The following is a 72,089-nucleotide window of genomic DNA, read 5'->3' on the forward strand; positions in this document are numbered from 1 at the left end:
ACAATTGGGATGTAAGATAAGTAAACTAAAAATAAACAAGTCAAGGGTCCATAAGTATGTGGGTTTATTTTGGGTTCCCTTTAATTCCATTGACCAGTCAGTCTGTTTCTATGTTGACACCATGCAGTTTTTATTACTATTACTTCAGAGTATACAGCTATAAGTCAGGGATGGAAATATTTCCAGAATCTCTTTTATTGTACAGGATTGTTTTTAGCTAATATGGTTTTGGTTTTGGTTTTGGTTTTCTATATGAAGTTGAGAATTGTTCTTTCAAGGTTATGAAGAGTTCTGTTGGTATATTGATGGGAATTGCATTGAATCTATAGATTGCTTTTGGCAAGATGGCCATTTTTACTATGTTAATCCTACTGATCCATGAGCATGGGAGGTCATTCCATATTCTGATATTTTCTTCAGTTTCTTTTTTCAGAGGCTTGAGGTTGTTGCTGTACAGGTCTTTCACTTGTTTGGTTAGAGTTATACCAAGATAGTTCAAATTATTTGTGGCTATTGTAAAAGGTGTTATTTCCCTAATTACTTTTCTAACCTATTTGTTATTTGTACATAGGAGGCCTCCAACTTTTTAAAATTAATTTTGTATCTATCTACTTTGTTGAAGGTATTTATCAGCTATAGGAGTTCACTGGTAGAATTTTGGGTATCACTTATATATGCTATCATCTCATGTGAGAATAGCGATACTTTGACTTCTTCCTTTCCAATTTGTATCCCCTTGATCTCTGATTTCTCTAGGTAGAACTTCAAGTACTATATGGAAGAGATGTGGAAAGAATGGACAACCTTGTTGCATTGTCCCTGATTTTAGTGGAATTGCTTTGAGACTCTCGTCATTTAATTTGATGTTGACTATTGGCATGCTATATATAGTCTTTATTATGTTTGGGTATGGGCTTTGTATCCCTTATCTCTAAAAGATTTTCATCATGAAGAGAAGTTGGGTTCTGGCCAAGGATTTTCATGCAGCTAATGAGATGATCATGTGATTTCTTTCAGTTTGTTTCTATGGTGGGTTACATTGATAGATTTTCATATAAATAGATTTCATATAGATAGATTTTCATACCTGCATGCCTGGGATAAAAACTATTTGATCATGGTGGATAATGTGTTTGATGTGTTCTTGGGTTGGCTTTTCAGTATTTTATTGAGTATTTTTACATAAATGTTCATGACTGAAATTGCTCTGAAATTCTCTTTGTTGAATTTTTGTGTGGTTTAGGTATCAGAGTGACTGGGATCATAGAATGAGTTTGGCAGTGTTCCTTCTGTTTCTAGTGTGTGGAATAGTTTGAGGAGTATGATATAATTCTTCTTTGAAAGTCTAGTAGAATTCTGTACTAAAACCATCTAGCCCTGGGCTTTTCTTCATTGGGAGACTTTTAATGACTTCTTCAATTTCCTTAGGGGTTATAGGACTGTTTTGCCTGATCTTGTTTAACTTTGGTAAGTGAAATATATCAAGAAAATCATCTGTTTCCTTTAGATTTTTCAATTTTGTGGAATACAGTCTTTTGAAGTAAGACCTGATGATTTCTTTGGAATTCTTCAGTGTTTGTTATGTCCTCCTTCTCATTTCTGGTTCTGTTAATTTTGATTCTCTCTCTCTCTCTCTCTCTCTCTCTCTCTCTCTCTCTCTCTCTCTCTCTCTCTTTCCCTCCCTCCCTCCCTCCCTCCCTCCCTTCCTTTTAGTTAATTTGGCCATGGGTTTGTCAATCCTGTTGATTTTCTCAAAGAACCAGCTCTTGGTTTTATTGATTCTTTGTGTTTTCTCTTTGTTTCTAAGTTATTGATTTCATCCCTGAGTTTGATTATTTCCTGCCAGCTACTCCTCTTGGGTGTGTTTGTTTCCTTTGTGTGCTTTTAGGTATGCTTTTAAATTGCTGGTATGAGAACTCTCCAATTTCTGTATGAAGGCACTTAGTGCTAAAAACTTTACCCTCAGCACTGTTTTTATTGTTGTCCCATAAGTTTGGGTATGTTGTCCCTTCATTTTCATTGAATTCTAGAAAGTCTTTAAATTCTTTCTTTCTCCTCTCAGTGGTCATTGAGTTAAGAGTTGTTAAATTTCCATGAGTTTATAGGTTCTCTCTTGTTTTTGTTGTTGTTGAAATCTAGCTTTAATCCATAGTGGTCTAATAAGACTGAAGAGGTTATTTCAATGTTCTTATTATCCATTGAGAATTGCTTTGTGACCAAGTATATGATCTGTTTTGGAGAAGGTTCTGTGAGGTGCTAAGAAGAATTTATATTCTTTTGTGTTTGGATGAAACATTCCATAAATATCTCTTAGGTCCATTTGATCCATGGCATCTGTTAGTTTAATTATTTCTCTGTTCAGTTTCTGTCTTGATGACCTGTCCTTTGGTGAGAGTGAGGTGTTGAAGTCTTCCACTATTAATGCGTGGTGTTCAATGTGTGATTTAAGCTCTAGTAATGTTTCTTTTACAAATGAAGGTGCCCTCGTATTTGGGGCATAGATGTTCAGAATTGAGATATCATCTTGTTGCATTTTTCCTTTGAGTATGAAGTGTCTTTTCTCATCTCTTTTGATTAATTTTGATTGAAAATATATTTTTTTAGATATTAGAATGGCTACCCCAGCTTGCTTGTTGAGTCTATTTGCTCAGAAAACCTTTTCCAACCCTTTACTCTGAGATAATGTCTATCTTTGTTGCTGAGGTGTGTTTCTTGTATGCAGCAGAATAGTGGATCCTATTTGTTGATGTTGAAAGATATTAATGACCAATGAATGCTAGTTCCTGTTATTTTGATGTTGGTGGTTGGAATATGTTTGTGTGTTTATCATTTTTTTGGTTTTAGTGCAGTGGCATTATTTATTTACCATATTTTCAGTGTAGTTTACCTCCTTCAGTTTGAGTTTTCCTTCTAGAATCTTCTGTAGTTCTGGGTTTGTGTATAGATATTGTTTAAATTTGGGTTTGTTATGAAATATCTTGTTTTCTCCATCTACTGTGACTGAAAATTTTGGTGGATATAGTAGTCTGGGCTTACGTCTGAGGTCTCTTAGGGTCTGCATGATGTCTGTTCAAGCCCTTTTGGCTTTTAGAGTCTCTGTTGAGAAGTCAAGTCTGATTTTGATAGATTTGCCTTTATATGTTACTTGGCATTTTCCCTTGCAGATTTTAATATTTTTTCTCCGCTCTGTACATTTAGTGCTTTGATTATTATGTGGCAGGAGGATTTTCTTTTCTTGTCTAATCTATTTGGTGTTCTGTAGGTCTCCTGTATGTTTTTAGGCATCTCTTTCTTTAGTTTGAAGAAATTTTCTTCTATAATTTTGTTGAAAATATTTTCTGGGCCTTACAATTCCTATTGTTCTTAAACTTCATCTTTTCATAATGTTCTTGATTTATTGGATACTTTGTTTCAATAATTTTTTAGATTTAACATATTCTTTGACAGAATTGAGATATTTTCCCCCATCTCTTGTATTCTGTTGTTGATGCTTGCGTCTGTAGTTTTCTATGCCCAGGATTTCTTCAGTTTGTGTATTCGTGTGTGTGTGTGTGTGTGTGTGTGTGTGTGTGTGTGTGTGTGTGTTTGTGTGATAAAAATAGTAGAGAATCAATTGTCTGGTTGGTCAGAAGCCTAGGAAAGATTAAATGAATAAAACTCAATAACCACTGGTACAGACTGGCCTAGTAAGTTTATGTTAGCCAGCCCAGAACTGGTATCAAGAACAGGAGGTTTATGATAGTGGGATAAAGACTGTGCATGGGCCATGAATAAACTCTTCTTTCACAAGCTTTGTTTAACCAGCCATGCACAGAGATCTGGAGTGATGTCTTTAAGGTCAGTGGGGCCAGGGGATCCAGATATACCACCCACCTTCAGTGAGGCCAAAACATCTACATTTTTGTGGTGTACACATGTATGTATGATGTGTGTGTACAGGCACATGAGTGCCACAGTGTAGTCAGAAGATGACTTCGGGGTTAGGTTCTCAACTCTGCCTTTCTCCCACAGCTTCAGATGGCAGACTAGATGACCCATGTGGGCATTCTCCTGCCTCTGCCCTTCCACTGTGCTGTAGAGACACTGGAATTACAGATGGCACTAGTGCATCTGGCTGTGCACGGGGTCTGGGGGAATCAAATTCAAGTCCTCCTGCTTCAACAACACTTGTCTCTCTCATCTGTTTCTCCAACAACATCCACTTCTTGTCATTGTTAATTAATTGAATTCTGTATTCTGGAAGGGGTTGTATTCATTTTTATAGAGACAGATACAATTTTCATAACTGGATTTGCTTTAGTTGTTGTGCCAGAAATTGTATACGAGATCTTATAAGGACACAAGATTCCCTCCAACAGGGTTACAAGCAATGAAACCTTCAGACCGGAAGGCATGGGAGGGGGTCTGAATCATGGACCCACCATATCCTGCACCATCCTGAAATTACTGAAACAGCCTTGTGAAAACACAACTATGAGCTAGGGACTGTGCTGTGCACTTGTTAGCCCACCAGACATGGACAGGTTCCCATAAGCTCACTGACCTCATGAAAACCCAAGTGTGAGCTAGAAATTGCTCTGTGGACTTGTCAGCCCACCAGACATGGGCAGATTCCTGAGTACTCTCCGACCTTGTGAAGACACAAGTGTGAGCTAGGGACTGTGCTGTGCACTTGTCAGCCCATGTCTGGTAATATATGAGCAAGCAAGTTCCCTGTAACTCACTGACCTTGTGAAAACACAAGCATGAGCTAAGGAATGTGGTATAGACTTGTCAACCCTGTGTTGGGGGCAGACATGGGCAGATTGCCAGGAACTTATTGACCAGCCAGTTCTGGTCAAAATGACAAGTTCTGCATTTAAATTGAATACTGTCTTTAAAAATAAGATGAATTTTGGTCCTGAAAACATGAAAATAACAGTATACAGATGGAGCAGGGTACATTTATACAGATACATACATATATACATAAATGCATGTAACAAGAATTATCATTATTGCTCTCTCATATATATATGCATAAATGTTTGTATACAGATGTGCATATATATTTGTATATGCACATATATATCACATAAATATAAAAGCTATAAACTAGAAATAAAAGTGTCTCCTCTTGAAAACTATTTACTTTGTAGTCCTATGACTGTGGGCAAAGTAGTTTTAGCTGTCTGTTCCCAGCATAATGATAGCTGGGAAAGAAAACAAGAATTGCATTAAACTTCAAGACAAGAATGCATCGGGTTCCTCATAACAGGAAAAGAGCAGGTCACATTACTAGATGCAATGATCCATATCATTAGAGTGTCCAGCAAACAATAGGAAATACACTCGGTATTAGACAATGGCTGGGGTTACCTAATTGTGCTGGTAAATGGACCTGTGCAACAACATGGGTCTACTAACCAGACATTCTGATTCCTCAGGCTCAAGTTTTGATCATTTCATTAGGTTAAATAGCACAAATCAATAGAGACAATTAACAGGACTCTGGGAATGAGTAGCTAAAGGGTGGCAAAAAAAAAAAAAAACAATATATTTTAAAATATACTTTCTAGAAAGCACATGATAAGCTAGACATAGTGGTACATAACTGTCTTTTGAACACCACAGACAGAAGGATCCAGAGTTGAAATCTAGCCTTGGCTACATAGTAAACTAGAGACCAGACTGGCCTATATGAGACGCTATCCCAAAAATAAAGCAATAATAATAATAAATATATACTTTATGTCCCTGTGAGTTAAGTTATCTTACATGATTCATGATGCTCAAACATACAAAGACAAACTTTAAGGAAAATAAAAGTCAAAAAAGAAATGAATTATTAGCATAACCATTTCCTTCTGAATTACCCTTAATTCTTACACTGGGATCAAACTGCTTTCAGCATTTATAGACTTTGGTTTTTCACCAAAAAATCCCTCTAGACAGCCTTCATCGGCTGCCAATATGTCTCCATCACAGACTCAAGTAGTCTGTTCACTCTGATTAGGTCATTGGTGCTAATTTAGAGTATGGTTTCTATGTCTACAGCCACCTAATCAGCTAGGCAGATTCCCTGACACCCGCATCTGGTCCATCTCCATGCCACTGGAGCAGAATGACAAGGATTGTGGCCATCAAAGTATATCTGCAGGCTAAGCTGTCAGTCTCCAAATTAGTTCTTGGTTAAAACTGTCAGGTTTCACATTACTGCACGAGTATTCATAGTTCTTACTGAAACTCCAGGAAGCTCAGAGTACTGACCATCTCCCGTCTCCCTGATCAGAGCGTGAGTTCTTAAAAATATCACATCCACTGCTTAGGATGCATGTATAATATCATACAAACAGGGTGATCTCATAATTACTCTCTTTAATTTTTATGTATGTGCACCTCCTGCTTTGTATGTGCTCCACACGCATGCAGTGCCCACAGAGACGAGAAGAGGGGGCCCAATCCTCTGAAACTAAAGTTACATGAAGTTGTGGACTACCCAGTGTGAATGTGGGTGCTGGGAACCAAACTCAGGTCTCCGTAAGAACAGTAGGTACTCTTAAGCACGGAGGCATTTTTCAGGTCTCATATTTTCCATTTCAGAGACGGAGCTTCTTTTTGTAGTTCAGGGGCCTGGAATTCACAATCCTTCTCTCCTCAGGGCAGTCTCTGCGTGCTGTCTATTTAGATTTTAGTAACAAAGCACTCAGACTACCACTGGTTTTTCTTTTAAAAACAATCTCACCTGAAAATAATGAAGTTACTCCTCTTCTTCCTCCTCTAGGGAGGGTAGACCAGAGGAGTGATTCTGAGGTTCTGGGATCATCTGGTCATACTCCCAAGATCTGGTAAACAAAGATGTCCACCTTCAGAGCCAGAAAGGAAAACATGACAGGCAAAATTTAGCTGTATTGAGAAGGGTATTGGGGGCGTGGGTGGAACTGTTATCTCTGAGCAAGCCACATAAGCTTGGACAGCAGTAATGGCTACCCTCTAACCTATACACCCCAGACTAAAAGTGAGACCTCCAATTGACTGATGGACCTTTTTACTAATAACTGAGTTGATTGAAACATAGTTTATGATATGATGGGGGAGTAGCGTATTTTTGGTTTTGTTTTATTTTTAACTTTATGCCAGATACTTTGACAATCTATTTGTATGCATTTATTTATTTATTTTGTCATTTATTTGTTTGTTTGTTTGTTTGTTTATTGAGGCAGGGTCTTATTATGCAGGCCTGCCTGGTCTGGAACTCACTATGTAGACCAGGCTGGCCTTGAACTCACAGAGATGCTCCTACCTCTGCTTCCCCAGTGCGTGCACCACCATACTGGGCTCCTTTTCACACATTGAGGAGGTAGACATGAATGAGCCCAGCACCCTCATTGAGTCAACCAAGGTGTAGGATGTGTGCTGATTTGTCTACATCCATCAGGTTGGTGAATGGAGGAATTTCAACACAGACTAGGAACCTTCAGACTTCCCGCTGCTCAAAGAATGCAGAGCCTCATGGGAGACTCTTTAGAATGATGCTGGTGTTCTCTTCTGCGTACAGGTGAGTGAGAGAACTTGTCTTGCTGCTATTGTACAGCTCTCTCTTCTAGGGTTGGGCATGGCCATGGCTACCTTCAAGAAAAGCACTTGTGATCACCAACAGGGAGCTTGAGGCTCACAAAGCCCAGAGGGTTGATCCTTGGATGGCCTCTTTCCTCTTTGAGGGTTCTATAACAGGTAAGCAGGTGATTGAACGTAGAACTTTTTGCTAGTGTAGTTGACCATAAGTTACATAGAAGACTTTTTGGAGATTTAGCTATCTGGGAGTCAGCTGTGCTCATGAAAGGAACCTCAATAATTTCATTCATTCTGAAAGATGAACTTGGACAGAATCTTTTCTTTAGTCCTGTGGTACCATACCAATCTGAGGTGAATAGACATAGAAGATAGATAGATAGATAGATAGATAGATAGATAGATAGATAGATAGATAGATACACACACACATATATATGTGTGTGTGCATATATATACCTCCATACATATTGTATAAATACATACATATGTATGCGTGTGTGTGCATGCCCAGAAAAAGTCACATATGCATTGCTGAGAATTATTTCTGGTCAGAGACTAAAAAGAAAGTTTCATCTAGACTCCTCTGTGATATACTTCTTAATTTGACAAAAATCTTAATTAACATTTCCTACTCCTCCTCTTCATCACCAATGGATACTTTTTTTTATTCAAAATGCTCCTGAACACTTAGAGATGATGAGATACAAAGTGCAAAAGTCTTGGGATAACACCTGTCCATTTCCATGACTGGTTCTACCATTGACAGACTGTGTGTTCCTGTCCATAATCTGAAAGCACCTGAGTTTAATTTTCAATAAAATGAGGCTCATAAACTCTATCATATACTGTTGTTCTAAGGGTTAAAAGGCATATTGCACATAAAACTCAGGGCCTGAGGACCATACTCAGTAGCTGAGAGCTCTCTCTGCCCTCTTTGGACTTCATTTTCCTGATGAAAGGACACGTGTGCAATCAGCCACCAAGTCTTAAAGTTAATCCCTACAGCAAGGAGCAGAACTGCTGTTTGGGCTGGAAATTACAGAGTTCTCCTCCTCCCCATGTAACTGTGCTTTAATTAAGTAATTAAGCAGGACCTCAATTCCATTTGAATACTTGTCTTGGTCCTTTAAACACTTGCTTGAATGCTTTTGTCAGACCAACAGATTTGAGGTTAGGGTGGTTGCCTTGAAAACCCTATTTCTCAGATTTTAAAATTGATCTATACTGTGGGGATTTCACAGCCCATTTCCTCAAATTCTGCAAGTTTTCTCTAAATAATCTCAAATACCTAGATCTTTTCTTACCCACAATAAAGTACAGAAAGTATTTCACCTACTTATCTGTTAAGTGTTCTCGGTGGTGTTGAGCAAACTTAAATTCAGAAGTAATATGGCTACCATGAAGGTCAGCCCTGGGAAAGGACCACCCGGATTCTCTCCTTCACTACACTAGTCCCTGTCAGCAAGATCTTGGGCAAAGAGCTTGCTCAGCTCCCTGGGGGCGGGGGTAGGGGGAGAGGGTGGATGCTACTTTACTCACACCCATCCCTACAGAAATCCAGCAGAGTCCTACAGATCATCCTCAAAGGCAGCAAAAGTACACAGAACAAAGCAAAAACCATATTGAATCAAAACATGTACTTGTCAATTTAACAATCAATTAATTTAGGAACTATAGGCTAAGCAACTTAGTTCATTTTCAGCTGGCTACCTTATAGTAGGTACCAGGTATATTTTTGGTGTTTTCTTTGTGTATGTTGTGGGGGAAGAGTTGTGCACATATACATGTGGATCTATGTGCATTTGTGTGCGTACTTGTATGGAGACCAGAGTTCAATGTCAAATGTCTTCCTTGGTTTCCATTGTTATTTTTAAAAATCTATTAAATTGTATTTATTTGTATGTCTGTGTGTGTGTGTGTGTGTGTGTGTGTGTGTGTGTGTGTGTGCACACCACTATGAACTTACCCACAGTGTGCATGTGGAGACAGAGGACAAGCTTCAGGAGACAGTTCATTCGCCATATGGGTGCTGTTGAATGAATTCAGGCCGTCAGGCTTGGAAACAGACACTCTCACCAGCTGAGCCATTGTGCCCACTCAGTCCCACTTTATTTTTTGAGACTCTCATGAAACCTAGAGCTCATTAACTCATCTGATCTGACCGGCCAGTGAACTTTAGTGACCTGCATGCCTCCATGTCCCCAGAGAGGAAATTATAGGAGATTCCTTCCATCCCTGGCTTTTTAAACTAGCGTTGGGATTTGAACTCAAGTCCACCTGCTCATACACTGAGCATTTAGCAAACCAAGCCATCCCCACAGCCCCGCAGGCTTGACTTCATGGCCAGGGAATCTGTAACTATTCTTTTTTTTTAATATTTATTTATTGTGTATATAGAATGCATCAGATCACATTATAGATGGTTGTGAGCCACCATGTGGTTGCTGGGAATTGAACTCAGGAACTCTGGAAGAACAGTCAGTGCTCTTAACCGCTGAGCCATCTCTCCAGGCCTCTGTAACTATTCTTTCCTCTTATATATTGTTCCCTGATTGACAAGTGAGTCACTTAGTGAATGCAGTAGCTCCCACAGGCCCTATGTTATCCTGTAAATGAGACTATTCTGTTACTATGACTAGGCCTGTATCTGTGCATTGCAGATAGATACAAACTACTGGGATGGGAGGAGATAGCATCTGCACTAAACAGGACTGCACAGTGCACAGGACTGCACTGTCACAGCAGTGCTTACACTGCATGCCATATTTTAAGTCATCCACACATGAGGGCTCATTTGTGTCCAGCTTGTCGATTGAGGGTCATGGCTACCCAGAAACAGTAAGAGTACAGCTCAGCAGCGACCATTAACCCACTTTAAACTTGATGAGATTTTCTGTGATTTTTTTTTCTTTTGTGACTCAATTTTAAGGTTTTGCAGTGTGGGTTTTCCCAGACTTAACAGTGTCCTGTTTCAATGCCAAAAGTTTGGGCAGGCCTAAAGGTCAAGGAAAGGATGTATGTGGGCTATATGCAAATACACACCACTTGAGCATCTGCAGAGTTTGGTATCTAATCCCCTGCAGGCACTAAGGGGTAACCATGTGTGCAAACACTCCTGGAAAATGACTGCTAATCATGCAGCATTATTTGTGATTAAAAACTCTATACCAGGAATTAATTTCAAGGTCAGTCTAGAATGTGGCTATGAATATTTATTTTAAAATATAGACTTTTGTCTGTAAGTTTTCCCTGACTCCTGTTTTTAGCATAAATAACCAGTCAGTCCTGGCCACTGGGAAGTTCACTTCTCTTTACTTCTGTGGCCAGAAAAATTTTGTTCAGGCCAAGTAAATCTGATGAGGAGGCAGCAAGATGTTTTCACAACTGTGCCATCCTGAGTGTGTCACTCCTCACTGTGGCTATTCACCCACCATGCTAACTAATGATCATATAAAAGTTACGTGTAACTTTTTAAGAGATATAAGCAACAAAATTTGCAGAGCAATGTTTTCATATTTGTATTCAAACTAGAAAGATGACAAGAAATTAAAAGACAGTAGGAGAAGGTTTCTAAATCATGGGTAGCTGTGGCAGGGCTCCTGTGAGCTCAAGGCCCAAGTGAAATATGTAGTGGATTTGAGAATAGTCTGGAAACTTTGTTGCAAAAAGGAAGGGGGAAATGACATCTAAAAATCTTTTTAACTATTTTTTGTTGGTTTTTTACAAATCTCACATCATGTGGCCAAATCACACTCACCTCCCGGTCTTTTCATGTCTGCTCTGACTCCTCTCAAAAAAAAAAAAAAAGTCCATTATGTGTAGTCTATACATTCACTGAAGCATGATAAAATTCTTAGTGGGCACCCACTCCCCCAAGGGAGGATGAGTCTTCCTCCACCTGCATCCACACAAGAAACCATCACCTGAGATGAGCCATGTAGTGGCCAGAGCAGGGTGAGGCTAGCTTTCCCTTGCCCAAACTACTACTTGCACCACAGTACTGTGCGCCAGTGAAGTTAGGGCCAAGCTGCCTCATGAGGGGTGGTGCAGGCTCTCCTGTGGCCACTCCATCACCCAGTGAGTGAGCTGGTCTTGTTCATGGCCACAAGGCTCAAGGCCAGCTCTCCCATGTTCATAGCCTGCACGATCATGCTATTGCCACCAAGGGCAGGGCCAACTCTCCCGTGGCCATGGTCTTTGACATGGCTTCCCACCACACCCCCAACTCTGGGCATCCGCATGTGTTTCTGTGGTAACATGAGTTGAAGACATCATCATGGTCTTTGGCGCCATCAGAACCACTGACCCACTCATGGTCCTCAGTATCATGGTCCTCACATCGACGTGGCTTCCCAAGACAGCAAAGCCTGAGGACATCACCAAGTCATCAGTCAGCAGCACCGAATTCATATAACCTCAGACTTCATCATAGTCTGTGGCATGGACCATTACACCAGCATGTCCTCTGGTAGTATTGTGGACCATGGTGGTCCTTGGAGGAGTTCCAATACAGAAAACAAACAGAAAATGGACCCTTCTTCATCTTGGACTTCCATCATTGTCAGGAGCCTAGTTTTCATTGACATAAGCTCCAGGCTACTGTATACCATCTTGATGAGCCTATGACAGCGTACAGGCTTTACCCTTTCTCTTACCTGTCACTCCCATCACATTTCCAGATCCACTCTATCCCTAGTGCACACACTGCTCTGTTTCTTTATCTTTCCCAACACTCATCCCATATTTGTTCATTATAGTCGCCACCCATGGACTGTTGCTGGATGACCCAGGTGGCCCTTGCTTCAGTATTCTCCATCAGGCCCAGGGTCCACATGGACTGTTGCTGGACGACCCAGGTGGCCCTTGCTTCAGTATTCTCCATCAGGCCCAGGGTCCACATCTAAAATGTTAATGTTGTATAATTTTAGAAAAATGTATACGACAACTATGAAGTGCAAATTTTCTTTATAACATTCCAGCATGCAGTGATCATTGAAAATATTTAAAAATAACTATATGAAGGTCTAGAAAAAAAATGATTATGGGGGAAGATACGAAACCGCCACATCAGGTCAATATTTTAGATAAAATGTTTAATCAACCTAATCACTTCAATTCTGTACTTACGGACTATATACGAGTTGGCTAGAAAGTCATAGATCTGTGTATATGAATGGCGGTGGCTAAATGGGCATCTACAGCAGGTAGCAACATGGAGAACGTAGAAGCTTCGAGAGCCCCACATGTCTATTCGGCCTCCGGTTTCCTTCTATTGGTTGAGCTAGGAGCCATTTATCTCCTGTTGAGACACTTCCTCACATTCACCCACATTTCCTTTTTTTTAATAATTGAGGTAATGAAAAGTGAAAAGATCCCGTAGCTAGCTCCCAGAGAATTAGAAACCTAGAAAAGAAGAATCAAAAAGAAATGTCACAGTAAATGATACAAAAGACTAAAAATGTAATTCACAGTTTGCAGTTTACATAGAATCCTCACCATTTAACTTAATACAGATATTATCTTACTGTAGAGTTCCATGTAGTATGCTTTATGGATGGAGGGGTTTGAGAGAAGGAAAAAAAGTCAATATTAACAGTGCAGTTTTGAAATCTCATTCAAGGCAGGTTTCTTACTTCTGCTTTGTAGTGCTAAGGATCAAACAGGGTCACGTACATGGCGGGCAAGCAGACAAGTCATCAACTACAGCCACTGGCTTCCTAAATCAGGATCTCAGTATGTAGCCCAGGCTGGTCTTGAACTTGAGATCTTCCTGTCTCTTCCCCTAGGAGGCGCAGATTGCAAGTTTGGACCACTGTGCCCAGCCTCAGAATAGCCTTGTAAGCCAGTCCTTGAACATGCCAGGCAGATGATGTTGAGTTCTAAAGCATGATTCCTCTAAAATGGCTAAACATAATGGAAACATCCTTGAAGACATTTATTTAGACACGTTCATTTGGGCGCACAGTATCTGCAGCTGAGTTTTTTGTTCTATCATCCATAAGGTTATTGATTATACAAAATGCCCATTTTGAAGTAAGAAATGAGGGTTTGTATGATCAGGGGTGAGGGTATGAGTGAGCTCATGAGTGCATGCAAGTGTGTGCTTCTTGAGCATTTAGGAGTGCATCTAGATAAACCATCAGAGTCTATTTGGAGACTTCTTCAGCCTATAGAAATAATGTCTCAGATGGTGAGGAATTTATTTTTTTTATAAGCCCCAAGTAACTCTAGTGTCTGAGCAAAATTTGAAGTTAATATAAATATAGTTACCATTTGTCAAGAAGGTCTGGCCATGGTGGTGCACACCTGTAATCCCTTTGATGGCAGAGGCAGGAATATTGTACTAAATTGCAGACTATCCAAGATTATATAGTTATAAGACCCTGTCTGGAAAAAATATTTCTTTTCTTTCTTTTTTTGTTCTTGTTTTGGTTTTGGTTTTGTTGTTGTTGTTTTTTTGTTTGTTTGTTTGTTTGTTTGTTTTGAGACAAGGTCTCTCTGTGTTAGCTTTGGCTGTCCTGGACTCACTTTGTAGAGCAAGCTAGCCTTGAACTCACAGCAGCTCGCCTGCCTCTGCCTCCCGAGTGCTGGGATTAAAGGTGTGCACTGGCCAGTTTACTCACCACTGTGTTCTCCCTGACTCTTTTCTGCCTGTTTCCAGGAGTCTCTGGCTCTTGACTGTTCGTGGTCCTCAGGACACATATAATGAAGGAAAAGTCTAGAACATACCTGTAAGATGAAGGACAGTGTCAGTGAGGGCCCTGAGAATGTGATCTTTAGTTCCAAAAAAGGAAGATACAGATACAGATAAGAAAGGCCTCTACTTCACTATGAATATTTCACTACTTTAACAAAGTGAGGTACAACTAGAGTTGGAAAATTGTGCTGTTTTAAATAAATTATTTTAATACCTTTGACTTTCCTCCGGCTCAAGAGTCAGTAGATCACTCGGGCCAAGCGTCAACTGGCTGGAAGTTTGTGTTGAGATCTGTGGTTCCCTCCACTCCCTACCAGCGTCCTCTCACTCAGCATCTGACTGGAGCTGCATGCCTGCAGACAATGCCATGCTTTCCTAAGTGAAAAATGAATGTGGTGCTGGAATCTGATCCTATCTCCCTCCTGAAGGGGGAAAAGAAGGGAGGTTCCTAAGAATCAGGAAGCTCAGAAAATTACAAGACTCCAGTGGCCCTCTGCCAGGTGTGTGAGCACTAAACAACTACTTGTGAGTGAGGAGATTTTTGTGGTGGAGTTGTGTGCAGCCCAGGCAATATGAGGATGGATGCAGCTTTTATGACCCAGCATCCTTTCTGAAACATGCTTTTTGGTGATGCAGGTGCCTGCCAGGTGCCTATGATCCTGTAAGTAACCCCAGTGATCTCAATAGTTAACCAAGATAGACTTGGGGAACTGTTGCATCAGTCTGCCAACAAAGCCTTGTCTAGGGAGTCTAGGCAGTTGTCCATGTCTGTGCAGGAAAAGCCACATAATAGTATATGAGAAATCTCAGTTTCACAACTATTGAAGTCTATTAAGTCAAAAAGAGACTCCCAAAGGCATAGTAAAAACGATGCTACATAGGAGGTGCTGTTTATATTGTTATATAAAACCAAATGGGCACAGTATAACATTAGAACATTTACCTGCTGACCCTACACTTTCCAAAAATTTACACTCACTCGAATTGAGCTCTATGGAGAGTAAATCTTAATATTGTGTTGACAAAGAATAATATGTATGTTATAATAATACATATTCATTTATTTGTTTGGCAATTAGTAAGAGTTTCCTATGTGCCAGGAATTATTATATGCTAGCAATGCCAAGACTGAATAACACTATTAATTACATAGTTTGGGAATAAAAACAAATGTAAACAAATATTGGCAACAGTCTTTGATAAATGTTATTATACGGGATAGAGCAATCTGCCCAAAATGAAGGAGGGAGTGTGGGCAAGAGAATAGAGTAAATGGGACATTTGAGATTTATTTATTAGAATATGAAGGAGGTCACTTACTGGACCTGGAGAGGGATCAAAAGAGGATTACATAGGGTATCAAGTCTCTTCTTGGTAGCCTGCTATCCTTCCTCTGAGTGTCACCAGGTCTTCCCCTCCATGGGACATGATCAAATATGAAGCATATAAAGGGGGAGGAAGTGCCCCTCAGGCACAGTCATAGGGGAGGGGAGTAAGGGGAAAATGGGAGGAAGGGAAGAATGGGAGGATACAAGGGATGGGATAAGAATTGAGATGTAACGAGAATAAATTAATTTAAAAAATAAACCCTTTTTTTAAAAAAAAAAAAAAAAGGAGGATTACAGTGTGATGAGCTTGTAGCCTCGGTCCTTTCCACCCAGATATGGACTCTGGGAGGTGGCTTCCTCATCAAACTACACACAACCACTTACCTGCTTGCACTAGTAACATTTCTCATAGCTGTGACAAAGAAAAAAGTATATTACCTCTTAATTTAAGCATCCAAAGATCACGTAACCAGATAATAATAACGGCTAGCATTAACAGTCTCCTGCCTGTCAGGCACAATGTACTTTCTACGATTTAACTCCTGTCACCCTTGCGGTGCTATGAGACTGATGTCAGTGTTATTTCCATTTGGCACCTAAGTCAACTAAGTCTCATTGGATTTCTATGGCTCCTCAAAGACTGTAAAGTTCGTATGTGACTGTGAAGCCACACCTGATCCCCAACACATGCTCTCACAGTCATTCTAGACAGTCTTTGTGGATAAGAATACTTAACCTTTTTGAGTCTAGAAACATGTTTGGCTCTTACTGGTGCAATTGGTCATGTTGCATTTCCTGTCACTTGTCTCAGCTAAGGTTTTTTGTAGATTTGCCCAACAAGATACTTTCAAATTGTTCTTGTCTTGTGTGTGTCTGTGTGTGTTTGTGTATTTCTCTATCTAATCTCCCAGAATCTAACGACTGACAATAACCCACTTGCTAGTGGTAGGATTTCATATCCAACTCCCATCTCTATGCTAGGCTTTGGTCTGGCTTGGGTTTGCATAGGTTTGTGCATGATGGTGTCACAACCGATGTGTGTTTAGATTTGCAGCTGCCGTGATGTGTCCAAAAGACACTGCTTCCTTTCACCATACTCTGTCACCTCTGGCTCTTACATTCTTTGTCTCATCTTCCAGAAGGACCCTTAATCCTTGGGACAAAGAAGTGTGGAATACTTGATCCGTTTCGAGAAGTGTTTTGTTCTTGGCACCTTGGTTAGCTGAGCATCTCTGTGTGAGCCATTGTACACTTCAAGGAAAATATCGTAACTGTGATAGTTTTATCTTCTCAGCTTTATTATATAAATATTAAAGTTGGTAAGGTTCTTATATAAATATTTAAGTCTAAAAGTACAGCTTTAGTTGATAGAACAAGCTCCAATGCTTACAGTCATTATTTTTTTTCTGTTTTTTCTAAAGATTTTATTTTTATCTTATTGGCATATGCATTTATATTATTTCACATATATTTTTTAAAAAATACATACAGCAAGAAGAACCACGAAATCAGAAATTGTTTACATTCATAGTGTTTTGGCTAATTGTACTTGGCAACATTGTAGAAAGCATCTTTCCTACCTTGGTGATTCTAAAATTCTGAATGAAAATCAATATCTATCATATCTCATCTCGCTTACAGTCATTATTATTACTCAGTTATGATGTTTAAAACCCTCACTGTGGGAGAGGAGGTTCCTTTCTGTCACAGACCTAGGGGAGGGAAATAGGGTGTAAGAGGGAGGAACGGAGGAATCGGAGGAGACAGGCAAGGGGATAACAATTGAGATGTAATCTGAATAAATTAATAAATAAAATTAAATTTAAAAATAATAAAACCCTCGCTATAATGTCATCTTTAACCCACAGATAAGTCAGAAGTGTGTTCATTAAATCTTAAGTATATAAGACTACTCCTTACTTTTACTCGTCTTGATTTCAGTTAAGCACACTGAGACTAGGATCCATGCCATAAATGATTTCAAACCTTTGGCATGTTTACATTGTTTTCATGGATCACCATATATCCAGTTAAACAAATGTCCTCTCTGTCTTTAAAAAGAATATGGGCTCTGTAGATCTTGATGTCAAATAGATATGTGTGTATATATCAAAGTTTAATGACTGACCCTATAAGTAAATTCTCTGATTTTAAATATATGTAAGAAATGTGTTAAAAACTCTCCCACCCTGATTGGGGAATTATCCCACTCTCCTTATAATTTAGTCCTTTTGAGGACTGCTTTTCTCCAATTTCCAATGGGTATGATAGAATTGCTATTTTGCATATACATCTATTAATGACCATCTCTGTCTTTGGTTTTGAAAAATATCTTTATCCCTGCTGAGAGCTCTTTGATGAACTTAGAAATACTGTGCGGGGCCCCTTTTCTTTCAGTACTCGAGTCTCCTTGTTCCTGTTCACACAATTCTGCACAGTCATCTTATCCTAAATGTGTCTCTTGCAAACTTGCTCTTTGACAGTGTCCAGCCTTCTCTTTCTTTTGGCCTTCTCTCTGATTTCTTAATGAAACTTTTGTTAGTTTGGATTTTCTGAAAATTGTGTTTCTGGCCCTTGCTGTCTTCCATCACATGTGTAAAAGACTTACCTGCTACACTGGCAGATGTTAGAATTCCTTTATTTTTTTCTTGATCTTTTTTTCCAATGTCTTGACCTCCCATTTTCTATCTATTCAGTCTGGGACTGTGGCCCATTAGATAGCACCACACACACTGAGAGACACTCTCTCTCCTAAGGTAAACGTCTCTGGAAATCTCCTCACAAATACGTGAAGCAGTGTGCTTACAGACCCTGTGAACTTGCCATGGAAGATTGACCACCTCATGAGCCTCCAGCCTCAACCTGGTGTAGCTACAATTATAGCCTTATTTTATCCATACTTCATAATTTCTTGTGGTTAATTTTTTTAATCTTTGCATTAAAAACGTTGTTAAAAGGAAAACTAATGCACAGAGCAAAAGAAAATGCTCACATATCACCTATCTGACATGCGATAAGTATCCAATGTGTTGAGACATCAATTCTAATAACCCCAAAGTGGAAAATATGAAAAGACATTTGTCTGAAGAAGATAAAGAGCAGCACTCATATAAAAACCCACTCAAGCCTTGCCACTCATTAGAAAAGTACAAATCAAAGCTAAAGTGAGAAATCACTTCATACCATGAGGATGGCTGCTACCGCAAATAGGAGCAGACAATAACCAATGTAGGCAAGGATACTGAGAAATAATTCTTATGCATTGTTGATAATAAGGTAAAATGAAGCAGCTATTATAAAAACTCTGGAATAACCTTAAACCATTCCAAATGCAATAATCTTGATATATACTTGAGAGAATTTAGAGCAAGGTTTTGAAAATATTTTTTAAATCAAGGTGCATGATAACATCATTTGCAATAGCTATAATTTAAGAAGCAGCCATTTGGACATAATTAGAATGGATAGGCAAAATGTACTATAGGCATAAAAGAAATAGTCCATCTTTACAAGGAAGGAAATTCTGATAACCTACCACAACACAGGTAAACACCAAGCATAATGCTAAGTGAAATAAGGCAGTTACAAAAAGAGAAATGAATTCTGTATGCTTCCACTCACATATAATAATCAAAATTATTAAGGCAAGGTAAAAATAGGGATGGCAAAAATTAGAGGAGAATTTTTTAAAGTAAGGTTACTGTTTAAATGAACATAAAGCCTTAGTTTGTTGTTACTAGTTGTGTGTTTGTGTAAGTGTGTTTATTCATGTGTGTGAGTGAAGAGTGTTCGTAGCACACATGTGGAGGACAGAGGACAACATTTGGATATTCATTCTTGCCTTTTCATCTTCCTTATGTATTCATTTTTCCTTTGAAATATTCATACTGGTTTTCAGTATACCTTGATAATATTCATTCCTTGCTTCCCCATTTTAACTTCCTCAAGGAAATTCTCTTCCCACTGGATACCTTTCATTGTGCTGGAAAATCCTATGCAAGCTTCTGGAAGAGAAATGACATCAATGACCCTATCTAAAGCTGAATCTTATATTTTTGGTTTTGAGCCTTTAATGGCTGAGGCATCTCTCTAGCCCTGAAATTCCATTTTACCCCTTTCAGAATGGCTAAGATCAAAAACTCAAGTGACATCACATGCTGGTGAGGATGTGGAGAAAAGGGAATGCTCCTCTATTGCTGGTGGGAATGCAAACTTGTACAACCACTTTGGAAATCAATCTAGCACTTTCTCAGAAAGTTGAGAATAGTTCTACCCAGCCATACCACTCCTAGGCATATACCTGAAAGATGCTCCACCATACAACAAGGACATTTGATCAACTATGTTCATAGCAGTTTTATTCATAATAACCAGAATCTGGAAACAACCTAGATGTCCCTCAACTAAAGAATAGATAAAGAAACTGTGGTGCATTTACATAATGGAATACTACTCAGCTATTAAAAACAAGGAAATCTTGACATTAGTGGGCAAATAGTTGGGACAAGAAATGATCATCCTGAGTGAGGTAACCCAGATCCAGAAAGACACACATGGTATATCTCACTTATAAATGGATATTAGCCACATAATACAGGATAATCATATTACAATCTACAGACTTAAAGAAACTAAATAACAAGGAGGACCCTAGGGAGAATGCTTAATTCTCTTCCAAATGGACAAATAGACTAGACACCAGAAGCATCTGAAGAGAAGGAACATGATGGCAGCCCACCATAGAAGTCTTCTGAAAGACTCCACCCAGCAGGGGATCCAAGCAGATGCTGAGACTCACAGGGATGGAGAGCAGGGAGTCTTATGCAAGAGTTGGGGAATAAAAAGACCTGGAGGGGTTAGGAGCTCCACAAGGAGACCAATGGAGCCAATTAATCTGGGTAGTGGAAGAAGTGGGTACTGTAGAGACTGATGCACCAAGCAAGGACTATACATGTGAAATCCTAGACCCTCTGTTTAGATGTAATAGATAGGCAGCAAAGTCTCCTTGTGGGTCCCATAATATGGGGAGTAGAGACTACTTCTGACAGGGACTCTGGCTCCCACAGGTTAATCACTTTCTGTCTTGCAGCGTGGCCTTCCCAAGCCACAGAGGAAGAGGATTCAGGCAGTCCAGATAAGACTTGATAGGCTGAGATCAGATGTTAGGGGAGGAGGGCTTCCTCATTCTGAGGACTAGGGAAGGGAGGGAGGGCATAAGAGGGAGGGATAGGTGGTACCAGGAGGTGATGAGGGTGGATGTTACAATTGTGATATAATGTAAACAAATAAAAATAAACAAATAAAATAGCAAACAAACAAAAAAGCTGAATCTTGTGTGCTCTACTACCAACATGCCAGGCAAATATGTCCACTGGTAAGACAGAGGCATGACTATTTATCTGGGTAACCAATCATTGTTTTATTTGGATTTGAGGCTTGATCCACAAGAGGGAATTAATGTCTGGTACTGTAAACATGATCAAAATTCATGACTAGCAAGTCATAGGCCTTAGGGGAGAACCTATTGATACTGTTTTGCTAAATGGTCATAATGTCAAGCTGCCATATCAATACGTATATTTAAATCCATAGATTTTTGCTGCTACAAACCTTGCTTAGAAAAGCTTCTTAGTCCTGTGCATAATGATGGATGCACAGTCACATCACTGTTCAACATGCTGATAATAACGACCATAGATGCTCAGCCGTGGATGGGATATTGATGTCAAAACCCTCCACATCAAGCTCAGAAAATGTCATGGAAGAGAGGGTAAAACAACTGAAAGAGGGTAAGGATAGTGGCTGTGAGTGCTGTGCAGCAGACCCAACATAGCTGGTGCATACATGTACTCACAGGCCTTTTCTATGTAAGATCTGTGCAAGATCATGGCAGACGAGGAACCTCCAAGGCCATACACTAGCTGAGGAGCTATAGGCAATTGATGGCATCCTTTGCGGGCGTGGCCACTGATTGGTCCCGATGGTCCAGCTCAAACCTGCTCATGAACGGACAGCACTAAATGGACTCGGTTAAACAGTAAATATATAAACTATATTTCACTACTTTGTATTTCTTTCATGGATGTATACTTGTTGATGCATGTGTGTGTGGACACATGCGTGTATGCAGGTACACATAGGTGTGTGTGTGTTCGAGAACATGCATGTATATAGCAGGAGGGCAACCTCATGTTTCATTCCTTATGGATCATCTACCGTTTGTCAATATAGTATGTCTCACTGGCCTGCAGCTCACCGAGTAGGCCTTTCTCTACTCCAAGTGAATTCTTCAGGGATGATAAGCATGTACCTACCACAATGCCATTTTGTTTGTTTGTTTGCTTTGTTTTGTTTTTGTTTTCTAGTCCATTCTAGATTGAGATTAGGTCCTCAGCTTATAAGGCAAGCATATTACTCATTGAAATATCTCCTCAGTCACAGGACATTCATATTTTATACTCAGAGACAAAGTCTCGGTAAGTAGGAGTTTTCTTCCTGGCTATTAGTGGTTACACTTTTCTGAAGAAGTTTACAAAGAAATATGTGACCATTTATTTCCAAGAAATTTATTTTCTTGGATAATTTAAGACTTGGTATTAAGGTAGTGTTTGTAGGACTATGTAAGTATGTATTTATATGTGTGTGTATATAAATGTGTGCATATATTAATATATTCATGTATGTATGCACACACAATATATATAGGATACATATATACACACACACATATATGTATCCTATAAGGAATCTCTGTCTATAAAAAAGAGAGCATTTCCACTTTTCTGGCTATACTTGTAAGGGACAAATAACAAACTACTGTCACCACCAGAACAAGGAAACTAAGAAGAGGTCCCCTCCACCAATCAGTAGATTGAAAACTAAAAAGAGAGAGCATTTCTATAAAACTCTGGAATTTGGACTTCAAGACTTTTGAGCTGAATAATGAAGCATTCTTATAGTCTTGGTTTAAGATAACCTACCCTATCTGGGGTGATACATATAGTTTATTTTTCCTTCTGACAATATTTCGGATTAGAAATTTTCTTAAAGTGGGTGTGGTGGTGCATGCCTTCAAGATCAGCAACACTCAGGGAGGTAGAGGCAACCAGCTTGCTGTGAGTTTGATGCCAGCCTGGTCTACAAAGTGATTCTAGGACAGCCAAGACTACACAAAGAAACCCTGTCTTGAAAAACCAAGAAAAGGGGTGGGGTGGAGAGAAACAAAGAAGAAAAATTCTCAATAACACAAAAGACACTCAACCAGCACTCACAGCATTGTTGTTTAGGGACACTGTATACTTGCATTGCAGATAAATGACTTATTAAGTCATTATTGTGACATAAATTGTTGATGCAGTGAATAAGCAAATATTTCTTTCCCATTTTCAAAGCTACAAAACCTCTTCTACTAATTCTACAATTAGAGCTGGCTGCTGGGTAAGCTGGTTCACTGTTTATCACCTAGGTGTCACTATAGCTAATTATTAAAATGGATTCCAGTGCATGGTATTTGCCACACTGTGCCACCTTTATCTTTTCAAACGCTCCAAGTGCCATTTAAAAGATTCACTTAGTTTTTTTTTTCCCCAGAAGGAACAGAAATTGAAAAAAATTCTCATCTCTCCTCTGTTGCTACTTCCCAGGATTGCTTCCTGTTTGCTGTTAAAACTATAGTCGGTCGACTCAATACTCTAAGAGCATATATAGGGGGAGGAGGTCTCCCTCAATCACAGACATAGGGGAGAGGAGAAGGGGGGAAGTGGGAGGGAGGGAGGAATAGGAGGAAATAAGGGAAGGGCTAACAATCGAGATGTAATATGAATAAATTAATTTTAAAAAAACTGTAGTCAGTCAAGTAAGTAGTGCAGTGATCCGCAAAAGGACCACTCCTGGCCCTCAGCAGAAGCTGCAGAGCACAGGACCCAGCCCTCCACCTGAGTGTCTGAAGCTGCGTTGAGCCTCCTCTGGTTCCTCATGTCACTGGTTTTCCTTCAAGGATGTCGAATCAGACTAGGTCGGTGCCACGCAAAGTGTGATTCTTCAACCAGTCTGTAACAAAACAAATAGAAAACGTGTACATAGGCATTTAGTGCTTACTTTGTAGGCTGCCATGGCTGAATCACTGAGGTGTGAATACGAAGGACCCCAGCAGGCTCCTGTCAATACTTGGTTACTGTTGGCTACTTCTGTTTTGGAAAGCTGTGGCACCTTTAAGAGGTGGGACCTCATTAGCAGCCACTGGGGTGGGTGGGTCATGAGATGTCATAAGCCAGGCTCCTCTTCATGCCCTCACTCTCTGCTTTCTGAAAGCAGATGCCAGTGCCCAGCATTCTCGCACTCCTGTGATCAGACTTTATCCAGTATGATCAACTGAATACCCCCAAATTTTCAGCCAAAGTAAGCCCTTCCTCCCTTGAGTTGCTTCTTCTCAGGTCATACCAAAAGTAAGCAATGCAAAAATATAAGAACAGAATTAGTAGGCAGGGCTAATTAATAAGGAAACCTGTTTGAGGAGTAATCAAATTCCTGTGCTGAGCTACGTGGGGCAGAAATTCTGCTTATGAACAGTCAAGCCATGTACTGCCCGGCAACAAATCAGAAGCACAAAAATATTTTAAGGAGTAGTGCAAAGAGTCTGGAGAGGGAGCTCAGTAAAATACTCAGCCTACATACATGATCACATGAAGCCAATCCCCAGCAACCACATACACAGTCTGGTGTGGTTGTATTGTATTATAACGGCACAGCAGGAAGTGAGAGCAGACAGATTCTTAGCATAATCAGTGAGCCTGAGGTCCGAGTGAGAGATTATCTACAAACCAAGGTGAAGGTGAGTTGACCTCTGACGTCCACACTTCAGCAGCAGCACGCACACACACACACACACACACACACACACACACACACACACACCTGCACACATCCTAGCATATACAAACACAAAACTAATGATTCAAGCCAGACGGTTTTAGAAGCTTTCGTCTGGGCTACTGAGAGTGGGCTGGGAAAGTTTAGTGAATGAAAGTTGGAAAGCTATCTTGACCTCTGTAGAGAGTGTCCTGATTTCTGCATCATAAAGCCTTGTACTTTACAGGCATGCATGAGGGCTATGTGGTAGGGTGAGGCAAGTCACAGCTTGAATAACATCCCATTGTAAACTACTTCCTCGGAGCCTGCACAGCGCTTTCTTCTATCCAGCGGAGCAGAAATAACTTGCCCTGTGTACAGCACTGATGTCCAAAAGGAAAGCCACAGAGGGACATCTAGTGGCAGTGGGAAGTCACCAAGCTACTCCAAAAGAGTTCAGGAATTTCCACACTGCTCACTTGCGCATGCTTCAGAGGCACTTCCTGAACTTTGCCTCACACTCCAGCACATTAGTCTGGTGAGCACCGAAGGAAAACAAATCCAACTCCTTGGCCTGGGAAGCTTTGTCTCCCAAGCCATCCAATAGCAAACAAGGTGGAGAATAAAGACAGGAAACAGAATATCCAAAATTGTGTGCTGAGGGCAGGATCTGTGCAGAGCATGCCCACTGTGCCCATGGAAACTGTCTTTCTGCTAAGCTACATGCAGACATAGCACTTGAGAACTCCAAAGTTCTAAAACGCACTGCGCATTTTCAAAGCAACCCTCCACACATCCTGGCCTTCCAGTCAGCATAACCAGAGCTCTTGATAAGAGTGACCGTGAACTTTGCAGCAGTAAGCAAGGCCCAAAGAACATAGTCACCCAGGGTGTGGTCAAGCCTCTGCCAGATTTTGTTGGAGAAACGGAAGCCGTTTTAGATCCAGTTGCAGCAGCCTGAACTTGACTCTTTCACAGGAAGACATGGAAAATAAGTTATGTCTGAAAATTAAATTAGCTATAAAAGTCATAACTGATTTTGTTTAAGAATAATAGTGAAGATCTCTAGCTGACGATTTTGCCATCTCCGTGTTTCTCAAGATCAAACATTGTATGTTATAATTAATGTACATAAAGAGTTTTTCTTAACATGTGTTTCTCTCTGTCTCTCTGTCTCTGTCTCTGTCTCTCTGTCTCTGTCTCTCTTTGTCTCCTCCCCTCTCTCTCTCTCTCTCTCTCTCTCTCACTCTCTCGCTCTCTCGCTCTCTCACTCTCTCTCGCTCTCTCGCTCTCTCTCTCTCTCTCGCTCTTGCTCTCGCTCTCTCTCTCGCTCTCTCTCATCCTTGGGCTTCACTGCAAGCACCTTTACCTGTAGAGACATTCTGCCAGCCTCTCAGAAAGGGAATTTTAAGACATTTCTTTTTTAAATTACTTTTTTACAATTTATTCACATTACATCCCAATTGTTACCCCCTCACTCATATCCCCCCATTCCCATCCTCTTTCTCTCTTCTCCCCTATTCGCCGAAACGGGGAGCCCTCCTCCCCTACCATCTGACCCCATCCTATCAAGTCTCATTAGGACTGCCTGCACCCTCTTCCTCTGCGTCCCATCAAGGCAGCCCCACCAAGGGGAAGTGATCAAATGTCAGGGACCAGAGTTCATGTAGAGGTATCCCCTGCTCCCCTTATTTGGGGATCCCCACGGAGAATGAGCTGACCATGGACTGCATCTGAACAGAGGGTCTAGGTTCTCTCCATGCATTGTCCTTGGATGGTGCATCAGTTTCTGCTGGCCTGCGTGGGTCCAGAATTGTTGTGTGAAGGCATTTCTGACATGTAATCTCAAATCTCCTGCTCCAGCTCTCCAACACTAACTCTACTTTAATGACATAAGAAACATCGTCGCTTTACCAATTCGTGTTGATTGAATCTCCTTGTCTTTGTCATTTATTGGTTTTGGTCTCACTGCACTGCACACTACCCATTGGTTTCTCTTTGAAGTTCGTCCTCTCCAGTGTGAACTGGAATGCAGGAAGAAGCTGTCCCTGGAGAGCCTTGTCTCAAGTCCTCATGGTCAACTCCTCTCCTGGCTTCCATTTCTCTGGTGGGCAATAGCTCATTTCTAGTTCTACAGCCGTGGTTACGCTAACAAATCCAGGACTGGAGAAACCCATGGTCAGTTCTTCTGTATATTTATTTCCTGGCCTATCTCCCTCTCCTCTCCAGCCCACTCCTTCTCTGGTCTCTATGTGTAATGTCCACCTCTGCCTACAATCTCCCCTGAAGCGTTCATGAAAGTTATACCTTCATGCAGATGGCTGGGACAGCCCTTGCTGGTCCCCCTGACACTGGCTGTGTCCTGAATCCCTTAAAGATCGATCCTGGTCCCCAGAGAAGCGTCTGCGAGGAAAACGAAGAAAGATGTACTTGTGATCGTCAGACACCCTAAACCAAAGCCACGCGTGTGTTGTTACTATGCTCCGGCATCTTCATATTTCTTTTAGGTCCTGTACTAGTGACTTTTCTCTTTTCTGTGATAAATACCCAACAAAAACAGTTAAGGAAGACAGATCTCATTAGGATGTGAGATTAAAGAGAGCACATGGTTCATCACGGAGGGAAGGCAAGGCGTCAGGAGCCGGGGACAGCTGGTACCATGGCGAGTGCAGTCAGGAAGCAGATGAAGAGATACGGATGCTGTGGTGCAGATCATTTTCTCCAGTTGTATTGGGTCCATCCTATGGGATGGGATGTTGCCACCCACATTTATGGTGGGTCTTTCTTCTTAGGTAAGCCCTTCTGGAAACAAGGCCCCTAGACACACCCATAGGTATTTTTTCCCATGGTGTCTAAATCCCATCAAGTTGACAATCAAAATTAACTCAGAGGAACTCTGTGAGATGGGGTCCTCCCAGAGTGGGCTAGGAGAAGTGAGGAAGATTATCTGCCTAGCTCCATCAGAAAATAGGACCACTAACTTAGTGGCTTAAAACATTGAGTTCTGGCAGCCAGAAAGCTGAAATCCTGCTGTTGATGGGGTCAGTTTTGCCTGTGTTTTGAGGAAGAATCTATTGCGTTCTTCATTCCTGTTTTTTGACCAGCTGAAAATCTTGATATTCCTCGGCCTAAGACTGCCACCTCCTCCACTTGTTCAGTTTTGGGGTCTTTTGGGGTTTGGGGTTTTTAGTTTTTTATTTTTGTGTGTGTGTGGGTGTGGGTGTGCACGCGCACCTCTGTTTGTCTCTTCTCTTTTTAATATTTACCACTGAATTTGCAGCCTGTACTAGTTTCATTTGCAAATCTACAGTCACACACACAAACACACACACACTATACACAGGAGTCAGAACTGGATAGACAGCACTATAGCACAATTATATGCAGGTACAGCCCTCTATAGTCGGAACTCTAACTGCTTACAAAAGCTAGGGTCCTCAATGGCACAATATGATGTCTACAAACATTAAGAGAGAAGCAACAGAGGCTTGGAAAAATGTAAAGCCTTGCTATACAGAAAATTGCCAATCATTGGCACCAGCAAAAACCAACTCACAATGACAGAAGACCTTCCTCTGTGGGACACACTTGTTTTATAAATAATAGTTCAGCAGACGGCATATAGTCCACTTGGGTTTAGATAAATTATAGTGCTAGATCTCTGACTCAACTTCTCTGTGTTTTAAATTTATTTCTATAACATTTCAAGCATAAATAAAAAGTAGAGATTATTCTCAGTGAGCCTATCTCTCGGGGTCAGCAACAAAGAACTCACGTGTTACCTCACCTCCTTTACACTCAGACTGTTCCTAGATCCAACCCGTGACCCTTGAGGTTCTCACACATCATATCCGCTGTAAACATTCCAGGGAAGCCTTTAAAGACTGACATCCTGGGGCTGGGGATACAGGTCCCCTGTTGATGTTCTCAATGGGAAGTTCTGGGTTCAGTCTCCAGCACCACTTTAGCCGGCAGTTACAGGGCTCTCATCTAACTACAGTTCTCAGTTGGTGGAAGCAGGAGCATCAGGCATTCGTTGACTATAGCCAGAGCACAAGTCCAGCCCCAGGTATCTGAAACACTGCCTTAAAAAACAAACAAACAAACAAATGAAGGTGCTAGGGAGATGGCTTAGCGGGTACAAGTGCCTGCTGCATACCCAGGGAACAAGCCAGGCATTTTTTCTTGTGCGCGCAACCCCAGTTTTGAAAGGGGTACAGACATGAGGCTTTCTGGTGCTTTCTGGCTCCAGCCTAGATGAGTGCAGACTCATAGAAGACCTTGTCTCAAAGACGTAAACAGAGAGCGATAGAGGACAGAGGACACCTCATTTCTTCTTGTGCACAGCCATGCACACCTCCCGCACGCTTACAGGAAATACTTAAGTAATTACTATCAAATTTTCAATACTGGTTCATATGTTTGAATAGTTTTGTTTTGGAATTAGAATTCAAACAAACATTCATAGTTTGCCTTGTTTTGTTTTGTTTTGTTTTCATCTACAGTCTCTCTCTCTCTCTCTCTCTCTCTCTCTCTCTCTCTCTCTCTCTCTCTCCATACTCTTTTATTAAAGGAATGAACTCCTCTCCTGAGCAGTTTTTCTCAGTCTGCTCTTTTTTAACTTCACAGGGTTTTCCTCTATTTGTATCTCCTATAAATTCTACATTGAAAACTAGAATTTCAGGAGATGGACCTCCAGTCTGGCCCCATGGGCCTGTGGCAGTGAGTAAGCCTGAGACGGCCTCTGCCCTATGCCACATGGCAGTGGCACAGCACTCCTGAGACCACTCCAGAGATGACCTCAGACACCCAGAGGCCCCAGAAGCTACCGAGACGAGCAAGTAAGTGGTAGAGAGATGGAAGAGAAAGAGAAGCAGGGGAATGTGTGCACAGGGAAGAGAGGCAGAACTGAAGAATTGAGGGTAGTGAGGAAAAGCCTGATATGAGCAGCTGGAGATGCCACCTAAGGCTGTGATGAGGTCTTGGTCCATGCCACCACCGAAGAAGGCTATATCTGGGTCCACAGCCCTGCACATGCAGGGTTTGTTACCACCAAAGGCCAGGTCGACTTCCCTGATCTGAGCTGCCACCTGAGGCCATATCGATATGAGAGGGCTGTGCAAAACTGGCTCCACCTCTCGCCTGGATGTCAAAGAAAAGCTGGTCCCCAAAGATGTGAGAGCAGAAGAGCAGGCCCAGCACCTTGCTAGCTGCGGTACTCAGGAGAGCAGGCCACACCTAGCCCAGGAAGCACAGTAAAGCTAGCTCTGGTTGCAGGAGTTGTGGGTGAGCCCAAGGGTATGAGCATGGGAGAGCTGGCTCTGTCACACATGTGCCATGTGGTGGTGGTGGTGAGGGTGGGAGAGAGATGTTCCCATTTGCCCTGGCTACCTGCGGCAGGCCCAAAGGTCAGGAGAGCTAACTGGTCCTGCCCCTCACCTGTTGCAGCACTCAGGAGACTAGGCCCTACACCTCGCCTGAGCAGCAAAATAGAGCTGGCCCTGGTGATAGAGGCATGTGTGATGGCATGAGTGAGGGAGAGATTACCCCACCCTTGCCACCTATGGGCAGTGACCTCGAAGGTATGAGAAAAGGAGAGCTGTTCCAGCTCCTCACCTGCTGCAGCACTTGGGGAAGCAGACCCTGCGCCTCGCCTTGGCAGCACAATAGAGTTGGCCCTGCACTCATGGGCACAGGTGAATTTCCCTGAAGACATGAGAACAGGAGAGCTGTCTCTGGCCTCTTACCTTGTGAAGTTGGATGATCTAGCCGGGACAGTGATAGAAAGCTTGCCCTGGTGGTGTGGGTGCAGGAGAGCTGGTGGACTGACCAGCGCAGATACTACCCAGGCCCAGACTGAGGGCTTTGAGTTGACCCATCCCAACATCTACACCATCCATGAACTCTTAGGGCACCTGAAGGGGACAATCCTACAGATACAAAACTTTAGGATCTCATGACGCAGAGCAACAACAACATGATATCTGAAAGGATGCACTGTTGGTAGTGGAGCAGAAGACGAATAGACATTTGCAAGCAAAGAAGTGTGGACAAAAAAAAAAAAAATACTGCCGGACACACTGTGACACTTTACAGTTTCCACAACATTCTTTTTCTTTTAGGGAGGAGGCTGCAAGCATAGAAGGTGGGTATGAGAGGATGGGGGTATGAGTGAGGTTGGGGTGAACCATGTAAAATTCACAAACACCAATAAAAAGTTAAATTTAAAAAATTAGAAACTTTGGGAGAGTTTTCTTGACCTTTTATCCACACAGTTTTTATGGGTGATATTGGGTGGATTTCTCAGGAATAAATAACTTCTGCCTGTCTTATGTTAACAGCCATTGATAATCTTTGCTTAAATCCATTATCTCATTAGGTGTTGAAAAGATAAATTATTTCTTCAATTATTAGGTAGTTTACTTCCACAAAGAGAAATTTCCCTCTCATCAACTATTGGTTATGCTAGGGTAGTTTATATAGCAAAAGCAGGATAAATTCTTAGACCGTTTTCAAAAAGAGTAAGATCCCCAAAATTCTTCAAATAACACTGTATGTCTTTTTAGATATATAGATACATAAATAGATATGTATATTTGTATCTGTAGTTGTGTGTGTGTGCATATGTGTGTGTATACATACATATGTAACATGCACGTATAACAAAAATGTGTTTATAGATCTTTATTATGTGACAGTTTATTGGTATGGAATCTATGTATTTTCCTAGAGTCCTTTTGTGACAAGCTGCCAGAAAGTTTGAATAGCATCGTTATTTTCTTATGTGACACATCATACAGTCTGTCTTACGTTTCTTGCATCTAACTGCTAGCTCTTTTTAGTAGATAAATACACTACCACCAACATTTACACACATACACATACACACACACATACACACACACACATACACACACATACACACACACATACACACACACACATACACACACACACACACATACACACACACACACACACACACACACACACACACACACACACACACAGGATAAAACCTAATAGCAGTTCAAACTAATCCCTCCATGTCAAACTCAGGAATATTGAATCCTTTTATTTTTCCTATTCAAGTTCATTTCTATACCTCAAATTTTGATTTTAACAACTCTACTTTAATTACTTTTTTCTTTTATTCTACATTGTGTAGTCCAGTCTCAGAATGATGATGCCTCACCTATCGATGATATTCTTTCTATTTCGTTGTTGTTTTCCAAGCTGTTTTACTTTAAAGTCACCTGGGATAGGTTCCTGGTGGAGATTATGTCACCAGCAGGGTCCTCAATGAAGTCTCCTTTCTTGTAACCCTCATTGTTTTATAAGAATGGAATCTATATTTTATTTAATCACAATGTAAAACATGCTTCAGAAGGTTTCCGCTTCCAACGGAGATGTTAAGAACACTCGCCTTGTGTCTTGTTTCCAAATGCCATAGTTTGTCTTTTTGTTGCTTCTTTAAAATAAAAGCACATATGTGCACATGCATCAGAACCTTTTTGTGTCCTTAATATTACTTCATGGTGTCCATAATAGCTATGTAAGGTCTTCTCCTTGTTGTGGTACATAATAATACGTTGTCTGAGTCATCAGAGTTCTCTCCTGGGAATATTTTAAAGGCTTGCAGTGTTCTGCTGCAGTAAATGGTGCTCCAGTAAATCTTATTTGCAATAATTTTATCTAGTATTTCATTTGGGATAAGTCCCTAAAACCGGGAATCATGTCGGTTTTTTTTTTCTATTTAGAACTACATCTCACAGCTCTAATCAGGATTCTTGCAGTAATGGTTACTGACTTTGCTTTGAGTAGAGGGATTTGGGTGCATTTTTTAATTAATAGGTTTAGGGCCTGTTTATGTGGAAGAATTGTAAGAAGACAAGATGCCCCAAGTGGAATCATACATCACTTTCCCTTAAAACAGGAATAATTTAAACTCCTCAAAGAAACTAGGCCCAGTTTTTTAAATTAATTACCATAACTGCATTGAATGTATGAGGTATAAAACCATCACCATGGGCCTAACTGTCCCAGGAAGAAAACAACAATGTTACATTACATGTAGATATTGTCAGCTTTTTCTGAACTTCTGCTTGGTGTCATTGGGTCCTAGTGTGTTCTGCCCTGTGACATAAAGACTTGCCATATGGTGTGACTGAACACTAATGGTTTTAATTACCATTTCTGAAAAAGGAGTGATTTGATAGCCTCTCACTGGTTGTGTGATAATTTCTATATGTTTACTGCAAGCAAAGGAAGACCTTGCTAGCCAAGCATTAAATAAAACTCCAGTTTCCATCAACAGAGATCGCATCCTGTGAAGAAAACTCAACCACCAGGGGGAGCACATCAAAGCTCAGACACTGGCAAAGAACCCACTTCCATGAGGAAAAGTGTGTGTGTGTGTGTGTGTGTGTGTGTGTGTGTGTGTGTGTGTGCATGCATTCTCACACACAGAGAGAAGCTAGAGGACAACATTGGATGCCATTCTTCATGAAGCAAGGATCCTGGTTTGGTTTGTTGGCCTGAAGCTTGTCAGGTAGGCTTGGCTGGCAGACCAGTGAGTCTCAAGCATCTGCCTGTTTCTACCTGCCCAGTGCTTAGAATACACATGTGTGTGTGCCACCATACCCAGATTTTTTTAATGTGAGTTTTAAAGGATCAAATTCAGGCAACCACTTTACCAAATGAGCTGTCTTGTCTCCCCAGCCTCAACCATCTCATCCTTTTTAATGACATCGCCGAGTATCTTTCTATACAATACAATGTACAATGATATAAAATAAAACAAATAATTTGAGGTAAAATAGAATAGGATATATGTGGAAATAATGTGGTTTTCTTTGTAGTGTAAGAAGTCAGGGTTTGGTGGCAAGTGGCTTTAGAAGCTGAGTTACCTCACTGGCCATGACGGTCCATTTTAGTTTGATATACATTTAGAACTCATCAAAGAACCACAAACAGGAAACACTCAGCCATGTCCTTCCTAGCTAGTAGCTGGTAGCTTCTTGCCTGCATGCTTTTCATTTTGTCTTAGGGTTGAAAGGTTACAGACAGTCTGTTATGGGACAAAGCTCACATATCAGGAACAAGGGGGCATCTCAAGCACAGCTGCATGAAAACTTTGGAATGGAGAGTTTGATAGAGGAGCAAGAGAGACTGTAACTCCATGAAAAGCATTGGATGGCAGAAAGAGAGCAGAATTCATCAAGAATAAGGACTATTTAAAAAAAAAACAACACTTTTTTTGTTTTGTTTTGCTAAATTATCACAACAATCATTCTTTGTTTTACCCTAGAAAAATGTCAAACTTTGCAAGGTCATAAAATAAATGGATGCATAGTCTATACTCAGCGTCTCTCCAGCACTCTCATTGTGCATGTGGGTGGGTGGGGGGCTCATTTCTATTACTGTAATTGCTTGGATTAAATCTTAGGACCAGTTTGTAGGTGCCAAATAACTAGAGAACTCACTATCCTATTAGTGTCTAAAGAAATTGTGTGTGTGTGTGTTACAAGTCCACATGTCTTATTAAGAGTCCAAGCAAATATTTCAGACTTTATGAGTCAAGAAACAGAAACCAGTGTGTAAGAAAGAAACCCAGAAACAAGAGCAGCACTGATGTCTACAATGGTACGGTGGGCTTCCAAGTGTAATGACAATAATGATGTCATCTTCCTTCCTTCCCTCCTCCCCCCTTTCCTCCTTCCCTCCTTCCCTTTTTCCTTCCTTCCTTCCTTCTTTCCTTCCTTCTCTCCTTCCATTCATTCTTCCTCACTTAGTTTTCCAAGACATTGTCTCATTCTACAGCCTTGGTTGGCTTAAAATTCACTATGTCTATGAATCTGGCCTAGAAGTCAGTGTGTCAGTCTTCATTGTTTTGTTTTGTTTTGTTTTGTTTTGTTTGGCATCCTTCTCCTCCTCCTTCTGTCCATCTCTCTTTCTTTCTATCACTCCCATTCTTAATTCAATTCTAGTAAAAAGAAAACGGGAACTTTTTGCCCAGCTGATATCACTCTGCTTAACCTTGGTCTCCTGTTAACGCCCTCAAACTGTAAAGTCACTGTAAGTGTTCACTAGGAAAACACCTTCTTCCCCTGTGTTCTCTAGGGAAGCATGCCACGGCAGATTTCACCAACAGACTATAGTGAACTGGTATCTGCCAGAGGATCCAATTATAGCTTGGTTTCAGTGATTTCAATGAGCTCTTTTGATTTCTTTACAAACACCCAATTCTGTCTTGTCGGTGCTGTACGACAAGCTCCTATCACATGGGAGATTCTTAGTGAATAGTTTCATAAGAATTAAACATGCCCTTCTAGTCTGTGTCTTGAGGTTTGGCCTGCAGGAATCTAACTCTCAGGGTCAAGATTTTGGGGACATAGAGTGAATGAAAGAAGGAGTCTGTTTCAATGGCTTCTGGTCATTCTGTCTGTCCCACCCCTGGCATTAGTACCTCTCAGTGACTGCTATACTCAAGTGACACTGCATTCCCACCTGAAGACAAAATAATGAGAGAAAAATCTTAAAACAGGGAGAACTCGATATTTATTTAATGGTTTGGAGTGCTCGTACTGTTTTGGTGACATGACATTAGTGATTTAGGGAAAATTAATTTACGCATTATTATTCTAAGACACGAAACCCACAGAATGCTATTTAGCTCGCAAATCATCTTTGACCTCATTAATGAGGTTACGGGTTCTCTATTGTAATTACTCCCGCATGCTGACACTCACAGTCTATCACTAGAAATGAGTAGATCAACACCTGCCTCCAGAACAAATAGAATTTTCAAAGTCACTGATCATCTCAATCATCTACCTCACTGTCTTCATTCTACATGTGAAATAATGGAGAGAGCAGAAGGTGATTCATCTGTTGTTAAGGTGAGTTGGTGAGAAACAAATCATTAGAATAAATGCTAGGATCCCACCTCTAAATATAGTGTTACAATGGGTAAGTTATAATGGGGGAAAAGCCTATCCCATCAACTATTAGGTTTATTGATTGAATAACACAAAATTTTAATGTAGCATTTGTTTTCATGATGAATGTAAGTCATAGACTCATATGTCATTTCACTAAACACCAACATAGCCATCTACATTTTGGCCAGTGATGTTCTCTGATCTACATTGACTATGCCAACAGTAAAAAGCATTAAGTCTTATGAATTGCTTGGCTGGAAGAAAGGTGCAGACAGATTATAATTTCAAGAGAACAGATGAGGCACAGTGTGGGAACCAACTTGGTTATAGAAGGAATAGGGCTATCCAGATATTTGTCCTTACCCCATCTGTCTCCCCAAGGCTTCAAATAAGAGGGGCAAGTCAAAATTCATATTCTTGCATATTTTAAGCTTAGTCATAACCATTTTACCACAGAGAGCTTACCACGGGTTACAGCTAAACTGGTAAAATGATGGCTGAGACATGAGAACAAAGGCTGCTTTTGTGTCAAGAGGTTTTAAATGTAGACAACGCTTGTACTTAGGTCTGGATTGAATTTCATCAGAGCAATATAGCCTACACATAGTGGGCGTGAATGCTGTTTCCCATTAATCATTCCTCCATGGGTACCTACACTGTGTCTTGTGGTGCTATAGCTGCTCTCACATGGACATTTGAGTCTGAGCATTTTGACTCTGAGGTCACCTGTATGACATGTGACTTTCTTTGTCTCTTGCCTATTGTCTATTGTCTATTAGTGGGCATGATGTACAGATATTTTCCTGAAAGTCATTGAATAGGATTCCATTTCCTCCCTTGTTCCTTTATCATGGTCGTGATGATGTCCAGGCCAGGCAAATAGGTAAGTACGTGAGCTGTAGAGGTTTCCTTTAGAGCAGCTTACTTGATTCCACCACTACAGCAGGAAAGCAGTTAGAGAAAGTATTCAAATAAATTGGCACAGCTATGCTCCAAGAATGCACCGTTCCCAAATACCATAGCTACATCTAGCCCAGAGGCTGGAGTTCACCACACCCTGAACAACACTGAACTGGCTCCACTGAGATCCTTGAGATCTTTATGGATTTGGATCATTCTGGTTTTAGCTGATTCCTAAAATGTGGATGCGCCCAGATGTACAAAACTACCTGGCCAACAAGGAACTTATAAAAGACACCAGAGCTGCCTCATCCAGGGACACTCAACACCACAGAGGACTATGTGAAGGCACTGCATCAAGGGATGTTGTGTGCTTCGAGATAATGTGCCGATCAACCACTAATACAGTGGGCCGTGATTCAATACACTGAGCATTAGAGATGGGACTCAAAAGGCAGTTAAACACCTTCACGATATCTCAGGCACAAAAAAGTGTCAGGGTCACTCAGACATTAGACAAAGCTAGTGCTCAATTCACATTCCAAACTACTTCAATACTGAACATTTTGTTCTGGTTGGTTGGTTTGGGTTTTTTTGTTTTGTTTTGTTTTTTTGGTTTTTCAAGACAGGGTTTCTCTGTGTAGCCCTAGCTTTCCCTGAACTCACTCTGTACACCAGGATGGCCTCGAACTCACAGAGATTTGCCTGTTTCTGCCTCACAAGTGCTGGGATTAAATGTGTGTGCCATCACCACCTGGTCTTGATATGCTTGTTATTTGGATTTTTAAATAACTAATGGGTTGTGCATCTATGTTTGACACATGTGTGTACATGTCCAACAGGACAACTTGGAGTTTGTTTTCTCCTCCCACCATGTTAATTTTAGAGTTTGAATGCAGGTCATCAGGCTTGCTAGTATGTACCCAAACTGGCTGAGCTGTCTCGCCAGCCCAACATTTTTCCTAATTGTAGGCAGTGTGTATCTTGTTTGTACACAGATATGGATATGTGTGATTTAAGCTAAACGATTTAAAAGTTTAGGCATCTTCTAACTCTGCATTATTTTTTCTCTTAATGTTTAATCATTAAAAATCATGTGACCTTGGCATCGTGCCTGGAATATTTTCCTGAAGCCACGAATGCCAATCTCTTGGTGATGTATCACAGTCCATACTGCCCTGGTTTGTATTTTCCAAAAGTCCAGTGACAGGAAGTAATGGCTCACTCACGCACACGGTCTCCATCTCTCCATTTTCACAGCCCACACTTTATGCATGGCTGTCAGGGTTTTCTGAATTAAATGTGACTCAGGCCCCGCATTTGCTGACTGAGGAGGCTCGGGGGTCCTATAGCTCATCCACCATCTTGCACTTGAGCTGTCAGGGATGAGAGATTGGTGCCAAATTCAACCCAACATCGACCCTTCCCAGTAGTCTGCCTTCAACAACTCCTCCTTGTCAAATCCAACCGTTTACATAGAATTTACAGTGAATCAAGGACCCTGAAAGGCATGCGGGCAGCGGTACTGCTTTGCCTCATAGCAGGAACACCTATCAATGTCCCACAGGGCTGACATTTCAGGCAGGCAAGCGGAAGATGATCAAAGGATTTTTGTGTTGCTCTTTCTAAATGGATTGTTGGAAACTCCCAAGGCAAGGGGGCTAAAAGTCAGTGTGACGCAGCCATGCAACACCCAAAACAACATTTATTGAATTATAAATTATAAAGTGGAGCCCTTGAATGAATGATTCACAGAAGCCTAACAAGACCCCCTAGGACTGACTGGTCCTATTGGGTGCTTGTGTAATGCATTGGGGGCCAGAAACTCCATTATCCTCTCCTTGCTGCCTAGAGAAACTTCTAGATGGCTGGAGAGATGGCTGAGTGGCTAAGAGATGCTTCTTGACATGGGATCAGAGACTGTTTGGTCATGGAGGTGGTTCTTAGCAGTTCCTAGGGAGTTTAAGAGCCTCCTGTAATGATAGGGACCAGAGATTGTTCAATTATATGCTAACAGTTGACTATCTAGATAACCAAGCATAGGTAAGATATTGGCCAGGAAATGTCTTCTCTTCACATCACAGTAGGAGGAAAGAAGAGAGGTAAGGGCTGGTGTCCCAATACTTTCTTCAAGGGATACCCACAGATACTTCCATCCTCCCACTAGAATCCTCTTCCTAAAGGTTTCAGCACCTCTCCAGGACCTGCCTCCTCAGCGTCCAAATGCTATTTACACACGAACCTTCCAGGGACACTCTTGATTGGCAGTTTAGCATCCTTCATAGGCAATAATTGTAATGTAAGCTGTGTGGTCCCTCAGTTTCCAACTGCAGGTTAAAGTCACCAGTGGCAGGCTGTAGACAAAGTGATATCATTTTACTAAATAGGAATTCCTTGGTTCAGGAAAGGCACGATTAGGAAATATGCCCCCCATTTTTCCTTCCTCCCCATAAAAGCAGTTTCATTAATAAATCTTTCAACACTTACAGCTTCTGTTGTGAATGAAAAATTAGAGACTATTCTGAATTCACTTGCCACTATTACTTAAATTTAGAACCTGAAATATTTAATCTTGGGCACTTTATTTTTCTTTAAGCAAGTTCTGCATTTATATATAGTTTTTAGACCTCAGAGAATATAAAATTTAATATCTCTATTCTATAATAATTATCTGTAAATACATATTAAATATTAAGAGCTAAATAGATACATATTAGGATAACCACAATCCATTCTGCTATGAGCCTGAGACATGAAATTTAAAGAAACTGGAAGAAATGACAAAGGTCAAATGTAGCTACTGTTCCAAGTGAGAGGAAGCTCAGCTACTGACTCCAGTGACTAAACTAGATGGCTCAGGCATCTTGTTTAGAATTCTTCTTTAGAACATACTTGTTCATATGCTTCACATACATAAAAATATTGACCTTCAAAAACTCCATAAAAAGTTGCAAAGATACGAACCCAGACACAGTAAGATGTATATATCTATGTGTGCATTGGTCCATGTTTACTAGTGTTTGTGTGTATGTCTCTCTGTGTGTAGGCGTGTGTATAGTGGTGTGTAGATGTGTTTTTGTGATTGGGTACATTGGCATGTACATGCATGTGCATATTAGTGTGTGGTTTATGTGTATATGTGTGTCTATGTGTGGTGTGCGTCTCTGTATATGTCCATGTGTCTATGTTTATATGTGTGTCTGTGTATTGTATGTAACTACAAATCCAGTCCTTGAATTTCAGACCTTCCACTTTGATTCCCATGATATTTACATTATTTGTATCACAAATATTTACTGTAATTATGTTCTATGTCCAGAGCTCCTTGTCTGATGGGTTGTTCCTGAACATTAGACATACTCAAACTATCAAGACTGAAATGTCACAATGGCATTCCTTTTGTGACATAAACCTAAGTGAACATTTTTTTGTTTGTTTATCTGTTTTGTTTTGTTTTTCGAGACAGGGTTTCTCTGTGTAGCCTTGGCTGTCCTGGACTCGCTTTGTAGACCAGGCTGGCCTCAAACTCACAGCAATCTTCCTGCCTCTGCCTCCTGAGTGTTGAGATTAAAGGCGTGCGCAAGCACACCGGGCCTAAATGAACAATTCTTAAGGGTTACTAAAAAGTGTTATTTAGGAAATATGTATTCAGGGGCTGGTGAGATGGCTTGGCAGTTACTAGCACTGGCTGCTCTTACTGAGAATTAGATTCAGTTCTACCACCCTTGTGGCAGCTCATAACTGCTCTAACTCCAATTCCAAGGGATGAGATGCTCTCTTCTGACTTCAAGGGGTATTGCATGCATGTGGTGCACTTACAGGCAGGCAACCACTCACACATAAACCAAAATCAAGTAAATATTTTATTTTATTTTATTAATTTATTCATATTACATCTCAATGGTTATCCCCTCCCTTGTATCCTCCCATTCCTCCCTCCCTCCCATTTTCCCCTTACTCCCCTCCCCTATGACTGTGACTGAGGGGGACTTCCTCCCCCTGTATATGCTCATAGGGTATCAAGTCTCTTCTTGGTAGCCTGCTATCCTTCCTCTGAGTGCCACCAGGTCTCCTCATCCAGGGGACATGGTCAAATATGGGGCACCAGAGTTCGTGTGAAAGTCATACCCCACTCTCCACTCAACAGTGGAGAATGCCCTGTCCATTGGCTAGATCTGGGTAAAAGTTTGAAGTTTACTGCCTGTATTGTCCTTGGCTGGTGCCATAGTTTGAGCAGGACCCCTGGGCACAAATCTGCCTATTATAATGTTCTTCTTGTAGATTTCTAGAACCATCTGGATCCTTCTACTTTGCCATTCTCCCATGCTTCTCTCATCTAGTGTCACAATAGGATGTCCTCCTTCTGTCCCACATTCCTGGTAAGTGAAGACTTTCATGGGACATGCCCCTTGCACTAGTGTGCAGATATAAGTGAGTATATACCATTTGACTCTGCTTCTGGGTTAACTCACTCATGATCATTTCTAGTTCACTCTATTTGTCCACAAATTTCGGGAATTCCTTGTTTTTAATAGCTGAGTAGTATTCCATAGTGTAAATATACCATAGTTTCTTTATCCATTCTTCAACTGAGGGACATTTAGGCTGTTTCCAGGTTTTGGCTATTATGAATAAAGCTGCTATGAACATGGTTGAGCATATGTCCTTGTTGTGTGGTAGAGCATTTTCTGGGTATATTCCAAGGAGTAGAATAGCTGGGTCTTTAGGAATCCCTAATACCTGATAGCTCCAGAAAGATTTCAGAAGTGGTTGTACAAGTTTGCATTCCCACCAGCAATGAAGGAGTGTTCCTCTTTCTCCACATCCTTGCCAACATGTGGTGTCACTTGATTTTTTTAAAATAGCCATTCTATGGATAAAGAAACTGTGGTGCATTTACACTACAGAATACTACTCAGCTATTAAAAACAAGGAAATCCCAAAATTTGTGGACAAATGGATGGGACTAGAAATCATCATAATGAGTGAGTTAACGCAGAAGCAGAAATACTCACATGGTAAATACTCACTAGCCCAAAAGGCACATCCCACGAAAGTCTTCACTTACCAGGAGATTGGGATAGATGTGACAACATCCTACTGAGACTCTAGGTAAGAGAAATATAGGAGATGGGGAAATAGAAGGACCCAGAGGGTCCTAGAAACCTACAAGAACATAGTGATGGGTGGATTGGGTCCCAGGTGAGTCTGCTCAAACTATTGCACTATCCAAGGACAATACAATAGTAAACATCGAACACCTACTCTGATCTACCCAATGGATAGGACATTCTCCGCAGTTATGTGGAGAGTGGGGACTGACTCAGACCTGAACTCTGGTGCTCCATATGTGACCACCTCCCCTTGGTAGGGAGGTCTGATGGCACTCAAAGAAAGAATGAACAGGCTACCAAGATGAGACTTGATAGCCTATGACCATATAGTGGGGGAGGAGGTCTCCTTGGTCTTAGAACTAAGGGAGGAGAATAGGGTGAAAGTGGGAAGGAGGGAGGAATGGGAGGATACAAGTGATAGGATAACAATTGAGTTGTAATCTGAATAAATTAATAAAAGTTAAATTATATTTTTAAAAAAGAGACTTCTGTGAGAGGGAGCAGGGCAGGGGTGGAGGAGGAGAGCAGGGTTATGTCCAAAACACAAGACTTCTATTAATTTTTTCCTAATTAAATGTTATTTTACAAAAGAAAGCAACAGCTGAGTGGAAAAACTCTTCCATCTTAATGAAATTGCACAAAAATTATCATCAAAAGGCTGAGTATGTTCCTCATTTGGTTCCCAGGCCAGAAAACATAGTCATGGTGATTACTGTTGAAAAATAGAAATATCTTGAGATTGGAGTTATGCTAGGTAGTATTATTATGGAACTGTATTTCTTGGGTGGTGGGAAGCTACTGGGGTCCTCTGCAGACTACCTACTTCCTAGGAAAAAAAGATCAAGATTAGAAAAAATACCCTGATGTCTACAGTTTACATTAGCATAGTAAAAAAAAAAGCCCACAAAAACAAAATAAACAAATGAACAAAAAAAAATCCCTAAAAAATGGCCAGAGCAAAGGAGGTAAAATGTTTAAAAATTGGCGCGTCAACATGAAGGGCATAGTGAGGTTTGTTGTTCAGCTGTCTAACTTTTTGATAGATTATTTTTCTCTGTTATTGAAAAATAGGAAATATAAAAGCAAATGGGCACTGGAGAGATGATTCAGCAGGTAAGAACACTTGCTGCTTCTCTGGAGGACTTGAGATCAGTTCCCAGCCATCTGTAACTACAGGTCCAGGGCCTTCTGTGAGTACCTGCGCACGCACACACGCACACACACACACACAGACTCACACACACACACAGACACACACACACACACACACACACCATATATACATTGACGCACATTCATCCACATTAATAACAAAATTAAAATGAGTCTTCTGAAAAGAAGAGAAAAAATTCACTTTTAATGTTTTTAATTCATGAGCCAACTTCCACAATAATGAAACCCAGGTTTCACACACGTGTGGTCATTCTTTTATAGATGCAAATATGAAATGTAGATAAATGTTACAAATTACATCACAATCAAGACTCATAACAAAGTACTTTAGGAGCTAGACAACATGGTTAAGGTTGATCACATTAAATGCCTAACCCAAACACAAAACAAGAATAGAGGCTATTGATGCTGGTCTTTATTTTGTTGTTGTTGTTGTTTTTGTTTTGTTTTGTTTTGCTTTTCAAGACAGAGCTTCTTGATGTTGGTCTGTAAACCGAGTTTTCCCTGATTCCTGATTTCTCTGCTAATTTACTACATGAAATCTTAGAAAGTGTTTGAATACATTAGAAATATAGAATTCTTTTTATTTTTTAATGAGATGATGAGACTCACAATTCTCTTTACAGGTATAATCTACTCTTTAGCAGCCTGTAAGCCATTGACAGAGTGACGCCGTAGCCAATGAAAAATGACACCCCCCTGTTTGGCTGAGGAAGGGGAGTCAAGTAGGCCACAGTATGGTAGAGCCGAGCGCCGACAAAGAGTCTGAAGTGCATGAGGGCTGTAGAGAGATCGGGGCCACTCAGGGAATACAGAAGGCCAATGCCGAAAAAGGGAATGATGTTTTCAATGTCGTTCAGGTGGGCTCTGTGGGAGAAGACGACAACGTGAGTTTCAAAATCTGGGAACACATGCATCCTTCCATCTCTCAAAAATAAAAATAAAAATAAAAGCAGAAATAAATACAGTCTCGGTGAATGTACTGTTGGGCCAGGTTCATTTGGTTAGGGTCAAAGTTAGGGGAGGGTGGCCTGAAACTTACTATATAGGCCGAGTCTCCTCAAACAATGCTCCCGCCTCCACCTACACGTGCTGGGAGTCCAGGCGAGACTCCACCACACACAGCAACGTTAGTGCATCTTTACATTATGGATCGAGAATCTCGCTTTTCTGCCTCACTTCCTTACCCAGTGTGGTGTTTTATTTAGAACATCTCATTTTGAAAATATTTTATCTTGAGAAGGCAGCCTGTTGTTTCCAGAATATCAAAACAGCATCTATCCTGGAAAGCATACATCATTTTTCTAAGTATGAAATAGCACTTTTGCCATTAAAGTTCCTTTTGATTAAATTTTTTTTCTTCCCAAAGAAAGAATATTCTTTTTTTCTATGATCTGCCTCAAAACTCCTCCATCACTCCTTCACTTCAGAGTGGTTCTATAGAAAAGTCTTTGTACAAACCACCAACAAGTCTCTTGCTCTTTCATATCCAGATAAAACATTGAACCATCCTCCTGGATATGGGGGAGATTTCAGATATTTTTATATTCTAACCACAGAAGACACTAGAGAAGGAGGGGGACAAGAGGGAAAAAAGAGAATATGATTTCTTAAAATCTGCCAGTGTACCACCATTAGAAGAAAACAGAAAACAGGTGTGCACCATTACTAGGCGAAAACGGAAAACATATTTCAGTCAGAATTTTCCCTCCGGCTTGTGGCACCTTAGGCTTTTCTGGAAAGATCAGTGATCTATTGTTGACCTCAAAAGTTGTACGTTCCTAATTACTAAATCCAGTGTCCTTTATTAAACACAGAATTAGTAATTGCTTTACAGCCTAGACTAGGATTTGGTAGCCTCAGCAGCTGTTGCTACACCTCTCAGAAAGGAAAGTTTTGTGTCATGTTACTGCCCTCTGTTTTGACATAAATGCACAGTGCCCACTGAGTGACAATTTCTTCCTTTCTATTCCTGCTTTCTCTAAAGAGTTCAAGACAAAAAATATGGCAACTTAAAGCTAGAAGGAAGTAAACAGAAGCCTGGAGAAGACCTAGCTGTGCCCCCCTCCACCCCCACTTCTCTCATCAAACAACCCAAGGGAATGGAGGGGCACATGAGGAGGTACAGAAATGCTGTGCGCTAGGGAAGGGCCTCCTACTGTACTTGGGGATGATTTCTTAGGTCCTCAGAAACCTTCTGAAGACAATAGAGATACCGTCACCTTCATTTCTGTGTTCACTTGTGTGTCTATGTCCACATTATATGGTGTTCATGAGTGCACAAGTAACTGCAGGTGCAAAAAGAGACCAAAGGAAAAGCTCTGGTGCTGCTCTTCAGAAACCATCCACTTACACTTTTTTTTTTTTTACAAGATACAGTGTCTCGTTGGACTAGAACTCACAGAGTTGGCTAGGCTGAATGGCCAGGGGGCCCCAGGCATTGGCCTGTGTCTGCCTCCCCAGCCCTGGGGTGATGAGATCCTCCAGCACTCCTGGCTCTTCGAGTGTGTTTTCTGGAGAATGAACTCCACCCTGGTGCTCTCAGGACAAGCCATCTCCCCAGCCTTTCACCTCCACTTTGGAGCAGGTCAGGGTTTTCCTTCCCAACGTTTTAATAGGGAAAAGAAATTCAAAGTTGGGGAAGAAGCTATAAAAGGAAAAACCTGCCACCAATTGTAGCACTTCCTTCTGAGCCTACATTCAGTGGCTTCCAAACAGATATTAAACACTGAAATGCAAATATTAAAGCAGAGTCACACTCACTCAGGGGGAAGTGGGGGTGGAGAAAAGGCAGCAGCGTGGGGCATCTCTTTGACTGGAATTGCTTGGCCCTCCAATTTAATCTTCTTTCCTTTTCCTCTCCACAAAGTCTTCACAGATAAGTTGTTACTATCCCAGAAAGGCCAGGTTTCCATAGACCTCCAGTTGTGAAGCCCAGCCAGGTACCATGCACACAGCAGGCCCTGGTGCTATGTGGGAGTTATAACACCTTTCTCCTAGGCCTTCTGTGCTCCCAACCGGCCAAGTTCACTTTGTTGGCACCATTTATATGCAGATCCTGGGCTCTGTTACGGGGGTATATGATACACTTCCTCCCACTTTCTGCCTAGTTTGATCCCCTATGGCTCACTATGAGTGGTGCTCTAGGATTGACCTTCCCACAAAGGCTGAGGAGGCCACTTTCTCAGACGAGACTCTTGTGGTTTTCAGCACCCACCTGACCTGGACTATAGTTGCTCTGATTATTTTAAATGAATTATCAAGGTGTGACCAATTATGAAAGGGATTGGGGGGCATCAGCCCAATCATATTTCCCTGATGGCCTCCCCTCTAACAGGGACCTGATTCTAAGCATCCATTGCTGTGGCTAAATTCTCACAGAGTTTTCTCAAAGTAACATTAATTTATCATCATCTCTTCCTTTATGAAATATGACTAAACACCTTAGAGACATACTCCTTGTATCCCACCATCCATCACAGGCACAGACCATTCTTCATGCCATTGTCTGATTACCACATGTATGATGATCTCATATCATCTTTGAAGATCTTTGAAGACAACTCAAGAAAGGTAGGGTCAAGATACACATATAAGAACATGCCACAAAGGATGTCACCTAGCTCAGCCTCTAACCTAGAGCTCAGCCCCTTCATGGAACTCTCACTTGGGTCACTCAGTCTCTACAGCACACTCTTGCTGCAAAGGGTCTTTTCCAGCTCTGGAGACAGTGTTATAAATCCCTTGCATTTCCCAAGTCCAAGTTCTTTAGAATAACATTTTATTTTCTAGTCTTCTTGATTACCTTTCAAGTTTCATCTGTCTTATGGTCCTGAGTGTGTGCGGTCTTGAATTTCTCTCAGACTGAGGTGAAATAAGATAAAGTAGATATACCAATAGGTAAAGTCCTTTCTAATCATCACTGGTTTGTGTCTATCTGGAGCTCAAATAACTAGCACTAAGTTACATTTCTTGACATATCATTCCATATTAATTTAAGTTCTGTATCTTGTCCTATATGTGCATGCATTGACGTTCTGTGTATCTCCCATTTTACTTGTAGCCATTTGACTATGGAAAGAGCAACAAGTTTAAAATTACAGGTTGGGAGGTTCTGAAAACTTCTTTTAAAATCATTTCATATGTGTGCTATTAGTATTTTATTTGATGGAGCCATTCAGTTCCCAAAAAAAAAAATAAATAAATACGTGGCTGAAAATGGGATCCTTAGCACTTCTGTAGAAGGCTGCCTATTGCTACACTGGAAGTTCATATTCTGATGACCCCAGCACGCTGTGAACATGGGCACTGTACATCCTCCAGGCAACCAGAACCAAGGTCAGTAACATTGGATGTCAGTAACACTTATTTGTAGTCTGAAAAGAATATCAGACTAGATTATAGATTTATCCTGTAGAAGTACCCACAGGAGGGAAAGGATAGAAGGTGGAATAAATAGTAAAGAGAATCTGATCTCTCAAAATAAAATCATTTTTTTTAAAGCTTCCACATAAAACGCTTGAATGTTCCTCTCCATCTGGCTAATAATGGCAGTGTGGTGCTGTTGGTGTTTTCTAGTCCTGTTCAGTGTATGAGTAGAAAGCCATGATTAGCATCAACCGTGCAACTGCCTGTTGTCAAAGAGAAAGCGAGAAGGAACAGATAAGACTTTAAATGATGTAATGCCTCTAAAGCGTCTGACGTCTCTCTCTCTCTCTAATCTTGATTCTCTCCCATCATAGCACCTAACACAGTTTGAGATTTTCACATTGATTCTTCTGTCCTGAAACTGTCTCTGATACATAGTCTTGGCACAACCTGTTTTCAAGTCTGGCTTCCTTAAGAGAACTGAGCACCCCGTACAAAGCCTGCAGAAGCGGAAGTGGGTGTTTTAAGAGTCTAGCACTCCTTTTTTCCTCAGAGAAAAGCATTCTTGCTTGATGACTGTCTGTAGTTCACAGTGACAACTCCTATGTGCTTTGATGCACTCAAGTCCGTTTCTGTTCACGGTGTTTCAGTTTACTTGTGGAGGGAATTGAGAGGGAGCCAACTTTGAGTGCAGCATGGCAAGATACAAAATGAGGAAGCGCGCATGAGTGTATGAACTCACTCCAGGGCTCATCTTCAGTCCTGAGCCTGTGCACCCATTGCGTGAGAGAATATGTGGATATTCCACAAACAAGCAAAGAAAGATGGTACAAATATGATCTGGAGATTCCTTCTGACATTCCATTTGCAGAAGGAAACCCCTTCGCTCTCCATTTCTATTCCATTGTCACTCGCAGCAAACTGAGCAAATCTATTCAAATCTACGCATTGCACTTATTAACTTAAGTCTCCATCACAGGACTGCTTAGTACTATAAAACTCCCCTGATGCCTGAGCTCTCTGTGACTTCGCTGGCTGAAATATGACTTGAAGTTTTCCACTTCTCCTGTGAGCACAGTTAAACAGCAGCTGGGAAGACAGCACAGAGTTCTGATGGTCCACATTTTAGAAAGGGGGCAGCTATATCCTTAAATTGGGCATTGAATATCTGTGTAAAAATGGGATACCGTATGACTTTATGACAAAGACTAAGAAGACTCTTTCAGTTCTACAGTCCCAGGTGCTTTGGACAGAAGTAAATTAGTGGTCCTGCCCAGCTGTGAGGATGCAATCTGGCTTAACTCTCCTCGGTTTCCTCTGGGTTTGCAACATACCAAGTGTGTAATAGCTACAAATGACATGCACTGACAGAGGAATAGAGAAATGGACACAAAGTGCCACAAGGGAGAAATCTTCCTATTTCTCTGAAAAGTTTCAAGCTTCATATTTTAACTCTTCTACAAAAGCACATAGCTCTTTGACCTTTTCTGTGAATTGACAGTCTCAATTTTCATGAAAAGTGACACAGCTGCAAGAATCTACTGCCTGTATTTTACCTCTGCGTACTATTATTTTCATGTATCCCCAAACAGAATACAGATACCACCCTCAGCAAAGTCTGTACAGAATTATAACAGAATTGGTGACAAGAGCAACTGCAACATGGCGTGGAGAACTCTAGGTGCCGAACTTGCTGTAGTTCACTACATGGACTACAAAAAAAAAAAAAAATTGATGACTTCCTCCTTTCTTCTCTAAGACCCTGAGATCTTGGCTGGACTCCTCGGGCACAACTCTTGAGCGAGGAATTCCCAGGGACACTGGCTTACCTTCGCACACGTTCCACCCTTTCATCAACCTGAAGAAACTTCTTGGCATTCTCTCCCTTGGCAAAGGCAGCACAGTCTTCTGGGTTGGCAAAAACCTATTCCAGATACCAAAAGAAAAAGAAGAAGGAAACACCACTTGTGCTGGGGATAGCACGAGGACAGAACTCAAGGCCCTAGGTTCAACTAGCATCAACGTAACAACATAAAACAAAGAAGAGCATCCTAATTCGAAATTCTGTGGAAGGTGATGGAGAAGTAGGGGTAGGTATCCACCTGTTTACTAATTTGCAATTGGGCATGTGTATATATGAATGCATGTTAATATGGCGCACATGTGAATACAGGTGTGTATATATATATATATATATATATATATATATATATATATATGAATGTACATGTTGAGGCCTTAGATATTCATGTTTTATTTCATTTGGGAAATGCTGTTAGCATTGTTTTTTTTAAAACAATCTTAGTAGCTTAGAGCTTCCCAGAGTAGCGAGGCTGGTGGACAGCGAGCCTCGGGGATCCTTCAGTCTCCACTTCTTCATTGGTGAGATTATAATCTCATTCCACCATAACTGGCGTTTCTATTATGGATACTAAAAATAGAACTCAGGTCCTCATGCTAGCACAGCAAGCATTTACTGACTGAGTGACATCCCCAGCCCCAGTAATTTAAATGTTAATAAACGAAACACAAGACTCCTGGTTTGTCCTTATGGAAAGAAACTGTAGACTAATAAACCACACACAGGAGGAAAGAGGAGGGAGAGCATGTGCAATTTAAACCTGAATTTTTATCAACACGAAAACTTTTTAAAAAGCAACACAAGTCAAATCTTTAACAAAGGCTAGGTAATAAAACCTTGAAAGGGGAGCAGTAAGACACTTCAATGGGTAAAAGAGCATGCTGCACAGGCCTGAGCACTTCAAGTTCCAAAACCCATAGTACAAGAAGGAAAGAAGTCACCACCAAATGATCACCTGCACTCAAATGCACATATGATCCCTCTCTCTCTCTCTCTCTCTCTCTCTCTCTCTCTCTCTCTCTCTCTTTCTTTCTCTCTCTCTCTCTCTTTCTCTCTCTCTCTGTCTGTCTGTCTGTCTGTCTGTCTCTCTCTCTCTTTCTCTCTCTCTGTCTGTCTGTCTCTCTCTCTCTCTCTCTCTCTCTCTCTCTCTCTCTCTCTCTCTCTCACACACACACACACACACACACACACACACAAAATGATAAATTAAATAATTTAAATAATAGCAGGAAAGTAAAACAGAAAGGAGACATAATTCTCAGCCATAGCAGGCTATCAACATGGCACCCTTGGCATCCTTGACACACCTTCCCTGAAGTGTATCAGCATTGTAGGTGCTAAGTTTCAGCAAGTAATGCTTTTGCTTCCCAATGCTGCAAGCAGAGGCAAGCAGCAGGAAGTGGTAAGAGATGGAGTAAGCATTCTGTCTTCATGGGCATGTGGAAATGCCCTCTGTTTCTCTTAAGTGCATAAACCTTTGTGTTGACTAACACAGTAAAATTATAAACAGATGAAATGCATTCCAGTGAGCAACAAGGTTGCATTTGGGGGCATCTGTTCATGGAGTCCTTCCTATAATTACTATGCTGTTTGAAATCATTTCACCCATCCCTTGAAATTTGAAATATGCATTTAAAATACTCTTAAGGAGGATTCACTGCTTAATAATTTATAATAAAGAAAAACACAGACTATCAAAATAGTTTTAATTTTAGCTTGAAAAAAATCCCATCAATATTATAATATATTCTTAATATATGAGTATTTATTATACATAGAGATGTTAAGGCAAAGTGAGGAGCCATGACAGGACACAGAGTCAGGTCCTAAGATTAGTTCTATTGGCCTTGTTCCTCATGACGCCCTCTAAATGAGTGCCTGAACTGCCCTGGATGCCCAACATATGAATTTTGACTAAAGAAATAAACAGATCCCAAGTGAAAATACCCAAATGTGGGGGTTAAACCAATCTGAATTGGGTAGAGGATTCTGGAAACTGAAGTCAGAGCCTTGTGATTGCAAGTAAGCACCCTAACTTGGAGCTACATCCTTTATCCCAAGGTGAGTTTTCATCTCAGCCCCATCCTTCATTGTTATGCAATGGTGAGTGAGCTATGTTTTTTTAAATTTATATTTCTGCCCTCACTGAAGGCATAAGCTGAAGCCTAATGCCCATTGTGATGGTGTCTGAAGGAGGGTCCTTTGTGACTTCATCAGGTTATGCGGATATGACCCTCATCAATGGGATCAGTGTCTTTATAGAAAGAGACAGGACTGATCCTCTCCTCTCCTCTTTTTCTTTTCAAATAGTATGGACACAGAGAGAGGATGGTTCCATTCCGATCCAGAATCTGTCCCTCAATACACATCTGATCTGGCACCTTGATCTTGGGCTTGCCACCCTGCAGAGCTGAGAAATATATGTCTGTCTTCTAAGCTTCCCCTTCCATGACACTCAGCAACAGAAGGCCACACTGGCTTCAGCAACTACTTGCCTTCCTCTCTTCCAGTTTCCTTAAAATCAGGCTTCAGTTCCTCTGAGTTTGCTAACAGTGTCACTACCAGTGGTTTCATCATGAAAGCAAAACAGTCTTGTGTCAGCCAGGCATGGTGCACACTTACAATCCCAGTACTCAAGGAAGCAGGGGCAGGCGGATCGCTGCGAGTTCCAGGCCAGCCTGGTCTAAAAAAAAAACAAGTCCAGGACAGCCACAGCTACACAGAGAAACCCTGTCTCAAAGAAAAAAACAAACAACAAAACAAAAAGAAAAAAGAAAAAGAAAAAGAAAGAAATAGCAACAACAGAAAAGGCTTTTGCATCATGAGAACCACCTGGGCCAGACCATTTCAGACCCTGTTCTCAGCATGGCAAGCACAACCTGCTGTTGAATGAGCTTTATTAGAGAGAGAGAGAGAGAGAGAGAGAGAGAGAGAGAGAGAGAGAGATGATAATGGAAATTAACTAGGCTCTTTTCCAGACGTCTAACCCTTAAAAGTGAACCAACGTTGCCTGGGAGAGCTCACCTTGTTGTTTATTCTCTTCATCGCCGTTACACAGCTCATGAGCATCATCTTGGCAAGAATGATGGTTGCGTAGGTGGAAAAGGCCATCAATACTTCATTGTCCATGAGCTGCTTCAGGTCAGCCATGTTTTCAGCCCTGATCTCAATCTTTCGATGACTATAGACAAGACAGGGAAGGCAGAAACACCCCCAGGTAACTTGGGTATTACTTAATGTGCTGACATCACAGCACTAACCACATTGTTCTCTAAGAATACGTCATGGGCTCTTTACAAGGGACATCATTACGTCATCACAAATTTCTCAAAATAGAAGCAAGACACAGTGATTCGCTCCTGTAATCACAACTGTTGAGTTACCAGTAGAGGATTGCTCTGAGTTTAAGGCCACCATAGGCTACACAGTAAGTTTCAGGTCTGCTTGGGTTACAGAGTCGAATCTTGTTTCAAATAATTTAATTCATTAATTAGAAACAACAGTATATTATTAGAATATTAATTAGAATGTACAGTATAATAATTTCCATAGTTCCGTACTACTAAAGATGAAGATACCCAACAAATACTAAAGGAAAGAGTAAGGGTTATTAGAGCATGAAAGCAGTCAAAATGTCCCAGAGATGGAATAAAATACGGATTTGTATCAGGAAAAACAAAGTGTTCAATCATAGTGCGGTAGTCATGCAGAATCTTCAAAAGCATCATGCTCTGTCCGCAGCAGAACTGCCATGGGACTGGGAATGCCTAAGATCTGGAACATGCCCTAGGTTTCTAGCTAAAAACCTAGGAGTATTAATAATATCTAACACAAATGTACTATCAGACTTAAATGCAAAAAAATGGAAATGAAAATAATAGTAATGAACCATCCATAGTTTATTATTTTATTCTTTATTTATTTGTTCATTGGGTGGGGGCATGGTTCTCAGGTAACTTAGGCTGGCCTTTTAACTTGCTTTATACAGAGAACAACTTTGAACTCTTAATTCTCCAGTCTCTGCCTCCCAAGTACCTGCAGGCTTGTACCACAAGACCTGGATCAATAACCTTCATGATACCCTTGTCACCATCCTAAGAGCAGAACAGCTGGAGGAAGAGAAGACAGTGGAAACATTCCAGGACCAGACCCACAAGCCCACAGTGAGGAAATTGTGCATGCACAAAGAGGAGGCAGGGAAAAGGGACCAGCGCTACAGGACAGACAGAGTCATATCACAGTCTGGATTCATGTCCATCTAAAAGATGTCAAGAGGAAACTGAGGGGCCAGTGAGGTGGCTCCGTGGGTAAGGGTGCTAGCTGCTGAAGCTGACAGCCTGAGTTTAGTCCCTGGAACCCATATGGTGGAAGGAGAGAATCTCCTGAAACTCCTGAAAGTTGCCCAGCTCATTCAGACACACCAGGAAGTGTGTACACGCAAGGAAATGGGCACACACTATGCAAACGAACAAATAATAAACAAACAAGTACAATAAATGGGAAGTTGGAGGGGGCCTGGAGGTAGAGGTATATATATTGTACTCAGGAGAAAGGACACAGCCAAGTCAAGATTGATGAGAGTTTAGGGTAAGGCTTAACATCTGAGCCCCTCACCCTCTGACCCCTGACCCTTGCCTTTATCTGTTTCCTATAGTTTGCATATTCTCACACTGACCTTGGGCAGCATTTAATCTTCATGGCTTTTGTATGGTGTCTCCATTCCTGCCCTTAAACTCCTTCCTGCAGCAGTATAGCTCCGCCTCCAGAAACTTTGTCCATTTGCCCATTGTCTATAAGGTACATCTATCTTTCCATTTGTTTCTGGTTAGACAGTTGTCTAAGTATCGCTGGGGAAATCGGATAGAAAACATCCCCCGCGGACATTTAATTTTGTAAGAGTTTGTTGTGTCCATTCATACCTTGGACTTTGCTGCAAAGCCTTATCTAATGTTTTGTGAGCATGATATTGTAACCAACTTCATAGAAGCAGGATGTGAGGGCTGAGACACCAACCCAGGTCTCTGCTGTCTCGTTCACATGCTAACACACTGTGCTAACTCCTTGAGGAGACTTGCTCCATTTGCCATTCAACCTCTTGACTGTTTAATGCTAGCTCAACTGAAAACTGCAAGTCTACTGATGGCCGACCCACGTGGTCACAGCTCCGACCCCCGACACTCTTTCTTCCTCCTAGTTATACCATGCTAGGGGCTTTGCCATCTTACTGATAATACAACTGAAGCTTCCTAGGAAAACGATGAATATCGTCCCTTAAGATAAAAATGTGCTCCTTGCATGTAGTCTAGCAGAAACTACACAGTCCTCCCATGGGCACCATGGTTTCAGAAGCCTTCTGGAGAACGAATTCTATGCCTGTGCGGTGCCTCCCACTTAGCTTCCAATCCCTTAAATCATCTTTGCTAGGTAGTTTTTATTGTGGACCTGACAAAACCGAAATTCGCAAGGAAGAGGGAACCTCAGCTGAAAGATTGCCACAACCAGATTGGCCTGTTGCCATGTCTATAAGGACCTGTTGATTGATGTGAGAGGAACCAGCTGAATAAGAAAGCTGAGAGAGTGAGTGAGAGAGAGAGAGAGAGAGAGAGAGAGAGAGAGAGAGAGAGAGAGAGAGAGAGAGAGAGAAGACTAGGTACATTTCGACATCATTTATAACACCTGATATCATGTATACACCACACAAATAGTAATGCAAAACTTTAGAAATTAGTGAGAAGGAAAACTTCTATACACATTCAACACAGATGCAGTTTTTCTTCTGGTATTTTTATCTACAGTTGGCTGAAATTCATGACATAAAGGGTCTGCTGTGCTCTTGATTGTTTATAACCCACATATGACAGTGCACTGATCCACTTGTATGAGTTCATGATCTTGACAGCGTAGTGTGCTATCTCCGAACAAAATAACACTTTTGATAGTTTTTAATATATCTGCTATTGCTCTGATATTGGGGGAATAAAAGTCATGGTAAAATGCCCTAGCCTTCAGAGCTCCTGTAAAGTTAATTAGCTTAATAAAGGATCCCTATGCTCCTTGCGTCTGAACAGAGATCTGAAAAAAAATGCAACAAGGATTTTAATTTTTAAAACAAAAAACAAAACAAAACAAAAAAAGCTCAAGAAGATTATAATGTAGAAATTCTGCGATTTAACAACCTTCAAAATAGCAGTCTCTCTGATTGTTTCTAGAACAAAACCTTCTTAGTGCTGGAACGAAAGTTTGAAAAGGTTTTGGCAGTGGTGGTGGTTGCTTTTTGTTTAGCATGATGGAAATCAGTGATGGAGATGGAGAGAAAAATCAGGAACCTTCCAGAATGCTTAGTGGGGAAACACAGAGGTGTCAGCATTTGGAAAGAAAAGGCAATGATGGGTTTACCGAATCCGTAAGCAATACACAGGGAGCTAACACAAGTGGGGCTGCTAGGCTGCGAGGAATGTGGGCGAACTCCTCAGGCCAGTGATTCTGGGAAACTAGCCAGCACCAAGTCCCTGCTATTATTCTCCATGGCCCACGAACCTCCTTTCTCAGGCGTCTTCCATTTCCCAGGTATAGGGGGACCACGTGATGAGGACTAATGGTAAGAACATTAAGAAATAGGAGACACTGACAACACGAAGGAAGGCAATATAAGTCTGGCTCGTTTTTCTTTTGTCATGAGCCTGCTGCCCCTAAGAGAAACCAGATCAATGCTAGGACCCTTTAATGATGAAAACAAACTCACTTAAAGCTTGATATGCAGGAAGGTGTCCAGGTGGGCTCAAGTGGCAATTAAACAAACAAACAAACAAACAGCAGAGTAGTTGGGTGATTTGAGTCTTCCTTAGATTGAGGTAGAAACAATCTAAGAAAAGCGGCAATAAAAATCTGGCTATTTGGTCACAGATAACATGAAATAGATAATTACAAGGAGGATCCTGCTGAGTCATCCATCCCTTTTACTGCCCTTATCTAGACTGGCATTATGCCCAGTCCCACAGTGTGGAGGCAGCTATGCCCTGGGAGGACACAGGGAGGCTGAGTTCACAGAACTCTGGACGTAGCCTGGAGTCCAGGGAGATTTCAACAGACCACTCACTAGCTACCAATTAACTGAGCAACCATACCTGTAAAACAAGATTGTCTGTGTAACCCCTGCTGGCCATGAACTCCTGATCCTCCTGACTCTACCCCTGAAATGTGGGCATTACAGGTGTGCACCAACACACCCTAAAAACGATACTGGTAGATCCTAACCCACAGGACTCATTTATGTACTAAGTGAGTGAGGAATATGTTAATAATCGCCAGTGCCTTGCCTGTGCCACGTGAGTGCTTGGTAAATACGCTCCCACCGGGACACTGCTCTAATCATTAAGTATGCAATTTAAGGGTTTTCGAAGGTTTTATATACCAGATCTCCCTTTATGTCAGCAGATAGGTTAGTGGGCAGAGTAATGGCAGCTGTTAGATGCTACCCACATCACGCAGACGGAGTACTATGACACCAGCTCCTGCATCTGAATCCTTCATGGACACTTCAAGTAAGAACACAGCACCACCATGGCTGCTAGCTACCAACACACAGCTCTGGCTGCTGACTGCAGCAGATGCTTAGTCATTCCAAGCCTGGATGACTTCTGGAAACCTCTATCCTTTTCCACATGATGAGAGGGGAGCAGTTCCTCTGGGGGTCGGGGTGGGGCCCACAGCTTAGCTGGTGAACACAGTCCCAGGTTTGCATACAGACTCTGTGATTGGTGCAAATGCAGCTTCTTGTTTGCATGCGAGACTATGCTACAGTGGGTACAAATCCTTCATTTATGTGACCCTCTGCTCTCTGATCCCTGTCAGCACTCCCTTTGTGGATTACTTCGTAAAAGAGCAAGAGGCACCTTCCTGTGCAGCTTCCTGGTATGACAGCATTAAAAGCCTTCTCTTAGTAGCCTTTTATTATCTACACTGTGTGTGTGTGTGTGTGTGTGTGTGTGTGTGTGTGTGTGTGTGTGTGGTCTTCAGTGACCGTCTCACAATGCAGCCCAGATTAGCCTCACCCTCACTGCACCCCTACCACAGCCTCCCAAGTGCTACATTGTCACACCTACCACAGCCTCCCAAGTGCTACATTGTCACACCTACCTTCTTGACTACTTGTGTTGACCTGCCTGATGAGCCAATGAAGACCACCAGTCCCTGCTAAGGCTGAGGATTTTGTTACCCTAGACCTGAGATCTGTACACCTGTCCCTGTGGGACTAAGAGGACCAGAACTTGAGGCCTGTAGAAAATGTGGCACTAGTCGGTACCACCTACTGTTGCCCGCTCAGTTCGCTATCACCTCAGTGCTGAAGGTGACAAAAGCTGCCAACTGTCAAGCCTTGGGATACTGACGATGAAACCTTTAAACCAAAAGCCTAAAACTGTGGGACTCTGTTTTTTCCAAAGTGTTTGCAGCTACATGCCTCTGGGTTTGCTAGTCTGCCCTCTGAGCCCCAGGCCCTCTCCTGGGACTGCCACCACTACACAAGGTTCTGTTCACCTACCAAGGATTCCTGTCAGGAGAGAGCAAAGGGGTGCCAGCCAGTTGACTGGGAAGTGCCTGGGATCAAAGACTTGCACAACAAAGATTTTTCTCTACTTTCCAGAAAAGAAGCTGCTTTGGTAGGGTAGTAATAAGGCCTGGTGGCACAGTGGAGCCTGGAGAGACCACCAGGCTGGAACGCTGTCCTCACCTTCCCTGGGTTCTGTACTACCTGGGCAGAGAACTGTGGTCTCGTGGAAGCTTTTCCTGTAACTCCTGCTGCCGTTTTTCCCACTGGTACAGTATCTCACAGCCGAGATGCCCTGTCCAGTTGAGAAACACTGCTCTTTCCCACCATGGGCCCTTGGCCAAGAAGAGCAAAGTTCCTTTCTTCTCAAACCACTTTCGCCTCTCTGCTAAATCGGATTGTGAAACACGGAAAGCCTGGGCACACAGCCACAAGGCAATGACTCTTCAACTTTGAACCGACTGAAAGCAGCAAACACACATAAGTGAGATAACGAAAAAGAGGGCTGTGGCACTCATGCCGCTGCATGCCAGCGCTAGAATACCCTGAGGGGACTGAGGAGGCCACATAATGGAGGCTCACAGGGGAGGGCCAAACGGAGGGGATGACTACGGGGCGGGTGGATTCGGGGTTGGATATATGGGAAGAAGGAGAACATGGGAATAAATGGACATGGGATGGGATTTGGGAGCAGACAAGATGGAGAGGTCTGCTTGGGAGAGAGGGAGGCTGGGAAACAAGTGTTGAAGCACATATGGGGGTAGATAAGTGGGAGGGATGGCCATGGGGAGTCGGGTATTCTCTGGAGACCACGCTGACTTTCCTGTCAAGCCTCAGGGATTAACAAAGCCCCCTCCCCCCCCCCAAAAAAAAGGTTTCCTAAAAATACTTGTCTGTTGCAAATTTGGGACCAAATTTGTCATTTTTAAAAGTAGCCAAATATTGTGAGCATGCATCCGTCCTCCTGTTTGGAAATTTCCAAGGACAGCACAAACAATAATACTGCCCAAACTCCCTAGAGGAAGTACTTCCTGGAAAGCAAAATGCGGCTCCACTCCGGGTTCTGAGCAGTCTAGGCATGATGGCCCTTAGCTGGAATCCTCTCTTACAAAGCTTAGCTAATGTCTGCCTGGAGACCAGTTGGAGGAAAAGCAGGAAGAAAAGAAAAAATTACACATGATCCGGTTCCCAGGAACATCCGGGACTGAACAGAGCTGCAAGGACACTAAAAGCCTAGGGCACTTCCCTCCGCCTCAGTGCAGCCACTGAACCCCAAAGAAGTGCCCCTTTCTCCTTTCCTTTTTCTCCAGACTACAGTGGGGAAGGGGCAGGGTGGCCCCTGGGAGCAGCCTCCCAAGACCTACACCCCCAGCTCTCTGGGCATCTGGCTACAGTGCCATGAGAGTTTGATCTACCAAATCCTCATATGTCATCCGACATCAAAGGTATTATTTTAAAGACTTCTAGAGGCGTCTCTTGCCTACCAACGATAAATCTAGAAAAGCAAACTATCGTTCAACAAGTTGAAAGGCCTTCATGTGTCCAAGTCACCGGAGACACACTGTAGGGCTTCACACAGTAAAAACATGCAGAAGTTGCTGGAAGCACGTTGATGTCTCCTCTTGCTACAGCTTGCATGTACTTTTCCCTCCCGTACAGATCAAGAGACTATTTCAAAGGGAACGCTACTTGGGCTTGAAAATAAGAAGTAAGAAAACCATCTCTTAAACATGAAAAGACACATCTCCCAAGTCTCTTCCTGGAGTTTGAGAAACAAAAACTTAACGTCTTAACAGAAAGGCACAAGTCTCTGAGAGCAGGTGACAAAAAGGGACACTTAAGCAGCAAAAAGGAACAAAGGCTCTTCAGACAGGCACAGCCACCTCTCTACCCTTGCACCCACCACCCTCTCCATGCCTGAGAGCAGCAGCACCAGAGGCTGCACAGCACCCCTGCCGTGCACCCACCTGAGTCCGGAGAAAAGCTCCCAAGCTGTTCTTCCGCCAAACTTGCACACCTCCGGGACTTTTTCACCTAGAGGACCCCAGCCTGTTCCGCCCTCTTTCTGGCTAATTTTCTATTAATTATCCCGCCTCCTGAGCTTGCCAAACCCCGCCTCCTGAGCTTGCAAAACCCCGCCTCCTAAGCTTGCAAAACCCCGCCTCCTGAGCTTGCCAAACCCGTGGTCTCTGCAGCCCCAGCCCACCCGGATTTGGCTCTGCTGCAGGTGGAGATCTTTTTCTGCCAAGGACCTCTCTGCAGACTCGGTATCCGGAGAGCTAGGAAGGCTATTAACTTGTAAGCCCCGGAAGCACAAAACATTGAATTTGGAAAACTTTTTTTTTTTAATATTTTTAGAAAATTTAACTCTCAAGTCTCTCGGGAGAAGGGCTTTACTCCTGTGACAGACAGCCTTGTCCCTCCTTCAGGGTACAAAGTGGAACCAGAAAACTTCTGAGTCTGTTAGCAATTAACGTTGTCTGTTTTTCACAATAACTTTTAGAAAAGTGTCGCAAGAAGGCAGGGTCACTAAGGGCAACATCAAAGCTATTGCACATAACCCCACAATAACGGCCAGGAACTAGTTCGCAGGGCCTCACTGACAAGTTCTAAGTGTGATATGCTCGCATCTGTCTGTGTTAGTTCACTAGTGAATATTTACCATTTTACACTTGTACCCACCATTTCCCTGAGACTCAATCTTTCTTTCCTCTTCCTTCCTTCCTTTCCTCTTTCCTTCCTCTCTTTCTCTTTCTTTCCTCCTTCTCTCCCTTCCTTCTCTTCCTTTTCCTCCTGCTCCTTCTCCTTAATTAGTATGTGCCGCTTAATTTTCAGCTTTTTATTTGCCGGTCTGCCTCTTTCATTTTGTTTTGTCTGATTGTTTTAGATGGGAACTTACTACCTAGTCCTGTCTGGAACTTGCTTGTGACCACTCCTGCCTCAGCCCCCGAGTACTGAGATTTGTACCACCATGGCCCACTCTTCAAGATTTAATAGACAATTCTATATGCTACCTCTTTTCGAAATACAAAAGAGAATTAAGAAGCAGCTTGCTGTCTGAAACAGGAGTTAGTCGGTCCTGAGATGGTTTCCTCGCAGGCCTGGTTGGTAGAACATCTGAAAAGACTGTCTTGTTGCCCTTTTCGTTTCACTTGAGAATGGCGGTTAGTCAGCTCTCCCTCTCTGCAGCAGGGCTGGAACACTGACTGCAATGGAACCGAGCTTGAGAGGAGATAGAGCCATTTTGGAACCCCTTAAGAAAGTTTAGTACTTCAAGACTTAAAGAGCTTTTCATTTACGCCAAGGAAGGCAGCACAAATCCTGGAGGCAAAAGTACAGAGATGGGTACAGGAGAATCCTTTACTCACATAATCTCACCTTAGAAAGCCAGTGGAAGGGCACTAGCATGCTTTTATAAAGACCCCCTGATTCATCTCACAAGCTAATGAAATGTGTCCAAACTATCAGCTAGTTAACCAATAAATTCAGGGTTTATGCCATAATGCCTTGGTAATCATTGGCTATCTGATAATTGTATGTACGCATACATCTGTTTCTGTGAGTTCTTCTTTTCTTTTTGTGGGTCTTAGAAGCCAGGCTGAATATCAGGGTTCATACATTAAACAGCAAAAGAACACTCCTCCCCCTAAACAGCCTTTATATCGCTGTTGCTGGCAAAATTAGGCAATCTAATACACATTTTAAAATTGTATTATAGGCTGGGGGCGTGGTGAAGTGGCAGAGTATCTGCCTAGCATGCACAAGGCCCTGGGTTTGATCTTCAGTGCTGCCAATAGTGGTCTGATTAGAAAAGAATAAGACAAACAAGTGTGTGTGTGTGTGTATGTGTGTGTGTGTGTGTGTGTGTGTGTGTGTTATGTTGCAGATAAAGCATACAGAAGAAGTGTCATTCTCTAGCCACGCACCTCTGTTTCAGACACGTCCACATACCCTGCCTGTTATAGCTAATTGCTTGAGAGCAACGCTATTCTCAGAGTTCATGATTAACTCTACTCTTTCAAATTGTGCATACCATCTAAAGCTTAATTCTATATGCGTTAAGAGAAATAAGTATAAAAATAGACACAGTCAAATACAACACGGCAGAGAATACTGAAGTCTTACCTGCAACTGGGAGAACTGTCTCAAGGTTTCTCATAAATACAGACAGATTTATATCCAGGCAAGACTATTGCTAGATATTAACCTAAGAGAAGTAAGAATGGCCACAAACAAAGACATCCAAGAACAATCAAACATCCATGGGCAGAAGAACGGAAAACTAATTATGGTATAGTCATACAAAGTTCTACTGACTGTATCATAAGAAAAAGCACTAAGTAAGCTACTGATCACATGATGGCATGATTCAAACTCATTATTATGCTAAACAAAAGAAGACTAAGCACAAAAACATACGGCTTCATTTACGTGAAAGATGCTTTTAAAAAAGAAAACTAATTTACAATAATAGAAATGGGAAAGTGGCTATTTTTATTAGAATGAGGGTGGTAAAGGGCTAGGAATAAAGAAAGTCTCTGGCTGCTCCTATGATAAAATACCTTAGGTGTATAGAGTTACAGCTGACAGGACTTTATGGTTCTAGAGACTGGCAAGTCTGAGGCCATGATGCCAAACAGATCTGGGGTTGTTGATGGCTGTGCTCTGCCTGTAAGACAGACCCTCACTCAGTTTTCAAGGTAGCTCTCTCCAGTATCTTTTATAAAGATACCAATTCCATTCTGATTTACTCACCTCCCAAAGGCTTGGATTCTTAATACCACCACAGTGGGAACTGAGTTTCAATGTGGATTTTGGAGACACAAGTATTGAGACCCATAGAAGAGCATAAAGAACTTTCTGGAGTGGTGCAGGTGGGGTATTTGTTCCAGGGGGATGTACATTTATTCTATTTGGCGATTTAAACTCTCAAAATCAGTGCATCTCATAATATCCAAATTACACCACAAATATTAGCTTTTAAAAGTTTGTGGTCTTAGACATGGTGGCGCACACCTTTATTCCCAGCACATGGAGAGGCAGAGGCAGGCAGAGCTCTGTGAGTTCAAGGCCAGTCTGGTCTACAAAGCGAGTCCAGGACAGCCAATGCTACACAGACAAGCACTGTGTTGAAAATAACAAACAAGCAAAAAGTTTGTGGTCTTTATAGAAGATAACAATGAGATATGAGTACACTAGCTGCATATTTATCTAGGCTTAAGTAACCTTGACCCTGAATTGAGTACAAAGGTGAAGCTGCCATGCAAGAGTTTGTAAAAAGACTGGATCACTGTTACAGGAAGAGGAAATGCTAAAGGGCAATTAAATGGGGTTCTGCAGGAGATTAGTCTTCTCACTGAAGCTATCAAGCAACACCCCCTAGTCTTGACAGGATTCCCTGGCAAAGGCTTCAGGCATCATCAAGATATAACCACCATTTGCAGAATTGATACTGTAAGACTTTTGTAAGACCTACTGTTTTCCTGACCTTATTAAGGATCAAAGAGCCGGCAAGGTGGCACATGCCTGTAATTCCAGCACCCTGGGCATGTCAGAGAAGAGCATTACCAAAAGTACCAGCATCCATGGAGACATGTGCTCCCTGGAGAAGAATGATGGCAGCCAGTCCAACACTGCAGTGGGCGCCCTGGGTACCAGTGGCAAGAAGCGATGCTCTAGCACTGGGGCCAAAATGGTAGCTATTGTTGGCCTCTCACGGAAAAGTCACAGTGCTTCTCAGTGTTTCTCAACTCAGCCAAACTGCTGCTATGGAGAGAGAGAGAGAGAGAGAGAGAGAGAGAGAGAGAGACAGACAGACAGACAGACAGACAGACAGACAGACAGACAGACAGACAGACACAGACAGAGACAGAGACAGAGACACAGAGAGAGACAGAGACAGACACAGAGAGACAGAGGCAGAGACAGAGACAGACACAGAGAGACAGAGGAAGAGAGAGAGAGACAGAGATAGAGAGAGAGAACTTGGGATTGTTTTTGCTGTTCTTCCCTGCACTTCGATAGAGGCTCCTAGAGAGAACTGCTCCAGTGAAGGCTTCAGGGCTTTGGGCTGTTCTAGGTTCCAGCAGCAACCTTGGTTGAATTGCGGGTTTGCTGAGATCCTGCTGACTACACTAGGAGAATCGGTCCTCAGAACTGGTATCCTTAAGGTTTCATTATTGTGTTCTTTAATCTCCTTTTCCTATTGTTTGGGTTAGTCAGACTATAAGTGAGGTAGGCTTGTTTAATAAGCTCATAACAAAATATAATTGGTAAGAAAATTGAGCCTACAGCCTACTGCTTTCCTGACTTGTGGATCCCATTAAGGATCAAGGGGACGGCAAGGTGGCACATGCCTGTAATTCCAGCACTCTGTGAGGCAGAGGCAAGTAGATATCTGTGAGTTCAAGGTCAGCCTGGTCTACAAAGCAAGTCAGGACAGCCAAGGCTACACAGAGAAACCCTGTCCGGAAGGGAAACAAAATGGATCAAGGGAAGGCAGCCTTCTGTTCCAGTCACCCAAAATAAAATGAAAATAAGTAAGTAAAAATAGGTCTTTATGTACACATATACTCATTAATGTATAAGCTTTAGTGTACATGAGGTTATGCATGTGTCTGTGTCTGTGGTGTGTGTGTGTCTGTTTGTCTGTCTGTCTCTCTCTCTGTCTCTCTGTCTCTGTCTCTCTGTCTCTCTGTCTCTCTCTGTCTCTCTGTCTCTGTCTCTCTCTCTCTCTGTCTCTCTCTCTGTCTCTGTCTCTCTCTCTCTCTCTCTCTCTCTCTCTCTCTCTCTCTCTCTCTCTCTCTGTGTGTGTGTGTGTGTGTGTGTGTGTGTGTGTGTGTGTGTGTGTGTGTGTTTTGTCAAGTTGACTGTATCTGGAATGAACTACAATCCAGAAGTGGGGGCACCTGTGATCTGGATCTTGGGGCTGGAGGAGACAGGCTTTTGATTCAGGTCAACACACACCTTTATCTGGATCTTGAAGTACACCTTTAATCTGGCCCACACCTTCTGCTGGAGGCCTATATAAGGACAATAGGAAGAAGAAGGAGTTATTCCTCCTTCACCTGCTTGCACTCACTTGGCCAGAACATCCAATGGAGACTTCTTCCTCAGGATTCCAGCTTATACAAAAGACCAGCTGAAACACCCAGCTTCTAAGTGGGAGCAACTACTAGATTCTTGGGGAGAGAGAGAGAGAGAGAGAGAGAGAGAGAGAGAGAGAGAGAGAGAGAGAGAGAGAGAGAGAGAGAGTTATTCCACAAGCTCTATGACTCTAGAGAACACTGATACACAGTATGTGCATATGAAACATATGTGGTGATTTAACCATGCCCTTCAGTGATGTACTGGTGACTTTCAAATATTGGATTCACAAAGTATTTCAAATTCAGAAAGCTAGCAGTACACAGCTTTTACTGCCTGTGGAGTGGCCTGTTTCTTTGACAGCACATAAGATCACTGTCCTATTACCACAGTGTGCTACTAGAAATGACCATCTGTCCTATCAGAAAGCTCCTCTTAGGTTACAACCCTTCATAGGTAAAGAGCAGGCACTTGGTAAATCTCACAGAGCCCATTTTTTTTCTCTGCCAAACTTGTTTAAAATTATTTTTTTTCTCAGTTTTGATTTAGCAACTTTAGATCTGCGCATTATGTTGTGTTTTGCAGGGAGTTATTGACTTCAGCTAAGGAACCGTGAACAGTAATTATTTTGCACGACTAAGTTCTGGTACACCATTGTCAGACAGGCACTTTACAGCACCACCAGTTTCAAAATTTTAGAACAGAGCTGTCAAACAGGCAAATGCTTACACCAAAGAGTTCTATTTTCAGGCTACAGGCATGAGCTCTGTGATGAGCAATAACGGGGTGAGTCTGAGTGTACTCAGGAAGCTCCTCATTTGACAGGCCTGGGGAATGAAAGAAACATCGTAGCAACAGTACGGATTTTTGAGAAAAACTGAGGAGTGGCCTCCCATGCTAGAAAGGGGTGACAGGCGCTGAGATTATTAAGTGGTATTAAGAGTATTTTTATGGTGAGTAGAGACTAATTAACCCCAATTTGAGAACCCCTGTTTTGACTTCTGTCATTCAAAACCTTTGCAATCCACCAAGAAGGCTTTTTATGGAGCTACACATTTATACTCAATTAAAAATGTTCTCATGCATCAAATACTCATATTTCCCAGTATCTTACAAAACCAAGAGCACAACTCCAACTTACAAACATTCATGGGAAGGGACATATATTTTATGTAAATTAAATGTCATTTTTCTCTTAAGCACTGACAAAGATGGTTCTCTTAGGAACATAGGCTTAAATAATTCCTATTCCCAAAGTGCCTTTACAAATTTAAAGAACATCCATTTTCTCCCTAGGTTTTTCTCTTATGATATTTTGAGCCTCAAAATAACACTTAAACACAAGTACCATCCTCTACTCATAGTCCAGGAAACTGCAGAGCAGGTATTAAAGAACTCTGTAGTGTCATGTAGCCCTCACACAAAGAAACAGAATGGGTATTTGCTTGCTTTCTTGGTGACTCAGCCTGGCCCTTTGCTTTCACTACCATTGCCCTTTCATACCCAGACTCCTCTGGGAACTGCACCACGGACCTTTGTTGAACCTTACTCAAGAAAACTTACCACCACCACTTGCTACTGCACTGGAATCCACCCAACCTCTCTAATAAATACTCAGGAGCAACTATCTGAAAGGCTATAACTTACATACTTCTCCTGCCTGACCTCAAATCAACCACACTTGGACAGACAAAGCAGAATGAGGCTCCCAGTCAGCTCATGTGTGCTAAAAGCTCCCATATCAGACACAACCAATGAAATAACTGCGCTGGCCCAGATCTCATCACAAAAGCACAAATAGCATAAAAGACTGAGGCAATCTGCAACTCCCCAAAGACCACCAGCCCTGAAGAAATGCTCTGCAGTGAGAGTTACCTTAGGAAACTACAGGACTCAGAATTTAGAATAACAAATTTAAAGATGATCAAAAATTGAGGGACTTCAAAGAGGTCACAAAAACCTGAATGAACTTAAAGGGAACATGAATAAATCCAGATGAAATTCAAGAAAACATAGACAAACTACTCAGCAAAATGAGGAAGAAATTTGGGATTGGAAAAGTGAATTCAATAAATAGGCACAAATACTGGGGGAAAAACCCTTAAGCTTAAATGAAGATGGGATGCAAAATAAAAAATAAAAAATAAAAAATAACAACTGGAAACTTAGTCAAAGTTTTCCTTTGGGTCATACAGAAAACTACTATCAGCACTTGAAGACAAAGCAGAGGAATTGGACTACTCACCAAAGAAAATAAAAATATTAAAATGCATGAAAATAATATACAGGAATGTGTGGAAAGGACCAAATGATAAATTATAGACTTACATGAAAAATAATCTCAGATCAATGAACTAGACCAGATCTTCAATAGGACCATAGATTACAAACCCATACAGATATTACAAACACAGAATACCAAGTAGACAGGTCTGGGAAAGAAGCACCACACATATATTATAGTTAGAACATTAAGTACACAGAACGAAAAAGAAAGGGTATTTAAAAATGCAAGAAAAAAAAAAACGCCACACAAGTCACAAAGGAAAGACAACCCCATCAGAAAACCAGCCAACCTCACAATGGAAAATTTGAAAGCTGAGAAAGCTTTGCATTTCAAGTTCTAACAAACTACAGATGCCAACCTAGATTCATTGACCCAGCAAAACTATCTGCCGTAGTGGAAGGAGAAAGAAAAGCTTTCCATGATGTAGACAGGCAGAAGAAGTAATGTCTACCAAACCAACCCTACAGAGAATAACAGAAGCAATACGTGACCTGTAGATACTACAGGAGGAAAACAAATGAAGATATGATTACTGAAATACAAAATAGGACTAAGAACAAAAAACAAACAAACAAACAAACAAACAAAGAATAACAAAATGGCAGCAATCAGCATACACATGTCAATAATGACTTTAAATATTAGGGTCATCAATGCTCCAAAGATACATTTTAGTTGATTAAATTAAGAAACAAGCTCCAATTCATTATCCCCAAACAACACACCTTACTTTCAAGGACAAGCGCGACCTTAAAGAGACAGGATGGAAAAAGAAATTTCAAGCAAATGAGACCAGGAAACAAACAGGCATCACTATCCTAATACCTAAGCAAATAGACTTTAAAACACAATTGAACAGAAAAGATTTAAAGGAAGACATTTCATTCTGGTTAATAGAACAATTAATAAGAAAGATATTATGATTCTAAACACAGAAATATCAAACTATCTGGCACACCCAATTTCATTAAAAACAAAAACAAAACATAAAAGACTTCAAGCCACTGATTGATCCCAACTAAGTATTACTAGGTGGTCTCAAACTCCCACTTTCTCCAATAGATAGGTCATCAGCCCCAAAATAAACAGAGAAACATGAAAGTTAAATGGCAACAAATGAACGTAATACATACACATATAAAAATCAGTCCACCCAAATAGCACAGCATGCATGATATAGTAAGCATCCACTAGAAGTTTCTCTAAAATGGATCAAATGTTGGGAAATAAGTGTCAACAAATACAGAAAAACTGAAATAATCTATTTATCTTATCTGACCAAAATAGAATAAAGCTAGAAATCAGTAGGAGAAAAATCTATAGAAATTAAACAAACCTGTGTAGATTACCCAGCATGCTACTGGATGGTGAATGGGTCAGAGAAGAAATACAAAATTTCCTGGTAACAAATAAAAATGAAAAAAAACACAACACACCCAAACTACAAGGATGCATTGAAAATAAGTCTTATGAGGGAAATTTATAGCAGTCAATGCCTACATTTAAAAATCAGAAAAAGTGCAAATAAATGATGATGTATTTCAGGTGTTTTGAAAACAACAAACCAACTTCCCCAAAACAGTAGATGGCAAGAAATTATGTGTGTGTGTGTGTGTGTGTGTGTGTGTGTGTGTGTGTGTGTGTGTGATTATTAGTAAAATAGAAGAAAAAACAGGAAAAGCAAAGAACAGAAAATCAATGAACTGGTTGAAACAATTAGCTGGTACAAAGTTGCTTCTTTGAAAAGAGGAGCAAAATTGACAGACCCTTGAATAAATTATCAAAAGAAATAGGAGACCCATATTAATGAAATTTTAGGTGAATGAAAAGCATTACAACATACATTAAAGAAATTCAGCAAAATCACAGGAGAATGCTTAAAACCTATACCCCACTAAGCTGAAAAACCTAAAATAAATTAGTGAATTTGTAGATACATTCAAACCACCAACTTAAACACACTAACAAATAAGGAGATTGAAACAATAAAAAGTCCTGGAGAAAGGAGGAGTAATGAGGGAGGAAGTTCAAGTGGGGGAAGAAAGAGAAAGGTGGGTCAGACAAAGGCATTGTGAATAGTTATTTCATGAACAATATTTGAAAAGCCACTTGGAACCCTAATATTTTACAAACTTCCCAAATATACATATTTCTATAAAAGATGTTAATCATAATTATCTTACACAGGGAGTTAGGCTCATCCGAGAAACCATCGACTGCCAAATAAAAAGCACAATGCCAGTATAAGATATTTCTTCTTGAATTGCTGGCCAGAGGTGCCCTGGAGAGCCTCAAACAATACAAACTATTGCTATGGCTCTTTGTTGCCTACCAAAATCTGATATAAAAAAAAAAAAGACCCTCCTGATGAAGATAGCATATACATTAGCTACAAAACTTGGTGAAATTCAGATGTTACTGACCTGGAAGTTTCTTCTCTGCTGGTTACTTTTTTTTTTATAATGCTGACAGGTGCTGTATAGGCTGCTGGGCAGAAAACAAAGAAACAAAACAAAAACCATTCTTTTCAACTGTGAACTTTGTAAACTACAAAAATGGCAGTGTACATCTATGGGTGCATTTTTGGCACAAATATATATATATATCAGGGTGTAGGGGAGAACCTATTACTTTATGACTACATTTAAGGCCTTTTCTGCAAAAGGAAACACATACCTAATATCGTGATTCTAACAAAAAAACCCGTGACTGGGGACTTTCACCAATCACAGAATGAATTGATTACTACTATGTTGCTAAGCTGACATAGTGCCCAACTTTCCTTTGAACTCTATCTTTATACACATAGATTAGTGAAGGCCTCAGATCATACCCGAGGAGTTCCCTGGTGCAGTGGGTAGTGACTGCAGAAATTCACAGTTGTTTAAATCGTAGCAAATAGGTGTCTGGGGTGTTAGGAGCCACATTTGTGGTTTTAATATTGTAGATAAGAGCCATCTTTGTCTTTATTTATTGGTAGATGAGACTGTCACAAAGCCTTCAAGTAAGTAGCCATCCACCCATGTTAGGGGATGGTCTGATGTATTTTGATACTAATTACTGCTTTCTGTTTGTGACCCACTTTCGCTTAATAAACTGCCATCCCACCTGGACAGGACAGAGGAGATAGGTGGGGCGAGGAGAGAGAGAGGAATTCTGCTGGGGAAAAAAAGGACTGCCAAGAGGAAAGAGACCTAAAGTAAAGAGAGGAAGGCCACCATGGGTTAGCTGGAGGAGAAGCACATGGCCGCCTGCATGGATGGAGAATCTGGCCCAGATGAAGAACATGAACAAGTATTTGGCATTATGGATGGGAGGTAACTTGATAGAAGTTATTAAAAGTAGATGGTATGGGATTGAGACAGGGATCCCATGCCTGCCCCATTATGGGAGGTAGTTTAGAGGATTGATATCTGCCCTGCCCCAGGTTAACTAAGGCTATCTTAAAATATAACAAGTGTCTGTGTCTTAATTGATTGCTAGCCGGGCCTACAGGTAATGCAGATAATTTTTAAAAACAATACATGCATCCTGCAGAAAAGGTCAGGCAAGCTTTTCTCTGCATCTAGGAACACAAGGAAATACCTTTGGTACTAGCCCCAGTCTGCCTGACAACCAGCTGGTCTTTTGATGAAAGACTGGGCTAGCTACTTGCATCCTGTGTGTGTTGGAATTTTGTTTGTGGCTGATATGAGAGTATCAAACCCAAACTCGAAGAGCTTTATTCACTCGGGCAGTTATGTCTTTCAGGGTTTGAATCAGTTTCACACAATCACGTTGTGTCTTTTTCCCATTTCTCTTCTCTGCTCCCTTGGTGTTAGCTACGTTCCGGGCAATGTCTCCCTTCAGGTTTGTGAAAGGCATTTGTCCTCAGAAGCATAATACATCATGATACTAGCCTCCTGAATGCAAATTTATTTCAATTTGATCAGGTAGATATCTCTGAAAGTAGTTAAATGGAACACACATAAATCTCTTCCGCAAAACGGGATTATCCTTAGAAGTAAGGATGGTAGCCAAGCCTGTAAGAACATCAAAGGGGAAATGAGGGAGAAGGTTTAAGGATGAGGGACAGCCTTGGTCCATAACAAGCCCTTTAACAGGAATATTTTAAAGCCCCTCACAGTCCTCTGTGAGTCTCCTTTCTTTCACTGTCGGTGTTTGGAACCAGGTCACTGGGTTTGAATCTCATTTCTGCCCCTCATTTCTGTGAATGACTGGGTGTTTTTTGACCTCTCTGTCCTGAGTTTTCCCACGTTGCAAACCATCAAGAATAATGGTACATATCTAATGGGGTTATTGTAACCATCAGTTAATTGATTAAAGTTAACACAAGGGTAGCACATACTGATCCTTCTATTTTTTTTTAACCTGATAACAATTATCATTGTGCAATCAGATCTTTTGATCACATCTTCTCTTCCTGCTTTGTTGACTTCTTATTTTCTCTGAATTAGCTTGCTCAAGTTCTCAAGTAAATTTTCTTAGTCTAAGTTTTTCAAGCTTCTCTGGCTGCCTTCCATTTCTTCCCCCCCTATCATTCCTAAGCTTTCCCTCTCCTTCTCTTCTTCCTCCTCCTCCTCCTCTTCCTCCCCCTCCCCCTTCTCTGTGTTTTGAAGGGCATGGAATCTACAACTTAGCAGGTGTTAAACAGACACTTTAGCACTGAGATACAGCCCCAGATCCTCTGTCTTCTCTATTAAAATTATTTGTGCCATATGTATGTATGTATGTATGTATGTATGTATGTGTCAGACAGCCAAGAATCATAGATTTTTGAAAACTTGTATAAACAGATATACAGATTATCCAATTTAGTATTTCCCAAAGCAGTGTCCGTTGAGAGTCTTGATCCATCTAGTCATGTGTGAGGCCATAGTTTTAATTCCCAGTATGTGGGGGGAATTATATACATGCATACCTACCAACCTATATACATACATACAATTATATGACCAGAAAATTCAGATGATGTCTCATGTTATCTCTTTTACTTCACAAAAGAGAAGAGTGATGCACAAGAAGGAAACAGTTTAACAAAAGTTTCACGCAAGAGTGGAAAAACCTGGCTCCTATGGAAGTCGGGGTAAACTAATGTCTTATGGGTTTTACTGCTGTGACAAAACACCATGACCAAAAAGAAAGTTGGTGAGGAAAGCACTGTTCATCACTGAAGGAAGTCAGGACAGAACTCAAATAGGACAGGAACCTGGAGGCAAGAGCCGACACAGAGACCAAGGAGTACTGCTTACCGACTTGCTCCTCATGGCTTCTTTGGCCTACCTTTTTATAGAACCCAGGACCATCAGGGAAGTGATGCCACCGCCCACAATTGGATGGGCCCTCTACCCAGATCACTAATTGAGAAAATGCCTTACAGCTGGAT

The 72,089-nt window shown here is 41.4% G+C and overlaps 1 protein-coding gene across 1 annotated transcript; it reads right to left on the minus strand.

Annotated features, from left to right (window-relative positions):
- Positions 1–42,711: 42,711 nt before the first annotated feature.
- On the minus strand, positions 42,712–59,440 carry MGST1 (microsomal glutathione S-transferase 1). Its single transcript, XM_084765568.1, has 4 exons — positions 59,298–59,440; positions 51,810–51,966; positions 48,754–48,848; positions 42,712–43,423 (listed from the first exon to the last, which is right to left on the minus strand). Exons 2-4 carry the CDS (start codon positions 51,933–51,935, stop codon positions 43,177–43,179), a joined length of 468 nt encoding a protein of 155 aa, XP_084621694.1. The 5' UTR covers positions 51,936–51,966; positions 59,298–59,440; the 3' UTR covers positions 42,712–43,176.
- Between the last annotated feature and the right edge of the window lie 12,649 nt (positions 59,441–72,089).

The sequence above is a fragment of the Acomys minous genome (assembly GCF_964271855.1).
Source record: "Acomys minous genome assembly, chromosome: 17".
NCBI classification, from domain to species: Eukaryota; Metazoa; Chordata; class Mammalia; order Rodentia; family Muridae; genus Acomys; species Acomys minous.

Excerpts from the sequence above, each read along its gene's own strand:
- MGST1 (XM_084765568.1), bottom strand. The coding sequence starts at position 51,935 with ATGGCTGACCTGAAGCAGCTCATGGACAATGAAGTATTGATGGCCTTT. Across the intron at positions 48,849-51,809 it reads TGAAGAGAATAAACAACAAG|GTTTTTGCCAACCCAGAAGA; the intron begins GTGAGCTCTCCC and ends TATCTGGAATAG. Across the intron at positions 43,424-48,753 it reads AGGGTGGAACGTGTGCGAAG|AGCCCACCTGAACGACATTG; the intron begins GTAAGCCAGTGT and ends CTTCTCCCACAG.